Source organism: Panicum virgatum, chromosome 8K (assembly GCF_016808335.1).
Source record: "Panicum virgatum strain AP13 chromosome 8K, P.virgatum_v5, whole genome shotgun sequence".
NCBI classification, from domain to species: Eukaryota; Viridiplantae; Streptophyta; class Magnoliopsida; order Poales; family Poaceae; genus Panicum; species Panicum virgatum.
Genome location: NC_053143.1, coordinates 52,951,616 through 53,015,911, shown reverse-complemented (window position 1 = coordinate 53,015,911; position 64,296 = coordinate 52,951,616). Strand labels below are relative to the sequence as shown.

The following is a 64,296-nucleotide window of genomic DNA, read 5'->3' as shown; positions in this document are numbered from 1 at the left end:
ATGTTAAAGTTACACTAACAGATGACTTCTATGGAACTGTAAAATATAATAAATTATATTACCTTCTTAAAACAAATAGATACTTTGACTGTGAATCTGGATAAATTTAGCTTTCAAAACAAGACAATGTCACAAAGAAATGCCACATCAAAAATTTACTTTTGCAGCAACAAAATTGATAACAATTTTTTCATAATGAAATTCTGATTCCACCAGCTTGCTATTTGGTAAATGTTGGGACAATCACTAATTTTTTTTCGATTGTAAGCCAAAACACTTTAGATGGATGAAAATAAGTGACAAACATAAGGTAGAGGAACAAAACAACCACAAAAAAAAAATAGCAGCACATATAAAAAACACATTCTAATTAACCGATAAATCATTCATTGACGAGAAGACGGTCGACAACAACCACACGGTATTATCAGATAATATGTTTTGTTTTCATTTCTGATCTCCACGCCCTTTTCCTAGCATAACTGCATTCTTAATTAGCTCAACCAGGCTTCTTTGAATACTAGTAGCGATAAAAGAGAGTTTGGGTACACAACATGCTGCAACACCATCCAGAGCACTAACAGATGTAGTCTCCATCGTTTGTGCACCGGGAGCCAAAGCTAGGGATCCTGTGGACGCAGCGGGTAAGTCTCTGGTGTCAGACCAGCCAGTGAACCTCCAGGAACCAACCTCTGCAATTAAAATAAGTTAATCCATTTTCACAAATAATCCCAACATATAGATGATTCAGAAAGATAGTGTGTATGTTTTCATCAATAGGAAAAGCATGTAGTTCTCCCAACCCCATTCTGCCATGCCCTAGTCCCAATGTTAAATTGGAACCTCCAACCAAAAATGTGAGGCTGAAAGGAGAGGAACCTCAATAAAGATATCCCACATAACAAACTCGGTATTAGGTCAGAACCAAATCATTCAACCTAAAGTACCTAGTCAATACATGGAGAGTGGCTTCAATAAGGCAACCAAACCCTAGTGATTTGGTCATAACCACTGTTATTGGTAAACCAAAAATATGTGTTTGTGTGCAGATGCACTTCAATATAGAATTGAAATCCCATAATTAAACACCTAGTTAATATTATTAGGTAGAATCTTTCATTCAATATTTAGGCCTCCATATTCCAAACAAATCGTATTTCTTCTCTTCGCACTTCATCTTAGTCCATATTCTAGTTTTAACCAGTACTTGAATCCACGTGAGATGATAAAATTATATCCAAGAGCTATGAACGAATGAGAAGAAGAAAATATGTGAGGGGTTAATATTGGAACCTAAAATGGGTTCCATTTCAAATGGACTGTGGTATTGGCAAAATCATGAATAAGATTAGGTATACAGTAACCCATATAGTTCGGTTTAACCTATGTTACTACGATCACCTTTCTCTCGCTCCTATCTTTTTTATGGCAAGAGGGATTTTCATTAAAAATATCCCATCTTCCCTATTTGTGCAAATAATCCAAATGGCATGTTAAAAAGTCCTCTAAATGGCACATCTATTGATATCTCAAGTTTATATACCATTGTAGATGCACTAGATTAAATGAATTAAAATACTTATATTTATTTAGATAAAAAATTAAATATAAAAGTAATTAATTGACAAGGAGAAATCGAATTATAGTAAAACGAGGGATGACTAAGTAGAAGGGGCAGGAGGGAAGGGGAGGGGGCGGGGGTGGAGAAGGAGGGGGAACAAGGGAGGAGTCCTCACGTTGAGCTTCTCCTGCAGAGGGGCCGGGCGCCGATGTGGATGGTCGCGCGGTAGAGCACCAGTCATGGCGTAGATATCCTCCTCGATCTCACCATCCGTGAGCTTCAGTGAGAAATTTGACCCTGTTGGCTGAAAGCGGTCTCCAGCTCTCACACGACGGCGCCGTGAGCTCCGCCTTGGCAAGACATCATTCGGATTGCCCATGGCAGGCACATCGACGACATTCTTGATAGTAGGCTCAACGACGGCGTTGTCTAATGGAGCTTCTGCACGCAGTGAGAGTACGATTGTTGGCGGGTTAGCCATGTCTAGCAATGGCACAATGGTGGGGGTGGAACAGAAAGATGTGAAGATGGTCATGTATAGCCAGAATGAGTATTAAAAACGGTAATATGAACGTTGATTACAGCTAGGCAAAATCATTTTTCCAGCGTGACACTGACCTTTCACACCAAAGCGACTACTGTTGCCAGGCAGAAGCGACCGTTTCCAGCGTGATACCGGGTGACGTTCACACCTCGGCCGCCGTTCTCAACGTGACACACCGCAGTGACTCTCGTGTATCTCTCAACTATGGACCCACCCGTCAGTATTTGTGCCACGTAACATGTGGGGCCATGGTGTTAGCCACGTATTTTGTTCGAAAATTGTAGTTTCTGTGAACAAAGCATAAAAAACAGTTACAAGTTTGTGAGATGGTATAGTTTCTATTCTACAACATGTATCAAAATAGTTGAAGATTTCTAAAATTTACTCTAAACAGCATCAAGTGATATAACAAGGAATACGAACCAATACTAAACAACATTAAAAACCAGCAACCATGACAATGAGATAGTATAACCGAGAAATATTAGGTTGTACCTGTATGAAAAAGTAAACACGGCCAAATTTTTTTGCAAATCTGCCTCTCATGCCATATATATGATCCCTCTTTCCAAACAGTTGTGTGAACAAATATTTTTTTCTAAAAATATAAGAACACCTCCAAATAGAGAAATTTCCATGTACAACCAAAATGAAGCCATGATATAGTTATATAGAGATACAACGGCATTTCAAGGTAAACATTGTGTTTATGTTCATCCAACGACATTGCATTGCTAAAAACTCCAGCCCGTTGTTTTTCACTAAGAGGAAGCGATTTCGACTTCCCGAGAAAACCTTCCCAACCCTGTCTTCTTTGCAGCTTGAAATTGGGAGTCGAACTCAAGATCTCAGAAGTGTTACTAAAGGCATCCAATCAAATCAGCTAGAGACCCGTTTGCAACGAGATGGCATTGTATCACTAGAGTGCTAGCAAAGACCATCAACAGTCTGATCCCCATGGAAGGGCTAGCTAGCTAGATGTTCACTGCATAGACCTCGCATAGGCACTACGGGAGACTGCTGCTTTGCCGTGTGCCAAAGCACACGGCAAATCCCTATATGCACACGGCAAAGGCTTTGCCGTGTGCCGCACACGGCAAAGAGCACACGGCATTCAGACGTCGGCAAACCTTTGCCGTGTGCCAAAGCTGACACTCGGCAAACAATTTTCCAAAAAAATAAAAAAAACATCGGCAGCCGCTGCAGTGGCAGTGCCAGCCGCCACAACCACACCGCCGGCCACCGTCACCACCACCACACCGGCCCGCCAGGAGAGGAGGCGCCGCCGCCCGCGGACGCCCCCGCCGGCCGCCGCCGCCGCCTGCGGACGCCCCCGCCGGCCACCGCCTCCCATGGGCGCCCCAACCGGCCGTGGCCGGGCCGCCGACGCCCCCGGGCACCCCTGCCGGTCGGCATTCGGGGCCGCGCCGCCGCCGCCCGCGGGCGCCCCTGCCAACCGCCGCCTCCCGCAAGCGCCCCAGCCGGCCGTGGCCGGTCCGCCGCCCGTGGCCGCACTGCCGCCGCCCCGCAGGCGCCCCCGCCGGCCGCCATTCGGGGCTGCGCCGCCGCCGCCCGCGGGTGCCCCCGCCGGCCGTGGCCGGGCCGCCGCCTCCCGTGGGCGCCCTCGCCGCCCATGGCCGCGTCGCCGTTCGGGGCCGCGCCGTCCGGGGCCGCGCCACCGTTCAGGGCCCTCGTCGCTCCGGCCACCACTCGGGGCTGCGCCGCTGCAACTGTCGGCAGAGATGGAGGGAGGGAAGGAGAGAGAGTGAGGGGTGGCAGAGAAATGAGAAGGGTGGGAGAGAAATAAGAGGGGGCTGATCCGGTGGGGGGGGGAGGGAACCAATAGGAGAGCCCCATTTGAAGGGATGAATTGATGACATGGCATCTTTGCCGTGTGCCCAATTCCAGCCCACGGCAAAGTTCTATTTTTCCAAAATTGTTTGAAATGTATTTATTTAATTAAATATAGCAAATAAATAAAAAAATCCAAATTTTAACATGGAGTACCACATGTTGTATGTGAAGAGTAGAAAAATTTTCGATGTCGAACTCAAATTCGACCGTCACTTTTACTCCAAACTTAATTGCATCATTCTCAAATCTCCGAGTCTTCTCCAGAGATGTTTTCATTTGTAAGCATCGTACGTGAAAAAATTACGAAACCTACTCAATTTTTTACCACTGCCTCCACATATGATATAACGAGGTATTGACAAATATCATAATTTTCAGACTTCATTTACTTTTTTAAAATTTTAAAATAATTCGAACACACGTTCGTGACCGTGTTTTCTAGACAAGATGTTGAGAATTTCTTTTCATTTCACGTGTAAGGCCTCAAACTGAGCTAAATAACATGAATATTATTTTTTCACTCATTTTATTCTATTATTTGAATAACTTGCAGTTAAAATATGACTTGATTCAAAAAATTGCTCGAAATGCAATTAATTAGTGATATATAGCAAAAAAAATTTAAAAATGTACCCAATTTTAACTTGGGGTACTACATGTTGTATGTGGTGGGTAGAAAAAGTTTCGAGGTAAGAAGAGAAAAAAAAATATTACTTTGCCGTGTGCCGAAAATAACACACGGCAAACTATTTACTTTGCCGTGTGCAAAAAAAGCACACGACAAAGTTTTTGCCGTGTGTTTTCACCGTGGCACACGGCAAAGTGGCTCTTTGCCGTGTGCCCGATAAAAAGCACACGGCAAACAGAGAGACACAGCATTCTAGCAATTTCTGATAGGGAGGTCGGTCTCAAAGGCTTTCACAAGGTTCCCCATGAAGGTTCGCGTCGCCACGGTCAAGTTCACCACCTTATCCCTATAGTCCTTGAACCTCCTGGCGACCGCGACGTCGTCGGCGCCGTCGTCCTCGGAGCAGAAGACCTCCTTCCTGTCCAACTCGGCCAGCCTGTGCAGCCGCTCCAGCGCCTCGTTGACCTCGCCCTGCAGGTAGTCGAAGAGCTCCCTCTTCTTCCCGTCGCGCGCCGGGTCCAGGTAGTACCCGTACGCGTGAGACCACCGCAGCACCCGCCGGCCTGCGGCGATCTGCTCGTACGCCTCGACCATGAAGTCGAGCTCCGTCACGGCGGTGAGCCCGACCGCGGCGGCCATACCCTGGAGCACCGACGGCCGCTCCAGCTCGTCCATGTCCTGGCGCACCTTCTCCAGCGACCGGAGGTTGCCCGCCCAGCGCTCGTAGTGGAACAGGTACCTGTCCAGCGACGCCTTGGCCTGCCGCGCCGTCGCCTCCTCCTCGGTCTCCGCCTCGCCGTCCCCGCCGGCTTGAAGCAGAGCCAGCAGAAGTGGTGGCCGCAGGGCGGCGGGCACGACATGTGGTTGCAGCCCTGGTTCTTCTCGATGGCGCGGCGGCACTTGGGGCAGTGCTTGGTGTTGGCCAGCACCCAGTTGGCCGTCTCCGAGTCGGACTTGTTCTTGGCCAGCCACGCGCGCACCGTGGCGCACGACACCGGCCGGTGCGCCTCCTCGCCGCAGCGCCAGCAGAAGCCGTGCCGGCAGCGGCAGAGCACGTCGGCGGCGTCGTCGCCGGCGCAGCCGAGGAACTCGACAGCGTGGGCGCACACGGGGCCGGGGCACCACTTGATCCGCCCGCCGCTCTCCTCCACGTACGACCGGAGCACGAACCGCGCGTAGCGCTCCCCGTCGCCGCCGGCGACAGCGTCGACGAGGTCGCGGACGACGGGCGCCGAGCAGCCGGGGTCCGGGCACCGCAGCGACAGGCACCGCGGGCCGTCCTCCACCGCCGCGCGGACGTACCCGCGCCAGCACTCGTCGCAGTAGAAGTGGGAGGAGCACGCCGCCGACCTCGTCCGCCCGGCGGGGAACGTGTCGAAGCATATGGCGCAGGCGAGCGGCGCGGCGCCGAGCGCCGTGGCGACCGGCGGGACGCCGCCGTCGGCCCGCAGGCCGGCGGCCTCCCGGACGCGGCGCTCGTCGGAGAACCACGCGTCCTGGAGGGTCGACGCTACCCACCTGTAGCGCCGCAGGAGGAAGGCCGCGAACGCCGGCGGGATCGAGAGGACCTCGGCGACCTTGGCCGTGTCGTCCGCCTGCCGCCTCAGCACTTCTTCGTCCGTCAGAACAAGGTACGGTGCGGCGGCTTCGACGACGACCTTGGTGTCCTCGGCGTCACTGATGTCGCCGTATTCGCTGCCGCCGTCGTCTTCGTATTCGTAGTCGTACACGTCGTCCTCGTAGTCGCTGCAACAGTCGCCGCCGGATGCCATGCCGCGCCGGCGGCTGCTCGTCCTCGACGAGGGTTTCGAGTAGGGTGCTGCAGATTAGATGGCAAATCAATCTAATTACAAACCGAAAAAGGATCTTCCTAACGAACTTATGCTTTGTAAACGGGGCTCGGACTCGTTTTCTGTTTAGCTAACTTCAAATCGCACGGCCCGGCCCAACCGCTCTGTCGCTTTTCCTGTCAGCAAGAATCACGACAGATCCGAATTGAGAACAATATCTGCTGTTGCTTCAGATGGAGCCCCTGCTCAGGGTCTGAATCAGAGGTCTGAATGTTTCTGTTCAAAATCAGCCTCTCGCAGCGGCCAATTCTGACGCATTGCCTCTTTGAAACTGTCAAAATTTACTAACAAAAAAGCAGCACATTGCGAATATGATTGCCCTGTTTTTATTGAAAAACAGACTTAACACGTTCATTTCGTAGAGCATATCTTGAGAGTTCTTTTCTTTTTCTAATGTGAAGCAACGCCACATAATACAGAACAATACCAAACGAAGCCAAAATTCACATCAAAATGTTTTTTTTGGAGATAATATAGTCATCATGGCTCTGTAGCATCTGCCATAGGAGAATACATGCATCCCAACATTATATTTCACTTTGGCTAGGTTTTGAGCTCAGTTTGTGAGTCTCCAGCTTGAGCTTAACCAGCATATGAAATCTCTCTTTCAGTAGTAAGCAGGTCGATTGGGTTGTTTCTGGATGTTGTTATCAGAGCTCAGCATTAGAAGAACATCCGACATGCTCGGTCGCTCCTCTGGGTCCTCCTGAACACACAACAATGCTATCTGAACGCATCTAATTATCTCGGCATTTTGTGGCTCTCCATGCAGCATTGGATCAATGAACTCCAGGAGCCCTCCTGCTACGCACAAGTCCCACGCCTGAAAGAAGCTACTCCTGATGAGATGATGATGGACTAAGAATGATAGGTGTCGTTTGATGTGAACTTGCCCTATACTCGAAAAGGGCCACTTACCCACTTATTAAGAGGCCCATAGTCACGTGATTCAGCTGATAGTGCTAGTGGAGGTGGAGGGAACCTCTTCCTGCTAATGATCTGAAGAAGAGTGACTCCAAAGCTGTACACATCAGACTTTATGGATAAACAGCCTCGTCCAATATATTCAGGTGCAATGAACCCACTGAAAAAAAAAGATCACAAATTGGGTCAGAAGTAGCAAAGGTTGTGACATAATGTAACATGTAATTTTACCGTGAGCCTGTTATAAGGCCAGTGCAGTCCTCATCTGCACCTGGCTTTAGTGCTTTAGATGTCCCAAAGTCGCAAATCTTAGGGTTGAATTCAGAGTCCAAGAGTATGTTGCCTGGCTTTAAATCCCCATGAATAATGCATGGCTCGCATTGTTGGTGCAGATATTTAGCTCCCTGAGCTATCCCTTTGATTATTTGATGGCGCTTAGGCCACTCCAGTGCCTCCCTTGATCTCTCACCTGTAATAAATCACGCACTACATGAGAATTGTATGTTTTGGTCTCAAGCTTCAATATATAAAGATAGTCGAAACATGCCATATATGAAGGAATCCAAGCTTCCGTTTGGCATATACTCGAATACCAAGATTCTCTCCCTCTTTTGGATACAATACCCTAGAAGCTTAACTATATTTGTATGCTGAAGCTTCGGAATTAGCTCAATTTCATTTTTAAAATGTTCAAATGGAATTTTCCCTTCATATGATGCTCTTTTGACTGCGATCTCAACTCCTGATTTTAGTTGGCCCTGAAAAGTGTAAACGCCAAGTACAAATAATGATGCAACTTTATTAGAAAAAAGGATGGAAAAGCTGGACAGAAACTAATGTTGAAATTTTATCTGTGCTCTAGAGAAAAGCTCAGGGCTCCTTTTTGGGAACACGAAAGGTGATGAAAAGTAAAGCAGGTGTAAAGCACTACCTTGTAAACATAGCTAGAGCCACCGAATCCGATGTTATTGTGCAGTGAGAAGTGATTTGTCACTTGCGCCAACTGAGAGAAACTAAACTTTGTAAGACCTGTTGTTTACAGGGACGTGGACCATTGATACATTGATTTAATTAGTACTTTTTTTGGCACAGAAATATAAGTTAGTATGGAGTGCAGGATGCCAAAGTTTAGTGTATAGCTCATACCTGTTCTTCTGTAGCAAATGCTGGGACACCAACAGCAGCACCTGGATATTTGGTTCTTTATTGAAAATTCTTCAATGGTATCTTGAAGGCAAGCAGAAAACGTAAGTCTAGTGTGGTAAATGTACAAAAAGCTGGAAAACTAATAATAAATAAGAATAAGATTGTATATTTAAGACCCTGATATGCTGTATGTATGCGTAAAAGAGAAGTACCTGCCGGCAAGTACCCTTCTACCGTAGATATTTGAGGCTCTGCTAGCAGTTGAAACTGTACTAAATCACCAATCAATGTTCCCCTAGCATCGATAGGCATGGTCAATTAAAAAACACAGTGAGAATAGTTCTAATACAATGAGAACAAAAATTTCTAATGAGACGAGTATGTTTTAGTTTTGAGGCTTCGAAAATGATCTTTGCATTGAACACAGTGAATCAAAGTTCCATAAGTTCCACACTAAGTGAGGGGATGAGACAGTGGTTTTCAATTGTTAACAATTAGGTTTCAAGAAAAATTCCAAATTTTTCTTATGCTTATAAAATGAATATGAAATGAACTCTATGAATTCTGAAGTAAAAAAAATAGCTGTTGCAACATTGCACCTGTCATTGTTGTTCAAGTGACTAGAAGATGACCCCGCAGGAGGTATATGAGCACCATCCTATAACAACAAAACTGGGATGATAAACAAGCTCTTGTCGTTAATACAGTACTAGTGAGAATGAACAATGATAAGTCACGGACAGTTTAATTTTCCCATTTTTTTCATTTTAACCATAAAACAGTGCTACATCAAACTACTTGACAAATGGAGGTGAAATTATTGTAGTGATTGTACATTTTACCTGCTTGATGGTATTTCTGTTCCCATGCAAGTACCGTGCGACAATAACTGTGAATGCAGTGAACAGGATGTCCACTTTGACATTGGTCAGATGCTGATTCCAGGCATCCATATCATTCAGCACCGATTGTAACTCATCAGCAATATCAGAACCCCAGCAGAATTTGTATGTGTAGCTGCTATGCTGACAGTCTATGATGAGCCTGTATGCTCTGCCAAGGGTGGCCTTAAGTCCCTGTGTCGGCTTCCACATCTCTGGGTGCTCAAAAAATCTTGAGACTTGCTGTAACTCTTGCAGCCGATCCCTGATCATAGAAGCACGGTCAGATATCTGTCTGCACGCCTCCTCATTCCGGCAGACTGTCCGTGCAGCCTTCTCGATCATGCTGATCAGCCCAAATAAGTCCACCCCGAGCAGTTGTGTTATGTTGGCAGCCTGCCCCAACAGCTCCATCTCTTACCTTACTGACAGAACATGAGATGTATATCATCAGAACTACTACATATGAGCATTAAGGAAGAAAAAACAGGCATACATCAACTCAAGTAAGATATCAAACCTTTTCCTCCTCTTATGGGCTGTCCTTAGCTTTACTTTGATGATCCTTCAATCTACTCAGACAATCTGTATAACTAATGCATGTTCTATTATGAGAAGTTGAACATTCATAATAAAGCCTGACCGTGGTGACCATCTACTCCAGTTCACAATTTTAAAAACAAAGACTTGCTGCTGGTGGTGGTCTCCAGAGCCAGCCCACCGGAAACATTTAAACCATTAGGTATTTCATTTCCTGGCGTGTTCCATTTCTGATGAGTTGGACATTGATATCTCAACTGCCACTACGTAAAATGATAAAGACATCGCTGGTTCCCAGCAGCATCAGTTGGACAATTGATTCGATCTTTGATTCTGGAGTATTGATTATTCACACGGAAGGTGACATGCCATAAAAAAGTGGATTAACAATGGAGCCCATTTTTTTTGGTTCTCATGTTAAGAAACCACAGATCAGGTAGCTTCGGTCGCGTACAAGAAAATGCATCCATCATTTTCAATCGAGTAACCATCATGTCTGAATGCAAGAATGTCAACACGCATAGTGTTCTGATTAGAATATAAGAATGATGTGAATTTGGAAGCTCAGCTTTCATATGACAGCTGAACAATATTTGCAACCGTCTGCATTTATCCTTAGCTCAGTGATCATCTAGGACCCAAGGAAATGATGCGACAATGAAATGATGCAGAAATTTACACCTGCAGAAGCTCCTCAATCAGATGGAGATATGCATAATTCAAAAGCAAAGACTGGATACAAACAAAAGCAGAGATAGTGCATACAAATTCACCTCAAACAGAGCAACGAAAACTGGTGCAGCATCAGAAATGCCCCAAAATAGCCTGGGGAATCTGGTGCGTGAATCACCGTCCTCTGATCATGATAATCACGGACATGCTTTCCTCTAGACTGTGCACTTGGGACTGGAATTGATGCAAGTCCGCACCTCGGCATGGCAAATTGGGAATGCACGATCCTTGTCAGTTCAGAATCTCAATGAGAGGCAATGGCCTACTCGACTACATCCTCCAATTTGAGCATGGTGCCTGGAAAGGAGTGGAGGACTTGAGAGGCATTCCCGCGAACACCTTGCGGCCGCCTAAGAAGTGCGAGAGCATCAAACGTGAGGCCGCCTCGTGGGTACAACAATAGCGGGCTCCCCCATCACTGATGGCAAACACGGCAGATCCCTCGGCAGCATCTCTCCCATCGATCACAAATCATCGAGCCTTGCCCCTGCACAGAGCACAGTGGCAACAGTTTTGTTCAGATCAGACGAGATGCAGCTCCGGTCTGACGGAGCAAGAATCCATCCGTTCCTCTCTTGAACAGAACGGAAATCAAGGAGAGGTTGTCGACGCTAGGTCTTGAGCGATGGAATGGTGGGTGGGATGGGGATATGAGCTCCCGGCGGACGGACGGGGGGCGGCATCGGCGGCGGACGAACAGGAGGAGCAGACCCTGCCCACAGGGTTCTATATGCAAAGTACAGGGTTCTAATTATAAATATTTAGATCGCGATTAGGCTTGATTAGTTCGCGAAATTTTTTGAATTTTGGTACCGTAGTATTTTTATTGTTATTTGACCATTAATATCTAATTATGGACTAATTAGATTTAAAAAATTTGTCTCGTCATTTAATACTCCATGCACATGTCCAAAGATTTGATGTGATGGGTACCGTAGGAAAATTTTTGGAAACTATATTGGGAGAAGTGAACCGGTTGCATTGGCAAGCTAAAGGATTCACCTTTTGTGATGATTTTTTAAGGGTTTTTTTATTCCTGCCATTATAATTTTGCGACTTTGGAAGAATGCCATTACTATTCATTTTATTGGAAACTTGTATTATAATTCTTCATTTCTTTGAACCGTGTCATTTTATACGTCTTTGATGCCCTTAGACTCACACGCAGACCTGTGTATTTTCGTATGGCCCAAAATACCCCTGCTGCTTCTCTCCCTTCCACTCACTGACGTGTGGGGCCCACACGTCAGCTTTTTCTTCAACCTCCTTCCTCCTCTCCACCACGCGCTGCCTCACGGAGCTCCATCCTCGCCTCCAACCGCGGCACGCCTCATGGAGCTCGACGTCGGGCCCCTCGTCACGGCCGGGACAGCGATGCAGCTCACCACCGCCTCCAGCCTGCTCCGCGTCGACCAGAGCATCCGCGCGGACCGCGAGCTCGCGGCTGCCGTGCGCAAGGTGCACGCCAAGGCCATCGCGCTCGGAGAGGCCGCCGCACACGTCCTGCTGGGGCGTACGGGCCCGTCGGCGCGCTGAGCGACGCGCTCTTCGTCCTCCAGCTCCTCTTCGCCACCACTGTCGTCGTCCTCCTCCGCTTGGATCTGGCGAGGGAGCGGAGGGCCGGCGGCGCCGGGATCCGGCCGCCAGGATCCGTCGGCGTTGCAGAGAGGCCGACCGCCGCCACAGCTCCTAGCCCCGACCGCCGCTGCCGCAGCTTGCCCCGCCCGCCGCCGCCCGCAACGCAGGGGAGGCGGTGGGGCTGCGGGAGGAGGGGAGGGCGCGGCGGTGGCGGCGGCGGGCCCGCGCGAGGGCGCGGCGGGGGAAGGGGCCCTCCCGGCGGGGAGTAGGCCGACGGCGGCAGGTGGGGCGGAGGTGGGCAGCGCGTGGTGGAGAGGAGGAGGTTGAAGAAGAAGCTGACGTGTGGGCCCCACACGTCAGTGAGTGGAAGGGAGAGAAGCAGCAGGGGTATTTTGGGCCATACGAAAATACGCAGGTCTGCGTGTGGGTCCAAGGGCATCAAAGACGTATAAAATGTCACGGTTCAACGAAGTGAAGAATTGTAATGGCAAATTTCCAATAACATGAATAGTAATGGCATTCTTCCAAAGTCGCAAAATTGTAATGGCAGGAATTAAAAAAACATTTTTTAATGTGTGGCTGCAAGAGCCAAAATTTGGCACTCCTTACCAGAAGCTATTTGTTTCTTGTTATATCACGCAAGGCAGAAGACGTTGACTGATACTCATCATGTAGCTACCTACCGCACCTCTCTGTTTTTTTTTCCTTTCGTTTTTTGAAAAGCTAGTAAAATTCTGAAGAACATGATAGGAAAGCAAGGCTGACAGTTACTATAGCTGATTGAAATTTTTAAATATGTTAGATATAGTGATTGTAACTTTTATGGAACACTTCAGGCATCGTTTTCCTGAAATTTAACAGTTCTGAACTGCGTTTCATGTCTTTTAGAAGCTTCAAAAATTCTCTAGAGTCTAAGTCGTGACCGATTGAACTTTGAAACTTGGTATTTCGCCATGTAGGGTACATTGGAAAATAATACACCTGGAACTGGTTTCATTATTTTTCAGAAGGTGCAGTTGTTCCATTTTCAAGAAAGAGACGATGTTATATTACAAATACATGAACAATTGGATGAAATTGAAAAAATAAACTGATCTATAGAGGGTAATGTTGCTATTTGTCCTATTGTTGACCAAATTGAGCAACATGAAGTAATACCTCGATCAGAGATAGTGCAAAAGCGAAGACTGACAAAAAGCAGAGATAGCACATGTATAGGATAATAGGAATTTACCTCAAAACAGAGCAAGGGAACCGGGTGCAGCATCAGAAAATAACCCAGAATGGCGTAGAGAAATCTGTCGCATGAATCGCCGTCTCCTCTGACAATCACGGACAAGGCTCTTGGGCAGCAGCCCCTGCTCTGCTTCTCCTATGACGGCTGCGGCAGCGTCCACGGCCGGCTCTTCCCCTCTCCGGCTCCGCTCTGCTCTGCTCTGCCTGTCAACAAGAGTCGGGGCAAATCGAAATCGAAAACAATGTCTGCAACCTTCTCGATTTCTGTTGCTTAGAACGGCGCGTAGATTGCACACTAGCTCGCCTGAACTGAAGAAGCCAGCCAGGGCCCGGGGGGAAGACCTGAACGAACTCCTTCCTGGCTCGCCAAGCCAAGCAGAGTCCTCGGCCGGTGGCGCACCATTTTCGGGGCGGAAATCAAAGCTGTGAGCAATCCCGAGGACGCGCCGCAGGTGGCGCTCTCGACGGCGGCCAAGCTCTCCACTCGCGCTGCTTCGCCGGAGCCGGCGGAGCATCGCGCCGCGGCCTCTGACTCTGACGAGACAGAACGTGCTGCGCGCCTTCGTCCTGCTTCCGCGATTCAGTCAATCTGGGCCGCGCACGTCGCATCGAACGGTCAGAATGCACCCAGGACGGTATCCGAAACACCGTCCACGCCCGGGGCCGCGACGAACGCCGCGTCCGCCTCGCGCAGCGGCTCGCCGGAGCGCCGCCGAGCTCCGGCCGTCTCTCCCTCTCCTCTCAGCCGCCCCAGCTAGCACCACACACGCGATTCTGCCTCAGCTTGCCCGGTAGCTCGATCGCCCGCTGCAACTCTGTATGCAGCTGCCGCACCTTGCCAATGCATCTGCATCCGTGTGATGGCCAGCGGCGGCGCCGGCGGAGAAGAACTAGCAAGGAGGGCATGGCACGAATGCCCGGCGGTGCCCAATGCAATGGCCGGAGGCTTCTACTTCCTCCAGCCGGAGTTCCAACGACGCGTCAGCTAGCAGTGAAATTTTGTCAAAAAAAAAAAAAAACTAGCAGTGAAATGGAATGGCTACACCCAAGTTCCAACAAACCCTCAACTAAACCTCTGTGCCAATGAAATTATTTCCATCACCCTGACCATGTATAGTACTGGTGCTTATAGCTTTCCTATTACTACTACTATACACCAGTGACAAAAAAGGTCATTTCCTTATTACAAGTCAGGTTGTGGCTGCAAGTTCATCAGTAGATGTTGCCTAAGAGTCGAAGCACTTACTACACATTATTCACACATACACTTTGACATTTGTTTTACCACTTCTTATTATGAGCGAATCAATTGTATTTGCAACTTACGCCTTACACCGCACCCGCGCTTGCTTGCAATTTTTTGTATTCTTGTTACGAGCGAATCAATTGTATTTACAACTTCGGTCACAGTAGATTTTTGGAAAATAATTAATTGTATGAGTATGATGGATCAATTATGCTACATGCCATTTGGGCGTGTTGCTACCTCCCACTTCTGGTCTTATGGCTGGCTCCTTCTTTTGGTGTATTCCGGTTGCTTTGGGGTTGCTAATAACTGTTTCTTGCCATCAAGCATGTCGAGAACTTCCGCCATGGTAGGGCGCTTGCCCGGCTCAAATTGAGTGCACAGTAGTCCTATATCCAAGCACCTCTTTATCTCTGTTAGTTGAGATTCCTTGTACAAGGACCGGTCAAATAGATCCTCCATTTGTTGTTTACTTTCTCGCACATTCCAGGCCTGGGAAGAACATTATATTGTCCAATGTTAAACTGGGTGTCATGTTTTACATTTCATCATTTTAGTGGGCAATTCTATGAAAACTAAATATGTTTTAAGACCATACAATAAAAAGAATATATTTTGTCATTTTAGTGGGTAATTCTATGAAAACTAAATATGTTTTAAAATCATACAATAAAAAAATATTATTTTGTCATTTTAGTGGGTAATTCTATTAAAACTAAATATGTTTTAAATCATACAATAAAATAAGGCAAAACCTAACTTGCTATAGGGCAATAATAGTACAATACCCAGTGGATCCTTGCACGCAAGTTCATGAAACCAAAATATTATTTTGTTCAATTGATTCTGTCATGTTTTACATTCATCATTTTAGTGGGTAATTCCATGAAAACTAAATATGTTATAAAACTCAGTTCATCTTAATGAGGGGCACCAAAAGAGGAAACTCATGAGAAACAGCCACAAATAAATTCATCTAAAGTTTGACTTACCCATGGAACTGAAGCATGGTGACGAGCAGGTACATCTCTGCACATACCACTAATAGTCTCAAGGAGGGTTACACCAAAGCTGTAGACATCGTACCTCATCGACAAAGTACCTTCCAAGATATATTCAGGAGGCATATAACCCCTACATGGTTAAATAAAAATGCATGGAAGATCTCAGGATATCAAAATTGAAAGGAAAGACAATGATCGGGAAGAACTTCATGCATACAAAAAACTAACTCTAATGATATTAGGAGAATGGATTCTTACACTGTGCCTGCTATGTTTTCATCTTCAACCATCGGTTGCTTCAACGTTCTAGCTATTCCAAAATCAGTTAGCTTTGGATTCATATCAGAATCCAAGAGGATGTTGGCTGGTTTCACGTTCATATGGACAATGTTTTGCTCATGTAGGTAATTTAGGCCGTGGGCTAATCCCTGAATTATCAGAAATCGGGAGGACCAATTAACAGATTGAGAACCTGTGATTAAATAGTTATTGCAAAGATTAGTTTCTTCAATTCATAATGTACAATGCTGGTCCAAGGTTGGAAGATACCATAAATAATGTCGCCCATGTTTCCGTTTGGCAAGTATTCCTCGACTAGGAAATAATGAGGTTCAAGGGATTCATGTCCCCATAAGAACTCATGGCCATATCCTAGAACTCTGATTATATACTTGTTATTCCCTAGAGCCTCCGCATCATTGCTTTGAAGCTTTGAAGCAAGATGAAGCTCAGCATTCCATCGTGCCACAAGACTTCGCGGTGGGTTTCGAAATTTCTTGATAGTAACCATCACTCCATCATGCAATTCACCCTTAAGTATTCAAATAAGATGAACGATACGTTTTTGTCAACGAAAATAAACATAGAGACGTGTTAATCTGTGCATATTTGTTTATGAACATCAGTGAATGAATATATATATATATATATATATATATACATATATACATATACATATATATATGTATATACCCATGCTACTGTACACCATAGATGTTGCAGTTTATTCTACTCCAATAGCTAAACTGAGCAGAATTACTAAACAAATTTCCAGTAGTTTAGTAATCGGCGAGCTATTATTGATCATTGTTCAGTAACTTGGTAAATTTAGTTCAGTATTTTGACAACTATTTTCGCTAGTAATAGAAGGTGGGTGCATAATACCTCATAGACAATACAGTCATTTGATCCAATCAACTTCCCATTTGAAAATTCATGTGTAGCGGCCTTTAAGTTAGACAAACTGAACTTTGTTAAGCCTGTGATAAAAGCAATACAAAACCAATGTTTTACCGATTATGCAAGAGTATGTGTCATAGTATCATCACATCTTAATACGACCTAGTAATATAAATTTGAAGGAGAGTTAAGTGGTAAATTATCGATGACCATACTCTCTCTTCCCTTTGAGATTTATTGCCCTTTTCTGTCTCAAGATATGACATTGACCAATAATAGTTCTTAAAATATTTCATTAATATGCACTAACAAATCTGTAGCTTTTACGAAAGCATATGTATAGAAACAAATCTAGCATTATAAATTTGATATATAATTATCCTCTTATTGGTTAAACATATCAAAACACAGTGTCAAGACTTAAAAGACAGAAATCGTAATATATTAAATAGAAAATAAATAAGGGAGTGTGAAACTAGCTGGCTAGCCTACCAAACCATTAATTTGTGGGCATGAGTTGCGATGGACACATATATAGAAAAGTTGCAGAGATGCAATATACCTGGTAAGCGAGAAGACACCGTGCTGCTTCTTGCTGGTGCTTCTTTTCTCTCATATTTCTCTTCAGATGTATTACTACCATTCGGCGAATGTGAATGCTTTCTAATATGATACTCTTATGTCCATCAGTTTATCAAAATCAATAAAAACATCCATGTGCATTTTGGAAAAGCTCTAAGGCAAGATGAAGTTTGAAGTATATGTGTCTGTTCAGTCCACTATGTTATTTGTTAAATTTTCTTACGCAGATAACTGCAATGAGTGACATGCGTCGAATATTTGTAGTTTTAGCAAAGTGAAAGTGATAGTGTCAAAAGTGAAATTATATTTGACTCCAAGGAATTGGAAAGTGAACCCCCTTATTGACTAAAAAAAAGAAACTAAGGTACACACATGTTGAGAGAGAGAGATTATAATTGAACTATAGATTACTAACCTAACATTGTCGCTTGAAAGAACTGATGAGATAGAAGCAGGGACCAAAACCTCACTTGTACCCTAAAATACAAAATCAATATATTGTATTATATAGATGAAGCTAAGTATCTTTTACAATGGCTAAGTTAAAATAAAAAACATGGATATCGCAGAACTACATACAGGCTGCTAAACATTTACCAAATTACAATTTGAAGAAGTTGTGTATTGTGAAGTTGTAGATTTAATCTATCCTTTTACCACACAATTACAATAAACTGTATTTCAAATTGAAAAATATTATGTATGTGCACCACAAAACTACATAGTTAATAAGTGCTCCAAAATATTGCAAAATGACTTGTAAAGTATGTAGATTTATGATACATTGATACAATAAATATGTAGTTTGAGGTACTTTGGTGCACTAAATCTTCATCTCTGTCATATAATTTCTTAATTGTGTGTTACTGTAATAGAGAGATCCATTGGATTTTTTCCTAATATATATAACTTAGTAATGTTTGGAGTTTATTAATATATCCGTTGCTTTTGCAAAATTTACTCGAACACATAAATATTTACAAAACTAGGGAAATATCTATTTATTTGGTTCATTTGCAAGGAAAAATGCACCTATAATTGATATGCTCTTAAATACAATAGTAAATTAATTAATTTCTTAGACAATTGTAACTTCATTGTGAAAAAATAAACCTAGTAAATTCGAGTCACTTGCAAAAACTAGATGTTATGCAACACAGGTCCCTCCGCTTCCTTCCCTATCTCTGCATCTCTCTCAGCATCCCAAACCCACTCACCCCCTAAGGCTAATGTTAATATATATGGTTTGTTTCTCTAAATGTACACACACCCCCGCATATATGATATATGCAAAACATCTAGATAGTGTATATCCTTAATGAGATTGATTACATGCGTGCGCACACTTATTGATCAATAAAGTTGATAAAAGAGTTCATCTTGTATTCTTTCTATCTCTTCTTAATAAATCATCATCAACAAATGTGTTACAATGTGTACAAAGATATAGTTGGTATTCAGTTGTACCTGTGTGGATGAACGATGGGGTAGATGTGTGGATGTATGAGGATGATGTAGATGCGCGGGAAGATGAGGAGTTGTTGTTGAAGGAATAAAAGGTTGAAGTGGAGGGGAAGGAGAAAATGGTGGTGGTGGTGGAGGAGGAGGAGGAGGAGGTAGTGACTGTGTAATTATTGATTGAGGATGTAGATATTTGAAAGGAGGAGGACCAATTTTTGTGGTAGGGGGATGGAGAGTAGGTGTCACCGGTGGTTGTGTGGTTGGATGAGAAGGTAGATGTTTGAGAGGAGGAGAAGTTATTTTTATGGGAGGAGGAGGTGGTGGCTGCCAAGGTGGATGAGGAGGCAAATGTTCTGAAAGAGGACATGGTGGTGGTAATGGTGGCTGGGTAGGTGGATAAGGAGGTACATGGTTTGAAAGAGGAGCTATTTTTGCAGGAGTATGTGGTGGTGATGGTGGTGGTTTTGTATGTGGATAAGAAGGTTTACGTCTGGATAAAGGAGGAGAAGTAGGTGGTGATGGCTGTTTTGTTTTCTGTTGTTGTTGTGTAGATAAATGAGGATGTAGATGTTCGGACAAAGCAGGGGTACAACTCTTGGAGGATGGGATAATTGTTGTTTAGGTGAACATGGAGGTAGATCAGAATCAGAGACATCAACAACATTAATGGAAGTAGAAGGAGCTGCATGTGCAGGCGGAGGAGAAAGTCGATCCTCGCCAACAACAATGGAGAGAGGAGGAGATGCTGGTAGATGTTCAGAGAGGGGATAAGGTTCTTCATCATCACTATCATGACTTTCTGACTCGACATAGACGACGACATTGGTTGCAAAGATGGCCACCATCATCGTCTCTGATATATCACCCCTAACTTGGCGCAGCTTCTTGGCCTGCTTCCCGGATGCACAGAACCGACACAGGATGTTCCTCGCATGGCAGGCTTTGACGACCTCGAGGGCACGGGACAGAGCATTGCCGAGGTCCTCCAGGGCTTCGCTCATGGCCTGGTGCTTCATCATCTCTGATTTCTTCAGTAGCGATAGTAGAATCTTGATTCTAAGCACACGACGCTGAATGTCAACGCATTCGTCCTTGTTCTCACGGACCATTTCCACGGCTTCCTTGATCGCGAGCACCAGTTGGATGATGTTGTCCACTATAGACAAAGGATCGGCCATCTGGGCAAGGGCAACCGTACCATACAATCTGTTGGCTACAAGATCACGCGATGTGCAAAGCTCAGGAGAACTAAGCGACATTAGTAATCCAAGTGATTAAGCAAAAGTAAGCACACACCAACCTTGATGTCTCCTTTTGTTTCTTCGGATCACCTTCACCTATTCCTCCTAGCCTTAGACCAAGCGTGGTTGGCTGTCTTCACTCATCAATTCCATCATCACCAAGCCCGCTCTCCAATGTATACGGAAACAGCAAGCCATCTATCTGAGAAAGAATCCATGGCTGGCCCAATGCCAAAAAAAATAAAAAGGGCTAAAGCCAAGCCTTGTGCTAACAAAATGGTACAGGTACGAAAACATTGCGTGAAGATTAAGCAATGCATACACTAGTATGGAATCTTAAGGTGGAGTGAGAGACTAAACTAACTAGTGATTCTTCTCACGGACACATTTCAATGGAAGACAGGATACCACTATTTAGTATAAACCTTAAAGAACAGGAGATAAGTGCCTTTCTGCTAGGATAGATATTGTTGATTGGCAACGCATCTATGCCAAAGGCTTACTGAAGCTTCTGTTCTGGGATATTTGTTGGTAGGACAGAGCAAAGATGTTTTGAGTGTGTCAGCTGTTTTATTCAGCTTTTCCATTGTCTAAACTAAAGTATTTATTCAGCTATTTTTGCGATAATATCTCAGTTGTAGCTATTTGCCTATGTATTAACACTGCGGAGAGATGGATCATGGATGTAAGGATGCAACCAAAGCTCACATTGTGAAAAAATGGTAACGGACAGGTCACAACTCACAAGGGCTTGAGCAGAAACAGAGCAGAAGACGACACTGTGCTCCATGTCCCCGGATGGTGCGAGATCGGGCCGTTAGGAACCGGCCGCCAGGCTAGTGCAGAAGTCAGGGATCGATCACCAAAAGTCTACTCAACTTCTTTTTTATGCTTTTGTTTCTTTCTTTTTTGAAAGTTAAGTCCACTCTAATTGACAACAATAACAACTAGCAGAACACGGCAAAACAACTGAGCTGATCAGGACGGCAACAATAGCAACTGAACTGAATCTTGATATTCAGTTCCACCCTTGATTATCCTCCTCCAGTAATTGCTACTAATGCTGTACAGAGTAAATGATTTATGAAAAAAATCAATTGGATGTTGAGGTGGTTTCTTCTCGACCACCACCCTGTACATCTTATACCTTCGATGGCAAAATTGCTAAACTTGAGATGTGCTTGCAGTACAAATTGCTCAATAGAATAAACACTGTATACGAGAAGGGAAAGGCCATGGTACCAACTAAAACCTAATGCTAACTGTCTGGAGCATGGAGCAAGGGGCATTCAACTCTTGCTCACTGCATATTCCTTCCTGACCAACATTGCACGACTGAGCCAGAAATAGCTGTCTGATCTGAATCTGTAAAAGACTCGGCTACTCTCTGATTCACCATTTACTACTTCATTACCACACTGCAACATATATATACAAAAAAAATGAAGAAACTGGAGGTGTGTGAATCACGGGGATGCGCGCACAAGTTTTATTTACATTCAGTGCAAACATGCCCTTGAAAAGACAATGTCACCACAATCACAGTCATGTATTGACAGTAGGTAAACTCATTAGCCACAACGATGCTATTAGTACTACCCTCTACATTATGCTGCTTCAAGCAATAATGTCTAGGTCACTGTTGTCACATCACCTGCCTTCTAATTCTTCACTCGTCCACCCTGCGCTTGAATAGCATGTATGGCCTGCCGAATCCCTGTCATCTGCTGATAAACCCCTTGGTCCCCATTGATCCTCAGGTCGCCTAGGGACAGGCAAGGTCAGACAATCACATTTTAGCATCATCAGAACATCTGACATTGTTGGCCTGTCTGCCCGATTATCTTGAACACACAATAGTGCTATCTGGAAGCATCGAAGTATCTTGCTTGTTCCTGGTTCAACACGCAGTGCTGGATCTATCAGCTCCATTGCTCTTTCTGATGACCATAATTCCCAAGCCTACAAAAATTCTCATCTCAGATAAAGAAAAAAAAGTCTAGTCTAAAATAGTAATGACAACATTGGGCAGAATACAGAATGGATCTGCAGTTCTGCACAGAAACTGGAGCATCTTTTTAACACGGGGAATGTGTTGAATGTGGAGTGCCTTAGTATTATGTGGCCGGTGGATTTAGGGAAGCCAAGATATGGTTTCCCTGAAGAATTCATTGCAGGATTAGCTCCAGGCAAATGACGAACAAACATATGTGCTTGGCTGCTTACAGATGTTCATATACGATTTAGGAGCACAAATACAAATCAAGGTTGCAGATATAATGAGTTCCAGAATGTTAACTTACATAAACAACCAAGGATTGCCCCTTGGTGGAGAAGGTAGAAGCATTTCGAGCAGTGATTATCTCGAGACAAATAACACCAAAGGAATACACATCGCTCTTAGTTGAGATAATGGCAGTGCGACAAAATTCTGGCTCAAGGTAGTAGCTGCATGATCAAACAATTCAGAACATTTAAGAAACAGGAGCTTAATGTCATGACTGACAAGTGCATTAGATCATTAGGTGTATTCTTACAAAGTCCCTGCCACCCAGCCAGTGTCTTTCTCATCTTCATAACTTAAGACTTGCGCCAAACCAAAATCAATAATTCTAGGTGTCATATCCGAATCCAAGAGAATATTGCTAGGTTTCAGATCCCCATGGACTATGCGTGGTCGGGAGTGCTGGTGTAGATAAACAACACCCTGGGCAATACCTTCAATTATTTGAAACCGTTTAGGCCAGGCAAGCGAGACGCCTACTCTTAGCTCTGCACCAACAGAGAAACATTTAAATGGCAAATTACGAAAAAAAATACTACAAGGAAAACAAAGTATTAAGTGAGTATACCATGAATCATAAAGTGTAAACTTCCTCTTGGCATATATTCATATACCAAAATCCTGTTGTCTCCTTCAATGCAACATCCCAGAAGTTTATGTATGTTTGCATGCTGAAGTTTCGAGGTAATCTGAACTTCATTTTCGAATACAGGTCGCTTAGATATATGTTCTCCACTACAGGTTTTTATCGCAATAACAACCCCATTTGGCAGTATGCCCTGAAATGGAGGAAAAACAACTCTCAACGTGATCAATCTATACCAACCCTATTCATATTTGTCAAGTTGTTTGCATATAGAGAAATTGCATATGCGATTTTATTTTTGCAAAAACAAGTACGTAATTTTAGTCTACTAAAATACAGGTTATCTTCACAGAGATAATTTTTTCAAAAAATAAGAAAAGACAGGGAAATGGTAAAATAATTTAAAAGGCAAACAGCTTGGTGGCTAGTGAAAACAGGAAAACAGCTTTGAGTGGTCTCTTAAATATTCGTAAGAAAAAAAAAGATCCTACTGCAAGACAGGTTACTATATGAACTGATTTTTATCTCTTCTTTTTTTTTTGGAGGACGATAGTAGGTAGGGCCCTACTGAAATCAAAGATAACTGCTCAAAGATCTTCAAGACCAAAAAGTACAATGGTCAATAAGACCAATATCAATTTAGAAAACAACAAATGCCATAAGAACAGATGAAGAATAACTAATTATTCGGAAGTCAAGCTAGCGAAGAGGCAGAAAGTTGATAGATACATAGCAGTTACAAGCATTCTTTTCCATAATTGCCTAATCTAAGTTTTAATACTGATGACGTATTTAATCGAGCATTTTTACATCATACGTAAAATCTCATTGAAATGCAACTGCACAAGCATGTTGTTATTGCCACAAAGATTTATCTCTATGGCATCGCTAAAGTATATATATCTTTAATTCTTATTTTGTTTAGATACGAAGGTGTTTGATCATTAGAACATTCATGCTAAAAATAAATGTTAATTTTTTAAAAAACAAAGAATTTAATTAACATACTCTTCTGTTACTATTTGGGCACTGTCACACAAGACCCCTTCTATCTACTCAAAAAAAAAACAAGACCCCTTCTATTTTTATGCCATTTTAGGCATTGATATGGTGCCCACTGTTGTTATAAGTGTGAGTACTCAATCATTTAGTGCAATACCTTTTCAAAGGAGCAATTTCCATTTTTTGTGAATGCAAGTATTAATGAATAATGGCTGACTGAACAGAACATTAGGAAAGTTACAACATACTCTTATGAAAAATCCAATTTGAACAGTGCAGGACTATTCATGAAATTTTGAGTAGCTAAGTGATTATTGTCAATCATTAAGGAATTGTCTCATTTATTAGTAAAGCTAGGTGTTAACGAATAATGGAAGAACTGGATAGTAAGAAATTACAACATACTAACATACTCATACATGAAAAAAAAATCCAGTTGGAACCAAGCATGTACTGAGAAAATTCATTAAATTAAAAGGCAAGGCAAGAACACTCTACAACTTGAATATAGAAGAATTTTTTTATAATAATATGAAAATAAATCAAGCAAATATAGTACCTTGTAAACATTAGCATAACCACCTCTTCCAATTATATTGTAAGATGAGAAATTATTTGTTGACGCAGCCAACTGAGAGAACTTGTAAACTGTAAAGCCTACTGGAAAAGGGACAGGAAACAAGAAATAATTGGTCAGAACATTTCCTTCTTAACGCTGCAGTAATTCTAAGCTTATTTTACTTCAGCTTATTTTCCTTTTTACCTGTCAGTTGAAACCTCATTTCCCCTTTGGCACTGGATGGGTTTTGGAACCATATTTCATTGAGAGAGCCCACTGGCAAAAAGGAAATTCAATGTTTCAAAGAATTAAGATTAAAAACTGGTGGTAGAAAGGAAAGCTTTCTCCTTTTTCTGTATTGTACAGGTAAATGACTATATTGACTTTTACTTTAAAAGATGCACAGAAATTATGTAGATGTAATTTAATGATAAGTGTTTTTTTTTTCTAGCATGCTACCTGTTTGTTCTTGACCAATGAACCCCAGAATGAATTCAGGTGTCGATGTATCCCTTCGAGTCCACTGAACAAGTCTCCTGAACCAATGCCTCCTTTTTGGCAAAACTTGAGCATTCTTACATCCTACAAATAACTGATTTAACAATGATACATCGATGCTAGCGCTAGCAATAGTAAGAGAACCAAAAACTAAGTGTGAAATATCGAATTTTAATTATCAAAAGAAATAGTACATACAAATGCAGTTTGAAGGCTGGATAGTTAAGAAAAGAATATTAGTTATATGAGGTTACTTTCTAGATCTATCATGCTCAGTTGCATCGTGAAAGGAAATACCATAATGTTTCTGTTCTTCTACTGCAAATAGCTCGGTTACTGTTTGAACCTCTACTGATTCAATGCCGTTGTCATCAAAGGCGCTTTCTTGAGTCCTGAACACTTGGCACCATCACACTATTAAAAGCTAAAAACTTAAAACTTGAAGACAAAATAAAGTAGGAGTAATCATGTTTGTCCAAGTCACATATAATAGAGTTATCGAGGTATGAAAAGAGCCATGATCTATAGTGTCCACAAAGCAACTGTCCAGGAGAGTTAGGACTCATGTGATCTAACACATTTCTACTGCAGACATCTGAGCTTTGGCATGCCATAACAAATCAATAGTTGATGTAATAGTTGAAATTTAACAAGAAACTAATTCTCTAATAAATAAAGTCTTCCAAATCTGAAGACTCCATATTACTAAGCCAGATAATGGAATATATGAGCCACAAGCCCACAACTAATATAATACAAATAAATTAGTGGCGCCTCTTACTTTGCTTAAAGAAACTTCCTCTTATTATTTCAACACAAATGATGTAAAATGTTGTTCAGAGGGACAAACATGTCATATGATCACATACAAAGGGGAAAATGGATATTATAAACATTGTACCGATAATCAGAGTTTGCATGACAAGGAAATGACTCCTGTACCTCTTCCGTAACCTGAAATGATAAATCGTCTTAGGATTTTTTTAGAATAATAAAATTGATGAATCAGAAGATGGCTATAATTATGTCAATGAATGATGGCAGTATGAGCTAGAGTGAATTTTAAACGTTCCAGTATATCTGTTTATGCCAATAAAACAAAAGTCTGCAAAATTCACATGGTCATATTCCTGTAGATGTTAGTTAATTTTCAAAAAAAAAGATGTAAAAAATTCTAATACAATTGATAAGCATTGTTTTGCCTTCACTATGCACCAAATTTCATGCAAACTTCGTTATGGGTCACCTATGTTCAATTACAAGCAAACGACATCAAGAGTGTCATCTGTTGCTTGAAATTGAAACATGAGTTTCATAGGAGAAAAAGAATGACAAATAAATATAGATTGGGTCCTCTTATGTTTTAACATAATCCCTTCAGAAAGCATTCACTTTAGTGAAACCCTGACATCCTATTGAACTATTTTCTTGATATAAAACCTATGGTGGGCATGTACCAGGAATTGCTCGTTCAGTCAGGCACTCACCAGCTTCATCCAGTAAGTCCTAAAATCACAAAAGCACTAGTACAGATGCAACTACTCCACCATGTATACCTGGGGCTGGGTGCCTGAAGGATGGGTATGACTGTAAATTCCGCTCAAAAAATATCTTGTGTCGATGTGGCTGATCAAAGGGTAGATCCGGAGATATGCATCAATTCTGTCCCGCACATCACGGAACTTTTGAGCCTGATTCCATGCCATGAAGAAGCGGTACATGACGTTGCTCCGCTGGCACGACGTGACTAGCACGTAGGCATGCCGAAGGGTGTCCTCCAATCCATCAAGTGGTCTCCTGATCTCCAGGCGCTGCATCATCTCTGACTGCTGGAGCACCTGCAGGAGGTCGCCGATCATCATGACATGGTGCGCAAGCTGCTGGCACTCCTCCCTGTTACGGTGAACTGTTTGCACGGCCTGGATGATCATCGAGATGAGACCACCAGCATCCACCCCAGCCAGCTGCGCCAGGGTGGCAGCCTGCCCGAGACCATTCCATAGCGCCATCTTGGATGCTATCTCGGTGTCTCCCGAATGCCTGTCTCTGCGTACACAATAAACATGACCAACGTCCAGTTTATGCAAGACGAAAAACAAATTTCTAGATCTCCTCACATTAGTAAAACACTTACCTTTCTCAGTAGTCAGTACCACACCCACCTGAGGCAGGCAGCACAAGACAGTTGATACCGATGGCGCTTGGTATTTAAGTGTCTTGGTGATAGTGCAAGGAACGAAGCTCTGACAGTTTAGGCAACTGCTCAATTCCACGAGTCCCCAACACCGTCTTGGACACTAGCACAGCCGCATGGAACGAAGGTCCCAGGAAGTTAGCCGATAGAGAAAGCTCCAAGAAATCGTGTTGAGAAGCTGAAGTCCAAGAAAGTGGCCGCAAGAGAGTGGACTTCCAAGGAAACCGCGTTCATTGGACTTGGACTTGACCAATGTTCCAAGAAGGCGAGACTCCATTGGCCCGAAGACCGGTGTAGATACGGCATAAGACTGCGTGACGAGAGAGCTTGGAACCAGCCAATCAACCCGCCGGTCAGCCGCGGACTCCGGTGCGGCATTTCTCCGAACACCGTCGCGGCGCTCTCGCCTTTCCGCCGAATGCGAGGCTCCGCCCGCCGGGTCCGTTTCCGGCGGCGAGAGAGGGGCTTGCGAAGCCTCCGCCTTGTAGCCCGAGTGTCTTACGGCGCGTCCCGCCTTCTCGCCCGAGGAGGCGTAATCGGTAATGACCCGCCGCGCCGGCGGCGACGAGGAAGAGGAGAAGAGTCCTGACCTCTGTTTCTTGGTAGGATTGGGGGGAAAATGCATGGGCCTTTGCAGAGGAACCCAGCAGGCAGGGCAGCTTGAGAAGAAGAGGAACGGAAGTTGAACGTGCGGGCGCCGTCTCAGCGAGATACAGGTGGCACGGACCCTCGCCGTCTCCGGCCGCCGCGCGACCTCTCGAATCTCGATCGATGGCGCCGGCGCTGCCGAGGAAGACGCGACGCGGGTGAGGGAACCACAGCGGACTGGACGAAGTGGTGGCCTGGAAATATGGAAGGGAGCGAGGGACGCACGGCGGCAAGGTCGGCGGTAGCCGGCCGGCGGCAGCACGGCGCGCCGGATCCCATACCGCCGCCCCCGAATGTCTTGCAGAAGAGACCCTGGTTTTCGCAAATACGCCCTTACATTTTACATAAAACCCCCTGATTCGTATCACGATTACTAATCGCGATCCGAATATATTCAAATGGGCCCCTGCCCTGGTCTGGATCGTCACTTCCTGCTCCGATCTATCAGCCGCCGCCGCCGCCGCCGCCCGCCGGCCGGAATCGTGAAGCTCCGACCCGAATCAAGTCAAAGGCAAGCAATTCGCTCCATTACTCAGTGGCAAGGGCATTCGATTCATCAACATCCTGGGGTTTCCACGCTCCACAGGGAAGACAGGGAACGCGAATTGAACACTCAACTTGATATTTGATAGTTAGGTATTGTTTAGTTTTTGCATGTAAAATTTTTGAAGCATACGGACACATATTCGGAATATTAAATGTAAAGTAACAAGAAAGTAAATTACAAATTTCGCATACAAACTACGAAATGAATTTATTAAGCATAATTAATCCATCATTCTAGCATCACATTGTCAAATCATAGCGCAATTAGGCTCAAAAAATTCGTCTCGCAATTTACACACGAACTGTGCAATTGGTTTTTTATTTTATCCACATTTAATACTCCATGCGTGTGTCCAAACATTCGATATGACTTTTTTGGTCAAAAAAATTTTTGAATCTAAATTGGTTTCAGACAAGAAACTCCACTTGACGTACAGAAACTTACACATGACAAGTTTGTGTTGAGAAATCGTAAACCCTAAGCAAAGAAGGTACGGTGGGAGGTAGATCGAACGTCCTTAGGGCAGCAGCAATGTATATAGACCAGCCGGTCTTTATGGTGGGCCCCGATAAAGTAGTTCATAGACTATAGCAAACTTCACAATGTGTATTTGCTTAAAGAAGTAACAAGTGGGGTCCATTAACATAAAAAAGTACTACCAGTCTCCAGGTTCCTCAACCATCTTCCATCCGCGCAGAGGAGTGAGAAAGAAAAATAATTTTTTTATTCCTTACTGCCCGGCCATAGTGCTATGGTCAACTACAAGAGAATCTTTCTTATAGACCGGTTCTGCAGTGGTTATGGGCAGGCAATAGCATGGCATTTATTACCTATGGACCGCTTTTTTCCAACATTGCGGGTGCCCTTAATATTTCCCTGAAATTGGACGCCGAGTGGTAAGTACGCTAGTGAAAAGTCTTGCACATGGGACTTAAAATGATGAGCCTTTAATTTGTCAAAGGTAAATTGATAGTTATCTCATGTTTAATTTTTTTTCAAAAATTTACTTTTCTCAATATTTGAACATTTTCTCATTGCATATTGAATTTTTTCCAACACTATTGCACGCTGGAATTTTTCTAGCCATTTTCTATCTTTACTAAAAAAAATCCTAAAAATATTTTTTGAACATAAATTTCTTTGGAAAATTATTTCGAAAATTTATTAGAGCAAATTCGACCGAGGCACCCACGCTTTCAAATAAGTAGCCGAAGCTTGGGTCTCCGATCCTTGGAGCTGTTGCACGGGTCTAATCTTTTCCCACAGCTGCTAGCCGTTTTTCCCAGCTACTAGCCGAGACACAAGAGATACGTAAAGGAACCAAGTATATACATGTAACTCACTTGTGGTTGATCATGTGTCTGAATCCGAGTAGTAGTATTTATTCGCTCGCTCCATGATTATTTCAGTAAATGTTGGAGTAAAACTCTTCAATTACGGTGCGAACCGCGATGGGGATCCGAACCCAGTGGCTACCTCCATCGTGCCATGCCAAGCTTCCAAACATGTAGTCGCCCTGCACCTTCCGTGTCGCCTCGAAGGTGACCCTGAAGCTCAGCACGCTCCTCCCCCTGCTGAAGGCCAGCACCGACGGTTCGACGGCCATCTTAACTCCGGCAGGAGCATGGAAGAAGGCCCTGTACACTGCATTCTGCTGGCGACCGACGTTGGTGACGGTGCGCACCACGGTCTGTCGGGATGTCACCTTGAGGTCAGGGATTGCTATCGATGGCAGATTCAGGTCTGCCACTACGTATGGTGATTTTCCCACTGAGCAGTTTCCATGCGCACCTAGTCCTCCTGTTCCCATGCACTTGAAGAACTTTAGGTACTCTGATGCACTGATGTTGTAGATGAGCCCCGGATCAGCTGCCATGTTGGGATTAATGGAACCTGCTCCATAGTCGAAAGGGTCGGCAAGCTTTGATGTCTTTCCATCAGCTTGTATCGGGAACCCGTTGTTGTCATAGGTAAGTGCTGAAACATATACAAAATGCAAGACATTAACCTACTAGCTACTTACTGATCAGAGGTTTGTTGATTCAATTCTTTGAATTCTAGAGAAGAAACAATAATAGCTAGCTGCTAGTTAATTACCAGTTGTCATGATTGCCGATTTGAGGGCAGCAGGTGACCATTCAGGATGCAAGGACTTGAGGACGGCAACGGCCCCAGCAACATGGGGGCAAGCCATGGATGTTCCAGAGTCAAAATGGTAGAGAATGTCTTTACCGAATGGAGGCGTTTTGGGTGCAGCGGCTAAAATGGACACCCCAGGTGCAGCAATGTCGGGCTGTTAATCAAGTTGGAGAGAGATTAGAGGTGCTGCGAAGAAAATTCAGAATTCTAGCTAACTGTTATGCCTGAACTGAACTGAACTACAAACAACGAAGTTGTTCCTGCATTTAGAGCAACATAATGTTTTTACAATGTTGAACTTGCAAATATATAGCTAGACGTTGCTACGACTTCGTCAATTCATTAATTTATGCCTTCGTCGACAAGAGGTAGCTGCAGCAAATATATGCTACATATCAAGCAGCGCACACTATGTATGGTTTTAGCATAGTAAGTATTAGTGTTAGTAGATTCAACAAGAATAATAATTTGGTAATATATAATAATTTTGAATCATTAAATAATATTTTGCAATAAATTGCTTGTTATTAGTTAAAGTGTCACATTATAGACTTTGTTGATATATATACTAAACATCATATAATTTGGATTATATAAAGTTATTCCAACTCTAGATTCAATAAAGCTATTTAAGAAACTCATGCTCAATATAAGCACCATCGATATCATGCATGGTCTCAAAATACAGTAAATGAAATTTCATCCAGAGTATGAATTCTGTCCAATTTTGTCCTTACCTTGAGAATCCCAGGGTAGGAAGGACTAGGTCCTCTAGATGAAAATACAGCTACTTTAGGTGCAGAAACTGAACTTCCAATAGTAGTTCTGGTTGCTGATATCTTTGCCATTGGTTTTCCATGTTTGATGCCACTATGTTAAAGAAAAAGGAAATGGATGATTAAAAAATGGAACCTGAAGAAAATAACTTGCATGCAAACAAATTAAAAGAGGGTAATGTAGTATAGATATTTATAGAACCGAAAAATAGCTTTCTCTCTTTTGAGAGTCTTGCTGAGTTGTCTTAATTTAATTATTACAAGGCTACCTTCATATGTAAATTAACGCAGAATACAGAGAAAAACAAGTGGATATTTAATGGAGGTTAATCGTGTTCATACCTGATGTTGTACTGGTAAATCTTATAAGACATCTCATAGTCGATGGGGACCCAAGGAGCATTTTTAAAAATGTTTGTTTCTTGGAGTAATACGCCGTCGTGGTAATATGGCAATATGGTGCCCCTGCCCCCCTTCATGGCCACCATGTAAGAGATGCTGCCGTAGTCTGGTGGTGAGCTGAAATTCGACGTGAAGCAGAAGATGATACTTCCTGCCTTCATCGTCTCATTGATGTGGCGGTAATTGCATCTGCAATAGACCAGCCATTTTAATTTGTTGGAACACAAATAGAATATATGGAAAAAAATTTAAAATAGGGAGTAGTGTGCCTAATTCCTACGTGACTGAAGTTTTGTTTACTGGCCAATCGTCTTCCCCATTTTATCAACATTTTGTCCCATAATTTAAGGTTGTGAGATATAGGAAAAATTAAGCTTGATCTATGTCACTAAAAGAAAATTAACTTTTTCTGACTGCTCAAGTATTACCGACAGGTATGCACCAACCTAGCTAGGGGAAAAGATAGCAAAGGTGAGGGAATTTCAAGACATCAGGAATAAGCATGTTTCCTATTGGTTGGTGCCGCAACCTACCATCACTAAAACGAAAGACAGATAGGAACCTACCAGTATTACAAAAAATCTCAGTAAGTTGTTATTACTCTCTCTCTCTCTCTCTCTCTCTGTGTGTGTGTGTGTTCATTTATAATTGTGCTAAACAGTTTAAACCAGAGGAGGTATATTATATTGCACTAATATCTATATTGCACTAACTGTGACATCTATTTAAACCACAGGAGGTACGGTATATTATATAAATGAACATTTCTTTTGTTGTACAGTGACCAAGATGCGAGAAACCATGCTTTAAGTATATATATTAGTGATTGGCTACACCACTTACTCCTCGTCTTGGTAGGATTGTATCTCGTAGAACTGATCATCACCGCTATCCTTAGAAGAAAAGGATTGTGCCTGCAAGCATATCGTAAGATCAACCGAGGTATACATGTGTATGGGATATATAGTGTTACTACTGTATATATATATATATATATATATATATATATATATATATATATATATATACATACTACCTCAGTACGTATTTATATACTCACAAATAAATAAACTTGCTTCTCCTAACGATCGACAAGTAAATAATTAAACACGGAAACAGTAGGTATTACAAGAAAATTTTATTGAAACAACAACATGCACATACATACCACAAACGTTTCGTTATTTCCAAGGGTTACAACCACGGGGAAGGCCCGATCTATGGTGGTTGCGGCCACCGTCAGCAGCCATGGCGACGAGTTCTCCACTGTTTGAGCGATAGGCCCTTCGTTCCCAGCCGAGTACACAACTGGGATGCCATGCGCAACGACGTGCATCGCGGCAGGGTTCTCGCCAGCGCTACCGATGGACAGTGAAAGGACATCGACGCCGTCATGGATGGCATCGTCCATGGCCTTCATCTGAGCGGCGTCGGAGCAGCTCTGCCAGCAGACCTTGTACATGGCGACCCGTGCCCGGGGCGCGCCGCCGCGCACCGTCCCGGCCACCAGACCCATGAAGGAAACGTCGTGGACGATGTTGCCCCCGGCCGTGGACGAGGTGTGCGTGCCATGGCCATTGCTATCCCGGGGGGAGAGAACCTCCTGGGCACGCGTCTCGTCGTCGAGGTCGTCGGCGTACCACCGCGCGCCGATGAGCTTCCGGTTGCAGCTGCTGGCGGGGAACGAAGGGCCGGCCTGGCAGATCCCCTTCCATTTGGAAGGAGGGGGGCCGTACCCAGCATCCGAGAAGCTCGGAGACTCAGGTGTGATACCTGATGAAATTAATATCGAATGCCGTAATCAATTATGCAGTAACCAATTGAAGTTTTCTTCTTTCTTTTAATGAATGATGTTGTTAATATCTGTGTAAAAAGCTCTACAAGTGCTTATATGTGTGGACGGAGCGAGTATATCTTTGTTAACACAACTGTCGTCGTTTGAATGGTTAATTAGGTGCTTGCAGTAATTAATAATAGTTAAACAACCTAGCTGATTACCTGAGTCAAGGACACCAATAATAATGCCATCCCCAAAGCTAGATTTGGCAAGCAGCCCATTTGGTTGCTTGTAGTCCAGTCCAAGGAAATCCCAGCTCCGAGTGGTGTGCACTCGCCGGATTTGGTTCTCTCTTACACTCACCACGCCAGGCATGCCTCGTATCTTTCTTGCTTGCGATTCAGTCATCCTTGCAGCAAAGCCAGAGAAACCGTGTTTGTAGCTGTACACAATCGAACTCAGAGCGTCCTCCTTGCTTAAAAACCCAAAAAAAATGATTAATTAGCGCTGCAGCACTCTCGAGACTTGTATATTTTCTGGCATGAAGATTTTGAATATGAATATTGTATATAAAAAACGCAGGACAGAGTAGCATTGCAAGCATGTGAGTCGTCCTTGGTACATGGAGCACATGGTACATACGTACTACTACATACATACCTTCCGAGAACGGAAGCGAGCATGTCATGGTGCGATTCAGTGACAAGCTCAGGATCTTCATGCCGTCTTTCCCCGAGGTAAACAATGTAGATCTTGAAATAATTGTTCATTCGTTAGACATAGTCAGTCATGCATCATCTCGAACAGAACTATTAATTCTTATCATCATTTACACGGGACAGCTTCATGAATCTCGATGGAGAATGTATAGTTAGTATACCATGCATACATAAACTTTCCTGATTTTTAATTTGGTTTAAATGGTGGAGCTGATGGTGGCATTTAACAGTTTCCATCTCGGTATCATCCGATACGTAAGCCTATATAGTTTAATTTATTAAAAAATAAACTTACAGTTTCAAACTATGGACCGAACCTATATAATAGATACTTAATACTTGGCATGGATAACTAATCAATAGCTGTTTGAGATGGCGGCTGGCGGAGCTTACTTTTCTTGCTTCAGGTTCCCCCGGCTGGAGGCCGTGCGACCATGGCGACTGAAGCGAGAAATGGAGAAGAAACAAAAGCAAAAGAGATTTTGCTGAGAGCCTCGTCATGTCGGCCAAACTGCCAAGTGGTGCACACGTGTATGGCATCGGGCGATGCAACTGGCTTCCGTCCCTCCTTTTATAACAACGTCGAGTTGCACTGAGTTATCACACTGTCCTTATTTTCAATTTCATGCCGCACTAGGATTTAGTAAGTTAAACTTCACAAATTAGAAAGTAAAACTTCAATTCATAGATTTTAAACAACAATTCGCTAGGTTATGTGCAACTTTATTAGCATACAGAAGTTATATCAATGTATTCATATTCGTCAAGAGAAATTTTACAATGCTTGGGGAGGCGTCAGGAGGTGTTTATTGTGTCTATGATTTGTGGACCCAATATGAGGGAAGACGTTCCGAGGCGTCAATGAAAAGGTGTCGGAAGGCGTTAGATATGTCTATGGTCGGTGGGCTCTTATGTGCCGTAACGTCTCTCAATGCCTCTAAAGTTAAGATGATTAGAAATACATGCCAATTTCTTTTCTGCTGTTATTTTTTTAATCAAGGGTATGATAGTAAATTCACAATTATAGAAATAGTGTTTTGAATAGTATAGTTGGGTATCATAGTATGATTCAAGTACAATAACGGCTGTTCCTGAAGCTGCGGCACGCGATCCCCATCCTGACGCTGACGCTGCGGTGCGGGCGGCCGGCTGAGCCAGCGCTGCCGCTGCGTCCTCGTCGTCGTCGGCCCCGGTCCTCCGCCACCTGCGGCGCGGGCTCCCGTCTCGTGCCCAAGGGCGCGTCCTTCTCGGGCACCACGCAGCCGTGCTGGCGCCTCATGGGGACGACGCTCTACGGTCACCACCGGGGCCGCTTCATGCTGGCGCCGCAGGAGACGCCGCGCTGCCCGCCCAGCCTCGGCGTCGAGCTCGCGCTCCAGATGCACGCGCTGCTCCGCGACCTCGGCAACCTGGCTGGCGCGCGCATCGTCCTGGATACGGAGCACCGACCCGCGGCGGCCCTGGATGCGGGGGAGCCCGCACGCCGTCGCTGCTAGATGAGCCGGGCTGGACCATGTTCTGCAACGGCAAAAAGACCGGGTACGCGGTGCGGCGCAAGGCCACGGACGATGACCTCACAGTGATGGAGACGCTGCAGGCGGTGTCCATGGGCGCCGGCGTGCTCCTCGGCGCCGGCCGACGCGGCGGGGGCGGACGACAAGGTGATGTACCTGCGCGGCAGCTTCGACCACTTCTGCACTTCATCGGGTCACGAGACTCGGAGTCGCTCTACATGATTGCGCCCCATGGAGGCACCACGGGCCCGAGCTCGCCGTCTTCTTCGTCAGCCTCTGACCTCCGGTCCGCCATGGGTGTGCGTGCGTGCATTCGCATGGGCATGGCCACACATGCAAGACGATAGAAGGGCATCCATCCATTTAGCACCACGGAATTAGCGTGCAGCCTCATAACGAGATGGTCGGTGGCTCCGGCGAGATGGCGCCGACGTTCCCCGCGGGCTGGCCGAAACCAAGGCAAACGGGCTTGAGCATGGACATCCCTAGGATCTGACGAATCCATTTTTGTGCTCGATTGGCCAAAAACCTGACCGGAGGAGGGCGCTCACCTAGCAGCTCCGGCGGCGACCTGGAGTTCGGCAGCGGCAATGGCGGGGCCTTCCTCGTGATTTCGAGGAGGGGGAGGGATCTTTGCGTGGGGTCGGAATGCGCAGTGACCATACTACCCTTACGAATAAAATAAAAAAAATAGTTATTTTGCATAGGTGTTGCGAGGCATTGGGAGGCGTTAGGAAGCGTTTTCAAGCATTGTAAAAGGGCTCATTTGTCAAATCTTTTGATATGGCATCGTTTATTTTGTAAAAAGTGATGGGATGATATATTCCATTTTCAGCTTTTTCCTAAGTCAAACACATTTCCACCTTTCATCATTTTGTAGAAATTTATGTAGTTTTATGTTTTACGATTCATCATGAAAAATGCTTTAAGATATATATCACATATTATTTTTTATAAAATTAATGGTCAAAGAGAAATATTTGACTTTGGACAAACTTCGAAATACAAGTACTTCTGAGATGGAAGGAGTAAATAGAAGACAAATTGAATTATATTTCTGAAGACCTGTCAGTTGCGGCTCTTCAAATATCAGCTCCAAACCTGAAAAACAGTTAGAAAGCACTCAAGTATAAGTTTGATCACCCATCAGCTTGATTTTCACGATGGAATATGCGATTGAGAGAACCGACTTTTCTATGAGCCACTTTAATCCATCACTATCACTATATATAGTAGTGCCATATGCACACCACAGAATTCAAAAAAGCATGACAGATGACCACTAATATCGCTACTATTTGACGATGGACATGCATTTTTTAGATAAAGGATTAACATCTCCAGCCTCTGCAGCCGCACACAGCCAAATTTTTACAAAATTCTTAGCAGACAAGCTGATAAAATAGGATGAAGAGTACACAAACGACTTGAAGAAATTAAAAGCAAAATCTATTATTGCTTCTCCATCCATTCTTGGCAAAGATATCCAAGGGGACGACCTCCAATGCCTTGCTCGCCAAACAGATAGTCTTCCTTGTATCCACACGCTGCAACAGGGATCAAAGTCGCAGCCAGTACGCTCTGAAGACAGCCTGCATAAATGAGGTAAATATTTTTTCTCAAAAAATAAATCATTACGTGTACACCATATCGCCCACATAAGAGCTGCAGCCCCAACAAAAATTTAACTTCTTTCTTTCTTGCTTATTCCTGTTAACCAATTTCTAAGCATATGCGTTATTAATTTTGGTGGAGTTAACCCAGTAGCTACATGAACAACTCTCCAAATGGTCTTAGCATGTTGACAATCAAAGAAGAGGTGTTGAATTGTTTCATTAAGATCACAGAAGGGACATTTTTTACTCCCAGATCAGTTTCTCTTAGCTAATAAGTTGTCCTTGATTAAAATAACACCTCGTTGAATGGACATGCATTTGTGTGGCGAATATATAATGCATATGTCAACGCAATTTACTTCAATATGTGGGCCACATCAGCAAGATCCCTTCGAGCATTAGTTCTCCCCACTTCTGCAGTACAAAGACAGGCGAACATATTACTTGCTCGGAGGGAGCCCTATAGGTTTGGTCATTCATCAGTTCGATCAATGTCCTCCAAGGAATATGTGACTTTAAGAACCTTACTTTTCATATATATGGAGCCACTTTAACCTATCACTAGTTTTTGTCGGTAGTGCTCCTTACACATCGAGCATGATTGTGTTACTAGAGTGTGAAGCGTAAGATCCCTTGAACACGTACTATGTAGTTTGTCCCAAGTACTAGCTGGATGCGCATACCATGGATGAAGAGGTATGTGCCAACAGCGAAGTGTGGAATTGGAGATGTAAAAAAAGGCTTTTTAAAGGCGTGGGAACAAAGGCTTGTAGCCGGTTTCTTGTTGGATCTGGGATGTGCTACAAATGCCCGATTCAATCCATGTACGGCTCCTGATTTATAGTATTTTTTCTGGGTGATCCCAGCAGACTTATCATGTTTTGGACCTAAACTGGCCCAATAAACCGGCCCACATGTGTAATCTTGTCAAATTTGTTCCAAAACAATTTTTTTTTGTTCCGAAACAAAAAAATAGTTATCGGGCTTTGTGTGATGATTTGACTGCCAATCACACGAGCCACTCTTAATATTTGAGTGTTTTCTAGCATGTTTTACTCAAAGATCTCTTTAGAGAGGATCCTAAAACTCCTTGATAATTTTCTTAAAAGATATATCAATATTGATAGTCTATTATATTCCAGATGCTCGAAGTCAACAATGGGGGAGTACGTGGAGAAATTAAAACTTTATTAAAAATATAAAATGTGTGCTTCAATATTTGAAAACTATTAGTAATTAGTATTCTTTGATTGTTCCAACTAAGAACCAACCGTTTCTAGTGAAAACACGCAGCATGAGCCAAAGGTTCGAAGCAGATTTTTCTCACGGATTGATCAGGACCACCAGGGATTGTCCAACTTGGCTGGCCGGCATGATGATCCTTTTGGATTCCATTCCTGTGAAGGTATCTAGCTAGGAGATCGGTGCTCAATGATAACACTACATCCAGCTAGCCCTGGCACGCGAGCGGTCCAATTTCGATGCCAATTCGCAACTTCAGGGTGCATCCATTTATGCAACCCATAGGGATTATGATGTCATAAATACAAATCGGTTAACAAGCAGGTCGATCGCCACCAACATCATTGTCACAGCGGCAGAGTGGTCGGTGACTGGCCTCGAAGCCGGCTACCCCGTCCACTCCTCCTTTCATGCGCGCGGCAGGGCAGGAGCTTGTATAGTCGATTCTTTGGGTAAACATCCTGATACAATTCATGTAAATTTAATTTTGGCACCAACGTAGTACTAAGAATATTGCTGAGTTTGAGATGGTAACACTGTTGTTCTTGCGTGCGGCTGGGGTGCGGGCAGAGTGGTAAAGGGTCTTCAAATTTGATGTAGATAATTTAAGGGCCGAGTTCTAATTCTATACAATTTTGAGCTAAAAAATTTAAGAATCAAGCTGGATTGTGGAGAAACCACTAGAACCATGGCCCATTACCACCTCCGTATGGCCTCACCCAGCAAGGCAGCGCGCGTGGGTGGCAGCAGAACCGAGGAGACTTAGGGCTAGTTTGACAGCCAAGAAATGACGCCCCAGGGCAAAGGCTCCCCTGCGGGGAATTACCCTCCCTTGTGGGCTGCTGATCCCCCCCCCCACCCGATTTGGGAGGAAGAGAATTGTTTACCCATGGAAAAATCAAGAAAATACTAGAAAAATCAAACAAAGAAAAAAAAACTGCTCTAAAAATTAAGGAGAAACACATAGAATGCTTGAGAAAATCAGAAACACATATATATGGAGCTCACGGTAGGGCCAATAAAGGAATATAAGATAAAAGTATGATCAAAGAAGGGAGTTTGAACTTTTCAGGACCAAATAAGAAATTCTTTTAGAACCATACATGGAATTTACTCTTTCATATAGAGCCACTTTAATCCATCAATATATATAGTGCCACGTGCACACCACAGAATTCAAAAGCATGACAGATGACCACTAATGTCGCTACTATTTGACGATGGACATGCATATATGTGGCGAATATAATGCATATGTCGACTCAATTTCTTCTGTGGGCCAAATCAGCAAGAGCCCATTAATTCACCCCACTTCTGCAGTACAAAGACAGGCGAACATATTAGTTGCTCAGATGGAGCCTAGAACATAGGTTTGGTTATCCATCAGTTCGATCAACGTCCTCAAGGAATATGTGACTTTAAGAACCTTACTTTTCATATATATGGATGCATATGCAGTCATATTATATTCAATATCCTTCTATATATCCGAGTTGTACCTCACAAAGGCCGATTAGCAATAATCTGGTCAAAAAGAATCTTGATTGCAGCAAGAAGGGTGACAAGAACTTGAAGCAAGATTCAAATTATTTACAGCCGAGGTGGTGTCCTTCAGGCTTATCTCACACTCAAAAGAGAAGGTTGCAACGTTTGCGCAAGCAAGAATCGATGGAGCAACAAGTGGAGATCAAGCCAACAGCCATGAAGAAAATTTGAAGGCCGAAGTAAATTGTTTCATCATCAACTTGAAGTAAAAGCAAGTCATGGCCGATAATTTGTTATCGCCCTTAGCACAAAAATGACCAATATATTAGTAATCATCGCCCTTAGACAATTTTGGTTCAGAAGAGTGCTCTTTGGCACGCAAGTTTTGCCAAAGAACAGAGGGCACCCTTCGAGCATTAATTCACCCCACTTCTACAATACAAAGACAGGCGAATATAAGTTGCTCAGATGGGGCCCTATAGGTTGGCCATCCATCGTGCGATCAATGTCCTCCAAGGAGTATGTGACTTTAAGAACCTTACTTTTCATATATATGGAGCCACTTTAACCTGTCACTAGTTTTTGTCGGTAGTGCTCCTTACACATCGAGCTAGCATGATTGTGTTACTAGAGTTTGAAGCGTAACATCCCTGGAACACGTACTATGTAGTCGATGCGCATACCATGGATGAAGAGGTATGTGCCAACAGCAAACTGCACTGCCCATCTGGATGTATGCCGCCTTCGTCATCGAGGGGGAAGAGGGCTCCCGTGAGCGCCGCGATCACCGCCGGAGGAAGCGGGCCGTTGAACATACCCGTCATGCGGCACCCCGAGCTCCGGTTGTCGTCAGGAGATGGCGCGTCATCGCGGCCAACCGGGGCCCGCTCAGGCGGACCTTGGACATGTTGAAGATGCGTCGTCTATGTCGCGTCGGGCTGCCGCCCTAGAGGGCGGCGATGAGGCTGCGCTCATGGCTGTGGAGGACGGCAACACGTCCGAGAAGAAATGGGAGCACGGGGTAAATATGAGGAGTTACATGTGTGACTAGCAATCAAATCATCACACAAGGCAGAATATTTTTTTTATTGTGAGAACAATCTTTTATTGCTAGAACAATAACAATTGTTGCAGAACAACAACATTTAGCAATAAAAAACTATTACAGCAACAAAATCTGACTAGATCACACGTGTGGACCGGTTTGTTGGGCCAATTTTAAACCAAAACACCGAATCACGTGGGGCAGGCCTTCCTACGACAGGCTTCGCTCGGGGTGACGTGGGTGATCCCGAACAGCGCCCCCGCAGGGCCCTCGATGCAGCCGGCGACACTACAATTAGTGGTGGATGAGAAATTCTTCTGCGAGTGCGGTGACCCCAAACAGCGCCCATGTGGGGCCCTCGATGCAGCCGGAGACACTACAATGGTGGAGGAGAAATGCTTCTGCGAGTGCGCGAGGACATGGGCTTGGCCTTATTATGTGATATAAACTGGGCTTGCCCAACGACGTGGACTCGCATAAGGCATCTGGAAAGCGATCTCCTGGGTTTCTTTCTCTCTCATGTTCTGGAGTGTCCTGGAGGAGTATCACGATTCAGTTCTCTTCCCTTCACACAAGACTGGAGATATAAACTGTGCTGTAAAGTGCAAGCTGCAAGTGTTAATACTATTGGATCGACTAGAGTGTAGGTCGAATGTGGACTTTCCTTTATCTAGAGCCACCACAGGTTCGTCGATGAAGTTCTGCGGTAGGGCAGCGACGCGCAGTGCAGAGACGATGTGGTGGCGGTGTCAGCGTGGTGCAGTGGAGTGACGTCGCGATGGTGACGGCGCTCCGGTGACGACGTGGTGGCGCTTCCCGCCGCTGCAGCCCCCCTCTCTGATCGGGTTAGGGTTTTGAGGCGGGGAACAGTGGCGGCGGCGAACCTCATGTCTTGTGCCGCTGGTCCTCACCTCCTTTTATGGGGCTGCGCGACGGGGGCCCACCAGCCTTCCATGGGCTGAGCGCCCCCGATCAGGGCGCGAGTCAGGGTCCATTTGGTCCGTTGGGCCCAAATGGTGGAGATCAATACTAACATTCTCCCCCTTGATCTCATCTTGTCTTTTAACTTATCTCAATCTTTACTTTCAACATTCTTTATTCTTTGTTTACCTACTCCATCACGGATTAGTGCATATGAGCATGCCTCATCGTCACGGTCAATAACCGATAGACTTAACAGCTACAACACACCTCTCGGTTCTGAAATAGGTACTTTAACTTTGGGCCCTTTATCGTCCGGAAAACATAGGCTATACCATGAACCCATGTCGACTGTGTGTTCTCTGTACACACTGGGCGGCAAGCCTTTAGCAAGCGGATCTGCAGACACTTTCTGTCACTTATACTCACAATGCATTTCATCATTATTCCGGACTTTCTCCTTTACAATGTATAACTTTGTGTCAATGTGTTTGGCACCACACTTGACTCGTTGTCATAGGAGCAAACTACTTTAATGGTTATTGCTGTTGTCAACCATTATCAACTCCGGGTACAGGTTCACTTAAGCATTTTGCCTGTCCCTCGGCCTCGTATCATGCTATACTATATCTTTGCATCACATTGATCATAATTGCTTTGTTTTGGAGCTTTTCCACACAAAACCTCCAAATGTGAAAGTTAGCGACAATTGTGGATTTCGCTACACATTTCACAAGTTCTACTTTTGTACTCACAACCTTTTGAGAGTACTTGTTCTTTCCAACTTAGCATGAGGCCGACATTCTCAATTTCATTCCAGTGATCTATATCTGGATTGAACTTTTGCCAAAAGAACCCGGATACACAAAACTATGTCAGGGTAAATTCTTTACTTGCGCGCCTATGAAACTTCCAACAGCTGAAGCATATGGATTCCTGGAACATTAAGGTTCCCAAAATCATTACCCTTGACGATAGGAACAGGCGTAGGTTAACTCCTTTGCATACTTCATTTCTTTAGAATCTTTTCTGAGTATGCCTTTGTGATAATGTCAATGAGTCTCAATTCTTAGAACGAAAACCAACCACCGAGATCAAAAACTTGAAGACAAGAATTCTTTATCTATAATGTCAGATTAACACCACCACTAATAAGTAGGGTGTTATCTTCATTTAAGTTGTTGAAATCAAATTCCCCATTCTTTAACTTCACTTAAAAAACTATTGTCCTCCTTAATTCCTTTAAAAACCCAAACTTTCTCACCATTTCAATGAACTTTAGATACCACCGTCTCAAGGCTTATTTCAATCCATAAATGGATTTCCTTTTGTGGTATCCTGTATATATTCTTTTCTTTTCATGACAAAACGTTAGGTAGTGTCATGTAAACATTTCAGCTATCTGATATAATTCCAAAACATAATGCACGACTAATGTCATTATGATTCTTAGAATCCTTTGCATGAGACTGGAAAAGTTCTCATCAACTTATTCCCTCTGGAGTCACATTTCTCTTTGTAGGTCCATTACAACCTACTGTGGTGACTCTTTTAGGAATTATTTTCCTTTTCCACGGACTTAGCCCATAGAATTCTCGTGACTTCTTCAAATGAGGTGGAATCAACCTCCATTTCTTTTCTTGGTACATTGTTTTCTATATGGGGCTGTTGTTGCTCTTTGCCAAAAGCAATAGACTCTATAGGCTCTTGCATAACAAGACCCTTCTTTACATTATTCATCTTCTGTAACTTATTTCTCCTGAATCATCGAAGTGGACACGCATTTCTACTTCTCTTCAAGGCTTAGGTCTCTACATACCATGCTCCCCCAGATTATTCCATCTTCTGTAAAGATGGCATATCAGTAAATCTCTTGTTTGGGTTCAATCTGTTAAAACTTTATATCTATTAAAAACTTTATATGTGCTCTGTAAGCACCATCTTACTATCTTGGAGAGTCATCCAGCATGAATGCCGGAATTTAGACATTTCTTTACATAGGGGTATCACTATAGTGACTGTTGTACTCCCCCTGACGGTCACATTCATTCTTTAATAGATCATCTTTTGCTTTCAATGCACATTACAGGGGAGTACCTTTCTTAACTGTCTCATATTTCTCCCCCTCGAAATGTGGCTTGAACTTTTCTGCCACAATTTCGAAAACTATTCACAACTTTGTGAATGAGAAACTTTTATTACTTCATCCACATGATTATGTCATGCAGAACAAAGTATTTTCTTAATTCGTATGAGAGTACCTTTTGTTCACTTTATTTTGATAACTCATTAGAGTCCTTTATTCGATATGACAGTAATTTTTCCTCATTTCACTTCACGAACTCAACAGAGTCTATTACTAGTACTTTAGCAAGTCACGCTCGCAAAACTTTCTTATCTTGAGGTTCATATGTAACTTTCCATTCTTCATTGAACTCAATGAGTGCTTAATCTCTGTGACACAATAGAAGTGCCCGTTCAATTCTAGAATAGCAAAGCTACTCCAAACTTTTCTCCCAGTGTGGGATAAACCAGTACATGAGTTATCACAACTTTCTCTCGACATGCAGGATTAGCACTATGCCAACTTTATCCCGTCATGCGGGTTATTTCATACTTATCCAAACAAAAATGTCAGGATCAGTTCAAATCAAATTCAGAAATAAATCTGAATATTCCATGACACACATACTTAATCCGATGTTGATCAAATTAAACATGTATGACTTATCACAACTTTGAATGAACTCATAATAAATTCTACTTGATAGAGAGTACATAAGAGACATTTCTCAAAACGAACTCTTATTGCTTTATCTACTCTTCTTGGATAAATATCCTGAGTACTTTTCCTGTCAAGCCATTCTTTACAGAGAATATATTCTCTTATGTAATGATCTTCTTTCTTTCTGAGTCACAAGTACCCAGTTCAATGTCTTTAGTCCTTCAAGGACAACATAGAACTCTTTGTCTGAAAAGTCAATAATCAATACTTTAAGTTCTATTCTATATCACCGTTGGGCAGAAATAGAATAATCTTTTACATTAATTCTGTATCACCGTTGGGCAGAAATGGAATTAATGTATGAAAAACTCAATAAACTTTAAAACCATATATCTGCTCCTCAAAATTAAATTCTCCCGTTGGTTCGAATTTAATTAGAGGATAATCAACTTTATTGCAGCGCAAACTAGAAAATACATTTCTCTAGTTTGAGAGCAGTTCTTTAGCTATTCTCTGAAATGATCACTTTGATGCAACATTTACCAGAGACCTTAAACTTCAAGGTATGATTCATGAAAAAATTATGATAATGTTATCATCAACGTTGGTCAGAAAATAACAATACCATAATTAACTTTAAATTTCTCTTCCATGAGAAATATCTTTGTGATTCCAGTAATATTCAACTTTGAGACTTCAAATGGCAGAATAATGCCAAAACTCAACTTTTAGTTTAAACAGCGGAAGCTTTTCTATCTTTTACCCACAAGGAGGCTTATTTAAGACTTTAAGACTATTCTTCCAATTAAATCTTCTCGTTGGTTCTGACTTAATTGAAAAATAGCAACAGTATAACACCGGAAATCTTTTCCTTTCTTTATGGCAGCGGAAAACTTTTCTTTCTTTTGAGAAACAGTACTCTATACTCATTTTCTCTCTAAACAATTTATCTCGTTGGTTCAAAATTGAATAGAGATAAAACTGTACAAAATTTACTCAAAGCAAATTCTTTAATCAAGCTCTTAAAATTAAGAGCAACACCTTTAAAACTTTGCAGCGAATACATCTAATTTTTTTTATTTTCAGAAGCAATACTGTGAACTTTTTTCTCTAAACAATAAACACGTTGGTGCAAAATTGAATAGGGATCAAACTATAAACGAATCCATTCAAAATTCCATTGAAAATGCTTCTGAAAAAAAACTGTCGTCGGCCCAGCCGCGAATGCGGCCCGTGGCCCACTCCGCGCGTAGCGCTCCCTGCGACCCAGGCTGCAGCGTGGGCCTGGGCCGGGAATTCGGCCTGCGCTGCGGTCCCCTTTGGGCTGAATCCAGCCCGAGCCGCGGCCGGCCGATCCGGACCGTTGAATCTAATCGGATGGTCCTCCACGTTTGTCGCTGGATCAAAATCGCCTACTCCGACCGGCTCCTCCCAAAACCCTAGATCATTATTTCCTTCTCTCTCTGTAACCACCGAGCGGCGGCTGGCCCTTGGTGGCGGCACCGCCGCCGGCTCTCTCCCGCCAGCGCGCCGCTGGGTCCGACCACCGGCTTTATGGCCGGCGACGCGGACCACAGTCGCGCGACCCCGAGGCCTTTCTTTTCTTTTTCTTCTGCCTGAGCCGCACGGTGGCGGCTGCCCGTGGCGATCTGCCACTCTTGCCGTCGGCGCCGGCGAGGGAAGCCGCCGCCGGATCCAATCCGGCTGCCCCGGCACTTTCTCCTTTTGCTTTCTTTCCCCTCCCCTTCTTCCCTAGCCTCGCACGGAGCAAGAACCGAGGGCCGCCCATGGCGTCCAGGGAGAGATGGTGGCGCCGCCGCCGGTCCCCTCGCCGGCGCGCGTGCTCGCCCTCGGCTGAGCACGCCTCCATCAAGCGGACTGGGCGACAGTGCCCTTGCCCCCAAATCCAAATTTTGCCCTCTGTTTCTTTCGATTCGAGTACAATCCTTCCCCAAACTCGATCTGCTCTCTAGATCGGCTCTTGATGCCATTGTTAATACTATTGGATCGACTAGAGTGTAGGTCGAATGTGGACTTTCCTTTATCTAGAGTCACCACAGGTTCGTCGATGAAGTTCTGCGCTAGGGCAGCGACGTGCAGTGCAGAGACGACGTGGTGGCGGTGTCAGCGTGGTGCAGTGGAGTGACGTCGCGATGGTGACGGCGCTCCGGTGATGACGTGGTGGCGCTTCCCGCCGCTGCAGCCCCCCCTCTCTGATCGGGTTAGGGTTTTGAGGCGGGGAACAGTGGCGGCGGCGAACCTCATGTCTTGTGCCGCTGGTCCTCACCTCCTTTTATGGGGCTGCGCGACGGGGGCCCACCAGCCTTCCATGGGCTGAGCGCCCCCGATCAGGGCGCGAGTCAGGGTCCATTTGGTCCGTTGGGCCCAAATGGTGGAGATCAATACTAACAGCAAGCACATGAACTGATTATTAAACTGAAATATACAGAACAAACAGATAGTGCAGCATATACATAGCACAGATGAAAAGACGAAAACCATGACAACCTGAGGCAAGGACAATACACCTGCAGTAAGTTTTATATATCTAACTAACGTGGTAGAATCAAGAAGCAGGCATGATTTCTGTTTATTATTATTATTATTGAAAAATAGAAGCAGCAGGCAAAATTCACGCCTCCTGAGTTTAATTTGTACCGGACTCAATCCTAACCCAACAACGACAATACCGAGTCTGGGCATGCCGCGCGCAGATCCTCTGCTAAATGCAGACAAAAATCTCGCAGACATCCAACAGGGGGCGTCAATTCATAGCACATGTGACTGACAAAAATCTCGCAGACATCCAACACGGGGGGCGTCTATTCATAGCACGTGCGACTAGGCCTCGTACCATCGCACAAATCCGTTAGAGTTAAAAATATTCCAGAAATACAAATTGTTTCAGAACAAAACTAAATGTTCCGAAACAAGATAAAAATATTCTAAAAATAAAAATTGTTCCGGAACCAAATAAAATATTCCGAAATAAAATAGAATTTTTTTGGAACAAATAAAAATGTTTTAGAGAAAATATCACCTAAATATAATCAAGTGTGGTCTAGTTTTGAAGATCTCATTGTAAGAAACACAGCGGTGCAATCGAAATATAATTTTAATAACCCATTCATAAGATAGAACATTTTTTTAGTTTGAAATACACGGGAATCAAGACACGTGAGCTGCTGCACCCGCCTCTGCGACGCGTTGCTGGCAGCTCGCGCACGCGATGAATATCCTTCCCCTCCAACACTGCATAGCAGAGTCAACTTGAGATGATCACATATTTATCATCGATATCCATTGAAGGGAGCGGGGACGCACAATGGCAAGGTCGCCGGTGGCCGGCGGCGGCAACGCGGCGTCGCCAGATGCGTGTGTCCGCCGCCCTCCCCCAAGTATTTTCTGGAAGACATCCTAGTTATCTGCAAATATGTCCTTATATTTTATATTTTTAATTCGGATCGTGATTATTAATCATGACGATAGTATTTATAAATAGATCCTACATTTTATAAATACCTCTTAGATCGGATCGTAATTATTAATTACAACAATACTGAATCTGAGCATGCCACGCACAGTGGCAAGGTCACCGGTGGCCGGCGGCGGCGCCAGATGCGTGTCAGCCGCCCCCCCAGTGTTTTGTGGAAGACACCCCAAGTTATTTGCAAATATGCCCTTATATTTTATATTTTTAATTCGGATCGTTAATCAGGATCGGAGTATTTGCAAATAGATCTTATATTTTACAAATACCCCTTAGATCGGATCGTAATTATTAATCGCAATCCGAATATTTTCAAATCGGCCCTGCCTCGGTATGGATAGTCACTCTTCCCGCTCCGATCTGTCAGCCGTCGGCGACCACCGCCGCGCTCCGGTCATAATCGGGAAGCTCCGACCCGACTCAAGCCCGGAGCAAACAATTCACTCCATTATTCTGTGGTAAGGGTGTTCGATTCATCAACATCCCCGGCGAGCCAAGCGATCGTGCAGCCATGCGCTTGACTTGCCCGGCTAGCCGGGGTTGGCGGCTTGGTCGGCAGCGAGCCTCGCCGCGAGCATGCACGGAGGCCGGAGCCTTCACGGCAACAACGGCCGTCGCTGAGCCTCGCAGCGAGCAGGCACGGAGGCCGGAGCCTTCACGGCAACAACGGCCGTCGCTGCCTTCATCGCCGACATTACTCGTTCTTCATACCGGGGTTTCCACGCTCCACAGGGAAGGCAGAAAACACGAATCGAACACTGAACTCCATTTGATAATTGATATATATACAGAAACTTATTTTACACGTGGCGGTTTGTGTTCAGAAATCGCATATACGAATACAGATAACTAATGACGAAAAACGAAATATTGGACAAGTGAAAAGATTTGATGTTTTCCTTTACAATCTTCCCCAGTGTCACCACCACGTCGCTCATTGGCATAATTTGGTCAGGAGATTCACTTGAGCAGATCAGACCAACCTGAAATATTGTAGCAACTAGGTGCTTGCTTCAGGGTCACAGGCAGCAGAGGAAGCATCTTGCAGGAGCTGGTCGTCCACAACATGGACAATCTCTGACGGGAATGCTTGATGCTCACATCTCCCACGAACATGGGATCTGTGGGACAGTACTAGTCGCTCCGGTTGTAACTTAGCTTGCAGTTGGGTCGGTACGGAGAAGAATAGAAGATCGACCAGGAGAAAAAAGCATCCATGGTGAACAAGCCGATCAACAGCATTAGCAAGAATAGAGCACTATTCTTATGGACTGACATAGGGCCCATGGAATCAAATAACAGTGGAGAGAGATCACCAGTGAACACTCGGTGTTCCTTGTGCGCAAATCGTAAAAAAAAAAAGGCCGTTGCTTGTGAACACTTGGTGCTCGTGAAGCCACAATACAAAAGGGGTCTCTGAGAACAATGATAATGCTTACAGCTTTACAAGCACAGTGCATATATAACACGAACTGAACGTTCATAAGCACATGACGGGAGACAAAATGAAATGGTCCAGAGATGACTCGCAGAGGTAATCTATACATGTTCCGTATGCCCTCCTCCAACTTTACAGATTCACATCTTTTGGTACGCTTAGCGCAAAATTCATCACACCTTGGAGGGGCCTTCTTTTGGTGTATCGTGGCTTCCTTGGGGTCGGTACCTCTTGCTTCCCATTTAGCATCTCAAGAACATCCACCATGGTGGGGCGGTCCGCCGGATTAAATTGGGTGCACAAGAGTCCTACCTCCATGCATCTTTTCATCTGCTCGTGCTCAGACGCGTCACACAAAGGGCAGAAAATTTATGTCCTTTATTGATCCAACTCGCTGCACCTCCCAAGCCTGATAACCAAAAGCATCATTGAACATAAGCTTATTAGTTGTATAGTAAACGACACAATACAGGACTGTATTTCAATTGTGTTATATCAACTTTTGAACACGTCCATTTCACAAGTATCGATTATGTACTTTGAAGTTCTGATTTTCGGTCCCAACCGTGATTAGCTGATCAACACTGAATTGTGGTGATTAGCTAATCAACACTGAATCGTGCTCAAGGTTCACCTGGTGATCGTTTTGCCATCGCTAGCCATTGGCAACCTCTTCTCAGTATAGCTTCTATTTTTGTCATCAATTCTAATTGTATATAACATTTTCTTGGCTTTGCATCCCCCTTGAGGTCACCTGATGATTATTTCATTTGAACAATTTGATTTTCGACCATTACTAAGACATTTATTGAATATCCATTCCTTCTGTGGGCACGTCATCTATCCACCAGTTCCACAGATCCGAAGGAGGCCTGCTGTAGTGTCGACAGGAAGAACAATGGACTTGCAGTGGTCTGTGATGTGGTTTGATGGAACCATTTGTGAAAAAAGGGAACATACACTACTACAGAATTGGTCTTTGCAAACAGGGTTTCACCGCCGGTTGAACCAACCCAGTGGTAATAATGGACACCACCGCCGGTTTGTAATATGAACCGGCAGTGACAGGTTTAAATAGCATGGGGATCTGATAATGCCAAACATGAAAACTTGAGTCCTGTTACCAAGAAGCTTGGCAGAGACAAGACCTCTGCAGATATTCTTTCCCAAAAGGCAATTTCTCGAACAGCTTAGCAGGCCCTCGAAATAAACCATATGGTATGGCAGGTAGGATAAAACGCCAGCTAAGACTGGCACTGACTGGCACTAAGATGCAGAATCGCAGATTGTAATAAATTTTCTTCTGTTGAAATTTTCAGGAATGATAACAGAATAATGCTGTGGTATATGCAGGTTGTCATTTAAATGTTGAGCTTACCCATTCAACTGAAGCTTGCCGACGAGCTGGTTCAAAGCTGCACATACTGCTAATGATCTCTAGAAGGATGACACCAAAACTGTACACATCATACTTTGTTGACAAAATGCCTTCCATAATATATTCTGGAGGCATATATCCCCTGAATAGTTAGAAACAAATGGAAACTATCAGAAGAAAATTAATCTGGGAAAAAGTAAAGAGAGGCTATTGGATATATTCAGGGGAGAGTGCCTTTACATCGTGCCAGCTAAGCAGTTGACATCACGAGTGGTCATATCACCATAATCCAACATTCTAGCTATTCCGAAATCACTAATCTTTGGGTTTATATGAGAATCCAAGAGGATGTTGCTTGGTTTCAAGTCCGAATGGACAATGTGTCGTGCATGAAGATAATTTAGGCCATGTGCTATCCCCTGGATTATGCGGAAGCGGTTAAACCAATCAAGACTGAACCCTGAGAAATAAAGAACATTAGACCAAAAATTAATATAAAAAAGAAAGCTAAAAGAAAGTTGGTTCAATTGTTGTTATTTTTCAGAAAAAAAAGGAAAACATGCCTTCCAAATTTTCCTCCAAGTTTCCATTCGGCATGTGCTCTTCGATCGAAAACTATAGCCTCCCTTCAACTTGATCTTTTCTGTCCTCTGCCCACGCCACCGTTTGTATGACTGGGTACCCATATCTAGAAGTTTAACTATATTTTTGTGCTGAAGCTTTGAAACAAGATTAAGTTCATCATACAGGTGATCCCGTGAAAATATAATTGAGCTTCGCCATCTCTTGATGGCGACCACTAAACCATCTTTTAGCACACCCTGAAAAATGCAACAATGAAATTAAATGATGTGAATGTTTAACAAAGATAAAACTTCAAAATTAAGAACTTGGGATGTATCAGTGCTGATGTGCTATGTTTGTTTACAGCTGCAGCAGGCCAAACTGTTAAAATTTCTCTTTTACATTGAAACTTGTCTCGGATTTTCCCTAAAACTGCGGAAAAAAATATGATAGTCCCCATTTTCTTCTCAGCGGGACATTGGTGTGTATACAGAACACTGGCATTATATATATTAGGGGAACATCGCTCACTTCTACTTGGCTGGACAATATGTAACTACATGTTGCAATATGAACCATCAATGCACAAGCCTTAGTATGATAGTTTAGGAAAGTGTTTGCACCAAAATGACGGCTAGGGCATGAATCATCTGTTTTAGATAGGTCATCTCCAGTCATTTTGATCAAATCTTTTATTTGTGATCTTTTGAGTTACACTAATCCATAAACACGCCTAAATTCTTCAACAAGGATTAAGCACTAAATCATGTGAACTCTTAAATACTGATTCACCCTAAGATTTACAGTAGTATATCCTGAAACACGTACCGGCTCAAAAGATCAATATTTTGAGATATACCTTGTTGGTTTACTACAAGTTTTTTTTAGCATGGCTTCTAACAATTTGTGTCTCAATTTGGAAGGGTTTTTTATTCCATTTGGAAGCTTCTCCATGTCTTAGTTACATGACATGTGCTTTGTTCAAAATCATGCCATTGATGACTACTGTCATGTAGAAGGCACAAAATGGATCCAAAAATAGCAAGCCAAGAAGGTGGAGTACCTTATAGACACTAACAGAACCACCTCGTCCAATGAGGTTTTCATCCGAAAATCCATTTGTAGCAGTCTCCAACTCTGACAAACTGAACTTTGTTAAGCCTGTCAGACAATAAATAATGCGAATTTGAAATTGTAAGAGCACTATCACTTGAATAGATTATAGTAATACTGATGACTTTGAGGGACCAAACTGGTAGATGGTAGACATTCGATATTGAGGTGAAAGTAGATAGCCTGTCTGCCTATAACAAGTAAATGTATGGACAGGAATTATGATGAAGCGAGTGACATAAGATGACATCTTACATGGGAAGGGAGCGGACTGCAACACACTTCTGACAGGTGCATTGTCTTTACTCTGATTCATCAATCCACATCTGCCACTTCCATTCAGCAACATTATTATATGATTTTTCAATGAGTGAAATTCAAATGAAGTGCATATTTCAAAGCTTGCAAGTTACCATGCTAATTTATTATATTTGATATCCAACAGTTAATCAAATTAGATGCTAAAAGAGACACATTTGGAAAAGCTCTGAAAAGCGGATGAAGAGTGCATCGCTCAATTACTTTTTTTTTTCTCGAAAGCGCAGGAGAACTATGCTTCATTATATTAAGAAGAAGAAAGGAGGAATCCCCCCAAAAGGGTTACAGAAATGGAGGGACTGTAACACTCCCTAAGTACAGAAAACTCTTTCTACTCTACTAAAAACCACAACGGGACCAAAGCTAGACCGGACCCCCAAGATTAGGAGGTCGTAGAAGCCAGGGCGAGGAGGAAGGAAACTCCTCTAGCCCCAGCAATAGACCACTGATGCAGATCTTCCCTAGTTGCCGACAATAGACTGTTTAAGTTAGGAACAGCCCCATCAAAGACACATCGATTTTGGTGATTCCACAAATTCCACGCCCCCAAGATAACTAGAGAATTAACTTCTTTTTGGACTTGACCAGACAACTTGTTGCTTAAATTTTCCCACCAGTCGTCAAACACCTTATCATCTAAACCCGGGGCAAGTGCCTGCAATCCAAGACCATGTAGCAAATTGAACCACATCTGCCGGGAGAAGATGTAGGAGATCAGTAAGTGGTCCAACGTTTCCTCAGCCTGGTAGCAGAGAGGACAGACTGCCGGGTGTGGAAGTCATTTTCTTGCAAGGCGATCAGCTGTCCAACACTTTTTGTGTGCCACCGTCCACATGAAGAATTTGCACTTGCCAGTTGCCCAACTTTTCCAAATTCTCTTCCCAGGTTTGAATTGGACAGCTCCAGTAAAAAGAGCTTCATAAGCAGTCTTTGCGGAATAATGGCCCGATGCCGAAAACTGCCAAATATGGGTGTCATCCACCTCAGCCTGCAGCTCGAAACCTGAGAGTTTTTCCCATAAGTGAAGATATTCAATCAGGACATTTATTGTGAGAGCGCCCCTTATATCAGAAATCCATCTGTTCTCAACTAGTGCATCATGTACTGTTCTTTTCTTTGCTCTAGCTGCCACTGCCCCCAAATAGATGAGGGAATGTCCGATCCAGTCTTTGCCCAAGCAGCCATCTATCTGTCCAAAATAAGGTATTCTTTCTATTTCCCACCACCGAGGTAATGGATATAGCAAAAAAAAAGCTTTTACTTGTGAAGGAGCCTGAACCGGGAGGAAGGCCCAAGGTTTGTCAGGTTCAGTTTTTTGGAGCCATAGCCACCTTAACTTTAGAGCCCAACCTAGAAACTACAGATGGGAGATGCCTGGACCACCTAAGTCAGGGGGCCTTGTAACCTTAGGCCAAGCAATTAAACAGTGTCCTCTCTTGACATCTTTTCTTCCTTTCCAAAGAAAACCCCTTTTGATTTTATCAATTGCTTCCAATGCCTTGGCAGGAAGGTCTTGGGCCAGCAGCAGATAAATGACCATGGAAGTAAGCACAGATTGGACCAAAACACACCTACCAGCCTTTGTGAGTAGATCAGCCTTCCACCTAGGAAGTCTATCAGCAATTTTTTCAATAATTGGCTGAACCTGAGTTTTGGTTAGCTTGTAAGGTGAGAGAGGCACTCCAAGATATGTGCAAGGGAACTCAGATATCTGGTAGGGAAGGTGTGCTTGTAAGGTTGTTAAATGTTCAGCCATGCAGTGGATAGGAAGGACAGTGCTCTTCTGCATATTTGTTTTCAGGCCAGAAGCTTCACCAAAGAGTTGCAAAATGTCCAGAGTGAGACTGATGTCATTGACAGAAGGCTGGAGGAAGAGGACCACATCATCTGCATAAAGGGAAATGCGGTGTTGTAGAGTTCTCCTGGACAGCGGCTGCAAGAGTGCTTCATCAGCAGCCTTTTTAACCAAATAACTGAGCACATCCATGACCAGAATAAATAACATTGGGGACAATGGGTCCCCTTGCCTCAGTCCTCTCCTATGCTCAATTCTGTCACCTGGGGAGCCATTGAGTAGTATCTGAGTAGAGGAGGTAGCTAGGAGACCGCTAATGATATCACGCCATATTTGTCCAAAGCCCAATATTTGCAGTACCTCCAAAAGGAAGGGCCAAGATACCGAGTCAAACGCTTTGGTGATATCAAGTTTTAGGAGAATACGTGCCTACTTTTGTTGGTGCAGGAACTTCGTCGTGTGCTGTACCAACATGAAATTGTCCAAGATGAAGCGCCCTTTGATGAAGGTGCTCTGATTTGGTGTGATCATTTTGTCCAGCCGACCAGCAAGCCTATTTGCCATAAGCTTCATGAGGAGTTTAGCAAAGGAATGTACTAGACTGATTGGTCTGAAATCCCTGATACTTGTAGCATTGTCTTTTTTTGGGAGAAGGGTAATATAAGCTGAGTTTAGTACTTCAAAATTGTTGAATTTTCTGCTCCAAACAGCTGAGATTGCTGCCATGATTTTCAGGTTTGATGATTGGCCAACAGACTAGATAAAATTTCCCTGTGAACCCGTCAGGACCTGGGGCCTTGTCTGCAGGCAGGAACTTAATTGTTTTCCAAACTTCTTCCTCGGTGAAAGGTGCTTCCAAGTCAGCCAGGTCAAAGCTTGGCATGTTCAGTTCTTCCAAGTTAATTGTAACTTCTCTATCCACGCTACTCCCAATCAGATTACTGTAAAAATCAAAAATGTTTTTTTCCTTCTCTTCATGTTTTGTAAGGATCGACCCTTCATCAGATGTGAGTTTACTAATAAAGTTTTTCCTCTTTCGATGCCGAGCATGAAAATGAAAGGGAGCTGTGTTGGCATCCCCTTCACTAAGCCAAGTGATACGGGAACGACTGCGTGTAATGGTACGCTGCAAGGAGGAAAGTGCTAGGGAATGAACCTTGAGCTTGTTTCGGAACCAAACTTCCAAAGCGGATAGATTTCTATGGTCTTGAGCAATTTCCAATTGATGCAAGATTTCTCTAGCTAGCCCCAATTGAGTATTAATGTGTCCAATCTGCTTCTGACTCCAGCTCTGAAGACCCCTCACAGTGGCCCTGAATTTCTTTGCTAGTGTGTCAAAAGGGCAATTAGAGTGTGGTACACTTGACCAAGCAGCCTCAACTGCATCCTGAAATCCCTCCTGTTTGGTCCAGAATGACTCAAAGTGAAATTTGGCCATAGTTGGTTGAATATCATTCAATCCTAGGAGGAGTGGGCAGTGATCTGACCCATTTGTGGCAGTACTTTGTAACAAACAATTAGGAAAAAGTTGTTCACATTCTGATGAACAAAGTGCTCTGTCCAGTTTGACTAGAGTTGGTATATCCTGCTGGTTGGACCAAGTGTATTTGCGCCTTTGCAGTGGCAAATCCCTGAGTTCCAAATCATTGATCAGGCGACGAAACCTTCCCATCATTGCCCTGTTAATATTTCCATTATTCTTATCCTCACTGCTTGTGATGAGATTAAAATCTCCAATCACGAGCCAAGGCCCTAGACAGCTGGTCCTTAAATTCCTGATTTCCTGTAAGAACAAGATCTTATTGTCATCTCCTTGAGGGCCATACACACAGGTCAACCACCATGGATGCAAGCCGTTGGAGGAAAACTGAATGGACACGCTATTTACTTGATCAAATTGATTGTATGGATAATCAAAATAAATGATCCGCTCGGTAATATGGGAGTACTGTGGCCGTAATGGCTCAAAGCACATTGATGTAACAGCTCAATGGAGTAACAAAATTGGCCCTGATTACGCAATGATTTGATTGGCTTATAACCTTTATTTTGTCAGAATGCTAGCTGAATTGGCATAAGTGACATGATCTGCATGTCTAGGCATTGCAAAGTTAATTTTGTAAGTTAACCTGGTAGAAAATTGCTTACAAGTTTTGAAACCAAGTATAATTTACATCATTTCAGGTTACAGTGGCACAACAGAGATAAATGTGTTACAATAGATGTCTAACCTGTCATCATAAGTTAAATGACTGCAATCTGAGCTCTCCACTGCCCCTGCATTCTATTAACACAAAGATTTGGATGCAGAGGATGAAGGATCTGCCATCCATACCATCAAATCAAATTAAGCGGTATGTAGGTGGCTAGTCGTACTGCTAAGGGCAGAGAGCAAGCCACATATTGAATACTTGTCAAGATAATTGTGGCATTGACATTAGCGGCGAAGATCCCATCCACTATTTGATCTGAGATGTCCTGCTTTACTTCGCGCAGCTGCTTGGCCAGGTCCCCAGCCATGCAGAAACGGCACATGATATTCTTCTTCTGGCAGGCGACGATGAGGTCGTGGGTGCGGGTGAGCGTCTCCTCAAGCGCCTCCAGTGCATCGCACATCACTGGGTCCTGTATCATCTCTGTCTCCTGAAGCCGCTTCAAGAGGGCGCTGACCCGCAGGACGCGCTTTCTAATATCAAGGCACTGCTCCTTGTTCTTCCGGACGGTCTTGACGCCCTCCTTGATGGCGAGCGCGACTTTGACAATCTTCTCCACACTGGCCAGGGGATCGGCCATCTTACGGCTCAGTGCAAACTGCACACAAAAAAAAGCAAATTGTACACCAAAATAGACTACACATAATTGAGCTGACAATTAAGCTTCTCAAGAAACCTTTATGATCTTCTCTGATTGTAACAATCGACATAACAAAGCAAGAAAGCATGCATACCTCATGTATTGCCTCTTGCCTTTCTTCTTATCAGCTCTTCCTATCGTGTACCAAGACGTTGCACTTCTAGTGGTTTTCTGCAGAACCAGTGATTCTAGTACCCAAGAGGGCAAAACTAACTCGTCAGCCGCCAATGGACTGTGGCTAACGTTTTAAATGAAATATCCGAGAAGCCAACGGACCGAAACCTCCAAGGAAACTGTCGTTTTCAGAGGATGGCAGATCCACTCCACGCTGCACACCAAGGAGTCCCGCCAGGCTTTCAAGTCGATGAGTGAGACTCGATGTTGACCGAAGACTGAGATCGTAGAAAATTCAGCGCTTGGTGAGCACATCGATCACTCCTTACATACCATACCTACCCCCGTGCGCCGGTGCGCCCTGGTGCCGCATTTCTCCGAGCACCTTCGCGGCGGTCCCAGTCCAGGGGCGGGCCCAGAATTTGGGACCTTGGTATTCAAAATTGTTAGAAGTGGAAAAAAAATTTAACAGCCCAACATATATATTAGTAGCACATGATTTAGTACTAACAACATAAATTGTTCATAATCTGAATTCTGAAATTTTTCAACATATAGAAAATAGAGGTACTAAAACAATAAATGGCATTGATAAGGATGCTTACAAATTACAAGATAACTTTTCTGTCCTTCATAGCTTGAAAATAATTGATGATGTCCTCATCCTTCGCTTGCAAGAAGTCCCTTTCAATGAATGTGGTCAAACAATTATTCAAAAAATCCTGTCCCATCTTGCTTCTTAACTTGTTTTTGATAGTGTTCATTGCAGAAAAAATTCTCTCAACACCAGCAGTTGCAACAGGAAGAACTAGAACCAATTTGAGAAGTTTGTACACAATGTCATACCGAGAAACCATATCTCTTTTAACTAGCATCATAGACAAGTCTGCTAGACTTCTCAAATTTTTGAAGTTCTCATCATTCCTCACATCATTAATATAGTTGCGTAGTTGAAAACGAAGTTGGTTCCTCTCTTGAAAATCAAAGTCATGAGGATAGAACCCAGCAAGCTTAACCAACTTCTCATTATCAAAGGCAGAAAAAGAATTAGCTGGATTGAATGCTGCCATACATCTAAGTAGCTCTGTGTTTACCTCATCAAACCTGCTATTCAGCTCCTGAAGTTGCCTATCAATGACACCCAAAACCATACCAGCATGAAACCTGTGGTAATTTGTGGCACCTCTATAGAACTTAGCTGATCTTTGAATAGGAATATACTTTCCATCCATATCAACAACTTTAACTTTGTGCTTCTCACAGAAAGAAATGACATTCTTAAGAAATTCTTCTCATCCAGCATCTCTTCTCAAAACATCCAATTCCACCTTTGTGAGCTCAAGAAGATCCATTGCATTTACAATATCTTGCTCCATCTTTTGCAAAGCATTGCATAAGTCATTTGTGTATCCAAATATTTCATTCATCATGTGGAGCAAAAAAACAAACTCAAATGAGGTAAATACTCTGAGCATAGTTTGAGCTCCTAATGCCTCAGCCCCTTTACCTTCTTTCCCAACTCTAAAAAGCACTTTCTTGATTGAAGGATACAAATGAATCACATGCTCATCTCTCTCTGCTTCAAGAGGTATGGTGTTTGTCCCACTGCTACTCTGCCCTTGAAATACCACTATCTGCCTTTGATTTTCATTAGTAGGTGGAGCAACAACCTCTGACTCAAGAGGTTTTTTCTTTGCCGCAGCTCTTTGCAAGAAAGATTTCAAATCAATGGCGGCACTACCACCCCTCTTCCTTTTCATAGTTTAAACCTACAAATTAGAAGGATTAAAGATTTAGAAAATTATGACTACATGTATACATTACTGCTAACTTTTTCACAAATCCATAACTACAAGTAATCACAAATTTGGCCGTTTGGGAGGAGCGTGTGAGGGAGGTAGGGAGCAGGAGGAGCGTGCATGGTGGGCTGCTCTGCCCATTTGGGAGTTTGGGGGTAGGCGATAGGGGGATTGGGCCTGCTATTGGGCTGCCTGGGTCATTTGGCCGTTGGGCTGGCTGGTTGAGGCGGAGAGGGAGACGAGTTTGGGCCACAATACACTGAATCGTTGTATTTTGCTGTTATTTATAATTTTATAGTGTATACATAGCATATACATGTATATATACAATTTTTTTTGCTCAAAATAATGGGTATTCAACTGAATACCATTGAATTGAGGTGGGCCCGCCCCTGTCCCAGTCCCACATCGGGCGGGAGGCTCGCACGACGCGAGGTTCCGCTGGGCACCGCTTGCCCCTTCGAGCTTGCCACGCATCTCTGGGTGAAGAATTAGTCGGTGAGGTAGTTGGAAAACCCCTGCCGGCTGCCTTGCCGGCGACGAGGGTGGTGATTCCGGTGGCCGCTGCTTGCTGCGACGGCGACAAAGTCCTCCATTTGTCTGGGCCGTATATGAATGGGCCTGCGGTGCGTTAGATGGGCTAAACCCATTTGACATTTGCAAATTTTCGTTGTGTGAATGACATGGGCTTCTTGTTGCTGAGCTCAAGAGCCAATTGGTTTAGAGCCGGTCTCAGTGGGAGTCATCGACATAGTTACCAAAATAGTAAATTAGATAAACGAGTCAGAGGAGTGTGACACTCTCCCTTCTCTTTTTTTATAATGAGACTATCACGTCAGCAAAATTAATATTCATGACACTCCCACTGAGATTGACCTGAGAGCTCATTTGACATGTTTCTATGTGGAAATATGTTCTGCCCAAGTAACTAAAAACCACACTTACATGTATACAAACGTTTATGTGCAAATCTTTTGGTTGATTCTACTATGTAGTAATCCCTAAAAGAGTGTGTTTGAGAGCGAGGGAGGTAGTCACAAGATAAACCACGCATTTAGGTGATTCTGTTGCTAGTACATTGAACAAGACACATCTCCCTCGCCTTTTTTTGTTGGGAATAAGAAACCAAACCGTGCAGTTCTCCTGCGTGGCTGCGCTAATAGCAGTTGCATGCCAAGTGGGCATCCGAGGCTCCATAAAAACAGTTGCATACTCTGTCAATAGCAAGATGGCCGTGCTAATAGCGCGGGTAGTTAGCCTTTTATGATAATATTTAAATCTTTTTAACTTAAAATTAAATGTATGCAAGTGATCTTGTGTTGTTATTTTTTATGATAATATTTATTCACATTCTTAATAAAAAAAAATATATTTCCAACAATTCTTTCTAGTCCTGCATTGCCAACACGCTTGTGAACCGCTTTAGTTTCTTTTATAGCTGACAGGTTCACCAATCAACTCAGATAAGTGCACTGCGAACAATTCCTTTTCTTGGCCCTCAATTTTTCTTCAATTTACATTTAAATTGCACCTGTGCTGAGATTCGACATGACAATGGGTAAACTGACCGGGACAAAGGGGAACTCGCCAGACTGACAACACGGATAGGCCAATTCGCAATTGTTGTTGTGAGGCAGAATACACATGGGCTAACCAGTTTTGGTACTATGAGAAGAACAAGTCCATACCCACCACAATTGAGGGCTTTTCCCCAATTAATAGACCCATGCATAGGTAGAAAAATTAGCCCATACATGTCCCCGTATGATAGGGTAAAAATCCATTACGTTTCTAGTGTACATTACCATCTCCACTTCGTGATCATTAAAAATAAGAATACAGTATTATTGCTGATATTTTGCAAAAACCAGTATTTTTTTTGTAATTACTGATTCTCCACACCACAAAATTTCTGAGCTCATATCACAATTTAACAACGAAACTATCAAAGTTTTGGCCATCTTAACCACATTTCCACTGACCACCCTAGGATACGTACCGTCATTGTTCCTGATTAAATTATTGTTACTATTTTGTACAATATATTTTTTAACGATAATTGCTGATTGGCAATCATTGTTTTGTAATATAAAATCTCTTGTTGACGGTGATCTTCTTCTTCTGGCCGGTGGTTTTGTCCTCAGCAGAGACGACCAGGATTCCGTTGACCTCCAGGTCGAAGGTGACAGTGAGCTGTGGAACACCGCTGGGTGCAGGAGGAACGCAGAACTCAAACCTGCCCAGCAGGTTGTTGTCGCGAGTCCTAGTCCGCTCACCCTCGTACACCTGGATATGGATGCTAGTCTTGTTGTCGGAGTCGATAGACTTGATCATCTGATGTTCACTTAATACCATCTCCATTTTGGTGGGGATGGTGGTGTTTCTTGGAATCCGCACGGACATGACGCCCCCTAGCGTCTCCAAACCAAGAGAAAGGGGGGTAACATCCAACAAAAGGAGGTCGGTAAGCTTCGAATTCTCATTGTCACAGTCCTGTCCAGTCAAGATGGCAGCCTGGACAGCAGCTCCGTAGGCAACAGCCTCATCAGGGTTGATGCTCTTGCAAAGCTCCTTCCCGTTGAAGAAGTCCTGGAGAAGCTGCTGAACCCCTGGAATTCTAGAGGAGCCACCAACAAGGACAACACTATGAATTGAGCTCTTGTCCATTCTAGCATCGTTGAGGCACTTCTGCACAGGTTCCATACACTTGCTGAAGAGATCAATGTTGAGCTGCTCAAACAAGGCACGGGTGATGGTTGAGTAGAAGTCAATGCCTTCATACAGGCAGTCGATCTCAATGGTGGTCTGTACAGCAGAGGAGAGGGTCCTCTTGGCCTTCTCGCAAGCTGTCCTAAGCCTCCTGAGAGCCCTGGGGTTGTTGCTGATGTCCTTCCTGTTCTTTATCTTGAACTGCTGAACGAAGTGCTTGACCATCCTATCGTCAAAATCCTCACCTCCAAGGTGAGTGTCACCAGCTACGGCCTTGACCTCAAAGATACCCTTTGCTACGTTCACAATAGAGACATCAAAGGTACCACCTCCTAGGTCGAAGACGAGAACATTCTCCTCACCGCTGCTGCTGGCCTTCTTGTCAAGACCATAAGCCATGGCAGCAGCAGTCGGCTCGGGGATGATACGGATAACATTGAGACCAGCGAGGGCTCCAGCATCCATGGTGCCCTGCCTCTGCGAGTCGGTGGAGCAAGCAGGGACAGTGACGACAGCTCTCTTGATGGTGGTGCCAAGGTGGTCTTCTGCAATCTCCCTCATTTTGATGAGAAGCATCGATGTTACCTGTTCAGCAGAAAACTGCCTCTCCTTGCCCTTGTACTGAACAACAATCATAGGCTTGTCTCTAGGTCCAGAAATGACTTTGAAAGGCCAGAACTTTGAAATGGCTCCAACTAGTTTGCACAAAATTTAAGCTAAAACATGCTGTCTAAATGTGCAACTACGGTTCTTCTAGTATAAAACTCCCATCCCAAAAGAGTTTAGCAACCTATAGTCAATTCTATCAAGAAACTACTCTATGAAAGTAAAGGCACAAATGTTGCGATATGAAATGCGGAAGCTTAAAGGAGGGATGAGAGGAAGCAAACTCTTTGACACGAGGATTTATCCCGTGGTTCGGTTAGCCACAAAGGCATACCTACATCCACGTTGTTGAAGCACTGACAAAGAGTATTGCTTCTCGGCAATCAAGTCTCTCCCGGGGACACCAAGTCACTGCGGCCATCTTGATCCCGACTTCCACTAAGAGAGCTTGCCCACAAAGGAGGGGTCTCCGTCCCCCGTACAAAGTTGTCGACGCCGCTCCACACCAAGCCGGAGGGTCGTTGACTTGCCGGCGAGCCACCAATGCTCCAAGGGGCTGGCACACCGAGATACAATGATTGGTTCACTCAAGAACCGCAGCACAAGGATCTCAACCTTGCTTACTCACTCATTCAAGAGCTAATCTAGCACTCACACTCACAAAGCTAGTGCTAAACCTAAGGATTTGATCAATATGCTCTTGGGTTGGCTTGGAGGTGTTCTTCAATGTATATTGAGTCTCTCTGGTCTCCAGCAAACTCAAATGACCAGGGGTGAGGCATATATATAGGCCACCAACTCAAGAGAGCCGTTACTAGCCGTTGGCCAATTTTCTGCGTAGGCATCAGAACTTTCGGTGCTAGGGCATCGGTTCTTCCGGTCACACTGTGCTCTGAAGTAGCCGTCGGCTTCTCTGACACAGCTGCAGCAACTTCCAGGGACCATCGGTTAAACCGATGCTAGGGCGTCGGTTAAACCAGTGACACTCAGCATCTGAACTAGCCGTTGGATCTCCCTCTTCTGCTGACGTCATTGCACCGATGCGATGTTCCGATGCACCATCGGTTCAACTGGTGCTGAAGGCGTGGCTCCTGCGCTCTTGACATCGTCTCTAGACAATGGTATGTTGATTGCACCGATGCTTGACTTGGCCTCGTCGGTTCAACCAGTGCCACTGAGATTTCCTCACTTGGACCAGTTGGCACACCAAATTGCACCGATGCATAGTGCATCGGTTCTTCCGACAACCATCG

The 64,296-nt window shown here is 43.8% G+C and overlaps 7 protein-coding genes and 2 pseudogenes across 11 annotated transcripts in view; 1 reads left to right on the top strand and 8 right to left on the bottom strand.

Annotated features, from left to right (window-relative positions):
• Positions 1 to 4,839: 4,839 nt before the first annotated feature.
• On the bottom strand, positions 4,840 to 6,519 carry LOC120645207 (annotated as a pseudogene).
• A 272-nt stretch (positions 6,520 to 6,791) lies between these two features.
• On the bottom strand, positions 6,792 to 11,393 carry LOC120645206 (cysteine-rich receptor-like protein kinase 25). 3 transcript variants are annotated; one of them, XM_039921983.1, is made up of 11 exons: positions 10,702 to 11,393; positions 9,909 to 10,609; positions 9,350 to 9,809; positions 9,107 to 9,165; positions 8,720 to 8,802; positions 8,508 to 8,588; positions 8,293 to 8,390; positions 7,909 to 8,119; positions 7,593 to 7,830; positions 7,356 to 7,521; positions 6,792 to 7,260 (listed from the first exon to the last, which is right to left on the bottom strand). In XM_039921983.1, the coding sequence occupies exons 3-11, from the start codon at positions 9,800 to 9,802 to the stop codon at positions 7,045 to 7,047; spliced, it is 1,605 nt and encodes a 534-aa protein (XP_039777917.1). In that variant the 5' UTR covers positions 9,803 to 9,809; positions 9,909 to 10,609; positions 10,702 to 11,393; the 3' UTR covers positions 6,792 to 7,044. The 3 variants fall into 3 exon arrangements, with proteins under 3 accessions (XP_039777917.1, XP_039777915.1, XP_039777916.1); XM_039921981.1 differs by having other exon boundaries at positions 9,350 to 9,813; positions 10,702 to 11,392; XM_039921982.1 differs by having other exon boundaries at positions 9,350 to 9,813; positions 9,909 to 10,559; positions 10,702 to 11,392.
• A 3,349-nt stretch (positions 11,394 to 14,742) lies between these two features.
• Positions 14,743 to 19,024, bottom strand: LOC120645205 (putative cysteine-rich receptor-like protein kinase 39). Its single transcript, XM_039921979.1, has 7 exons — positions 18,953 to 19,024; positions 17,901 to 17,962; positions 16,889 to 16,983; positions 16,274 to 16,535; positions 15,983 to 16,196; positions 15,713 to 15,854; positions 14,743 to 15,212 (listed from the first exon to the last, which is right to left on the bottom strand). Exons 2-7 carry the CDS (start codon positions 17,905 to 17,907, stop codon positions 14,976 to 14,978), a joined length of 957 nt encoding a protein of 318 aa, XP_039777913.1. The 5' UTR covers positions 17,908 to 17,962; positions 18,953 to 19,024; the 3' UTR covers positions 14,743 to 14,975.
• A 347-nt stretch (positions 19,025 to 19,371) lies between these two features.
• On the bottom strand, positions 19,372 to 20,797 carry LOC120645958. The gene is made up of 2 exons (XM_039922658.1): positions 20,247 to 20,797; positions 19,372 to 20,159 (listed from the first exon to the last, which is right to left on the bottom strand). Exon 2 carries the CDS (start codon positions 20,122 to 20,124, stop codon positions 19,372 to 19,374), a length of 753 nt encoding a protein of 250 aa, XP_039778592.1. The 5' UTR covers positions 20,125 to 20,159; positions 20,247 to 20,797.
• An 833-nt stretch (positions 20,798 to 21,630) lies between these two features.
• On the bottom strand, positions 21,631 to 28,797 carry LOC120645204 (putative cysteine-rich receptor-like protein kinase 16). Of its 2 annotated transcripts, none has more exons than XM_039921978.1 (11): positions 27,251 to 28,797; positions 26,673 to 27,162; positions 26,018 to 26,070; positions 25,414 to 25,508; positions 25,078 to 25,200; positions 24,823 to 24,894; positions 24,619 to 24,716; positions 23,040 to 23,250; positions 22,725 to 22,959; positions 22,491 to 22,635; positions 21,631 to 22,149 (listed from the first exon to the last, which is right to left on the bottom strand). In XM_039921978.1, exons 2-11 carry the CDS (start codon positions 27,123 to 27,125, stop codon positions 21,838 to 21,840), a joined length of 1,797 nt encoding a protein of 598 aa, XP_039777912.1. In that variant the 5' UTR covers positions 27,126 to 27,162; positions 27,251 to 28,797; the 3' UTR covers positions 21,631 to 21,837. The 2 variants fall into 2 exon arrangements, with proteins under 2 accessions (XP_039777912.1, XP_039777911.1); XM_039921977.1 differs by having other exon boundaries at positions 24,619 to 24,719; positions 27,251 to 28,785.
• Positions 28,798 to 29,817: 1,020 nt separating this feature from the next.
• LOC120645202 (subtilisin-like protease SBT3.9) lies at positions 29,818 to 34,879 on the bottom strand. 2 transcript variants are annotated; one of them, XM_039921975.1, is made up of 9 exons: positions 34,712 to 34,879; positions 34,260 to 34,351; positions 33,821 to 34,074; positions 32,991 to 33,595; positions 32,666 to 32,736; positions 31,763 to 32,011; positions 31,382 to 31,514; positions 30,603 to 30,798; positions 29,818 to 30,482 (listed from the first exon to the last, which is right to left on the bottom strand). In XM_039921975.1, exons 1-9 carry the CDS (start codon positions 34,856 to 34,858, stop codon positions 29,911 to 29,913), a joined length of 2,319 nt encoding a protein of 772 aa, XP_039777909.1. In that variant the 5' UTR covers positions 34,859 to 34,879; the 3' UTR covers positions 29,818 to 29,910. The 2 variants fall into 2 exon arrangements, with proteins under 2 accessions (XP_039777909.1, XP_039777910.1); XM_039921976.1 differs by having other exon boundaries at positions 31,382 to 31,516; positions 31,768 to 32,011.
• Positions 34,880 to 35,400: 521 nt separating this feature from the next.
• On the top strand, positions 35,401 to 36,375 carry LOC120645957 (annotated as a pseudogene).
• A 13,289-nt stretch (positions 36,376 to 49,664) lies between these two features.
• Positions 49,665 to 53,175, bottom strand: LOC120645201 (G-type lectin S-receptor-like serine/threonine-protein kinase At1g61360). The gene is made up of 5 exons (XM_039921974.1): positions 53,105 to 53,175; positions 52,800 to 52,897; positions 51,736 to 51,993; positions 51,173 to 51,632; positions 49,665 to 50,203 (listed from the first exon to the last, which is right to left on the bottom strand). Exons 1-4 carry the CDS (start codon positions 53,163 to 53,165, stop codon positions 51,597 to 51,599), a joined length of 453 nt encoding a protein of 150 aa, XP_039777908.1. The 5' UTR covers positions 53,166 to 53,175; the 3' UTR covers positions 49,665 to 50,203; positions 51,173 to 51,596.
• Positions 53,176 to 61,801: 8,626 nt separating this feature from the next.
• The window catches only part of LOC120645200 (heat shock cognate 70 kDa protein 2-like), an 18,405-nt gene continuing 15,910 nt past the window's right edge, over positions 61,802 to 64,296 (bottom strand). The window contains exon 5 of the mRNA XM_039921973.1: positions 61,802 to 63,128. Coding sequence (XP_039777907.1) covers positions 61,802 to 63,128 — 1,327 coding nt within the window. The remainder of the gene's footprint in view (positions 63,129 to 64,296) is intronic.

What these genes read in the sequence shown, in the direction of transcription:
- LOC120645201 (XM_039921974.1), bottom strand. Translation starts at nt 53,165, where the DNA reads ATGAATCAGAGTAAAGACAATGCACCTGTCAGAAGTGTGTTGCAGTCC. An exon ending in GCAGTCCGCTCCCTTCCCAT is followed by an intron (nt 52,898 to 53,104) that starts GTAAGATGTCAT and finishes ATTGTCTGACAG; the next exon opens with GCTTAACAAAGTTCAGTTTG. An exon ending in GTTCTGTTAGTGTCTATAAG is followed by an intron (nt 51,994 to 52,799) that starts GTACTCCACCTT and finishes TGCATTTTTCAG; the next exon opens with GGTGTGCTAAAAGATGGTTT.
- LOC120645202 (XM_039921975.1), bottom strand. Translation starts at nt 34,858, where the DNA reads ATGCCATACACGTGTGCACCACTTGGCAGTTTGGCCGACATGACGAGG. An exon ending in GGGAACCTGAAGCAAGAAAA is followed by an intron (nt 34,352 to 34,711) that starts GTAAGCTCCGCC and finishes AATTATTTCAAG; the next exon opens with ATCTACATTGTTTACCTCGG. An exon ending in CTCGCTTCCGTTCTCGGAAG is followed by an intron (nt 34,075 to 34,259) that starts GTATGTATGTAG and finishes TGGGTTTTTAAG; the next exon opens with CAAGGAGGACGCTCTGAGTT.
- LOC120645206 (XM_039921983.1), bottom strand. Translation starts at nt 9,802, where the DNA reads ATGGAGCTGTTGGGGCAGGCTGCCAACATAACACAACTGCTCGGGGTG. An exon ending in ACAGAAATACCATCAAGCAG is followed by an intron (nt 9,166 to 9,349) that starts GTAAAATGTACA and finishes TTGTTGTTATAG; the next exon opens with GATGGTGCTCATATACCTCC. An exon ending in CTTGGATTCCTTCATATATG is followed by an intron (nt 7,831 to 7,908) that starts GCATGTTTCGAC and finishes GATTTATTACAG; the next exon opens with GTGAGAGATCAAGGGAGGCA.
- LOC120645204 (XM_039921977.1), bottom strand. Translation starts at nt 27,125, where the DNA reads ATGGCGCTATGGAATGGTCTCGGGCAGGCTGCCACCCTGGCGCAGCTG. An exon ending in CTTCAGGCACCCAGCCCCAG is followed by an intron (nt 26,071 to 26,672) that starts GTATACATGGTG and finishes TTATCATTTCAG; the next exon opens with GTTACGGAAGAGGTACAGGA. An exon ending in CATTGGTCAAGAACAAACAG is followed by an intron (nt 24,895 to 25,077) that starts GTAGCATGCTAG and finishes CCTTTTTGCCAG; the next exon opens with TGGGCTCTCTCAATGAAATA.
- LOC120645958 (XM_039922658.1), bottom strand. Translation starts at nt 20,124, where the DNA reads ATGGCCGATCCTTTGTCTATAGTGGACAACATCATCCAACTGGTGCTC.
- LOC120645205 (XM_039921979.1), bottom strand. An exon ending in CATGGGCGACATTATTTATG is followed by an intron (nt 16,197 to 16,273) that starts GTATCTTCCAAC and finishes ATTTAATCACAG; the next exon opens with GTTCTCAATCTGTTAATTGG. An exon ending in GAAAACATAGCAGGCACAGT is followed by an intron (nt 15,855 to 15,982) that starts GTAAGAATCCAT and finishes TTAACCATGTAG; the next exon opens with GGGTTATATGCCTCCTGAAT.